Here is a 72089-nt window from a genome sequence, read left to right on the forward strand (position 1 = left end):
AGCATGCCCCCTGCTAGTTTTGACATTTACAACTTTTTACAGTTATACTAAGATGCCAGGGGATTCACAGTAACTTTATGACTTGTGTAACACAATAACAGTTTAAACAATGAATACTATTTGGGTCTTATTTGATGTGGCACAAGGTGCAGACTTTTTCAGATAATGTTTCAATATTTCAGAACAAATCCTCCTTCATAAAACTGTTGAGAACATAGCAATACCTATCATTTAGGATCATTAATCAATTTACCCAAAAATGAAAATTGCTAATTTATTCACTCTTCTATCCAGGCTGCTCTTCTCCAAAATATAACTGAAAGACTATCAAGATGCTGTCAAAATTTCAAATCATCCTTTATTTTATGGTGCCTTTTTGTCATTTTGTAACTGCCCTGATGATTGAGAGACAAAAAGACAGACCGACAAAACCTAAGTTTGTTTTTCAGTCTCCCATCATGTTTCAGAAGGGTTTCGGGTTTTCATTTGGCCATGCCGGTAGATAAGATGATAAACAACTTTAAGCATATTTTTTGTGTTTTATTTCTTTCTTTTCAAGCAAGAGTTGACAGACCAGTCCAGATTCACTTTTATTATATGTACTGTAAATTACCAGTCAAGATATTCTTCAAAAAGATCACCTCCTGTGCATGAAAGAAATAAAATCTTTTGGGTCTGTAATGACAATAATATTGTATTAAACAGATATCACAAAACTTACCTTGGGTGAAAGTGGTGATAGTGGCATTGCCTTTCCCAAAGTCAATGAGGTAGCCATGTTCAGTAGCCACAGTAATTTTAAAAGTCACTGCTCCGTGAGGGCTGTCTCTGTCTTCTGCCTTTAATGTTTTACTAGTGATCAGGAACCCAAGGTGACCAGTAGGTAGAATTCTTAATGTTGTACCACCCTTATTAGTCACAACCTGCGGAACTCCATTGTCCACTGGATAAATTGTGATTTTCATTATCTGGGGCTTGCGAGTTGCATAAACCGTGTCAGGGAACACATAAAAGTCTGTGTGAGTTCCATCAGTAACAATAAACGAGAAGCTGTCGGAGGCAGACTCGGTTCCATCGTGTTTATAACGTATCATGTTTTCATTCAGTTCCTGCTTGGTGAAGGAAGTGACAGGTCGGGTGTTGTTAAACAGCAACTTGCCGTGTACAGGCACCTGGGTGATTGTAAATTTTAAAAGGTGATCGACTGTATCACGGTCCTCCAACGTCAACTCAAAAGGAGTGATTAACTTATATTCACCTTCATTAACAACCAGACCGTGAATGGTGACCAGAGGCTTTTTATTGTCCACATCCGTAAGAGACACACGGAAGGTGCGGAACACAGGATTGTAGCCATCTGTCACTTCAAACTCAAAGCTGTCCATCTTCACCTCATCATCAGCCGTGTGGATGTAGTAAATTTTATTTCCAGCAAGTTGAAGCTGAGTGAATGAACTAATGGGCATCCCTGGCTGATCAGTGCACTCTAAGTGTCCTCGTATAGGGGCACGTGTGATGGTGAACACCAAGTGTTCATCGGGGCTGTTATGATCACTAGTGCTGAGCAGGTCTGTTGTTAGAGTCACCCTTCCTCCTTCTTTCAGAGAAACGCCTTTGCTAATCACATCAGGGAACACCATGTCTATTCCACCAACAGTTACATACAAGTATCTGTCAATCAAAGGGTTAATGCCATCAGTAACATCAAATTTAATAAGGTCATGAACTCCCTCTTGTCCATTGTGAATGTACACAATCATATCTTGGTCAACCTCATTTTGTGTGAAGTTCATTCCAACAGTTATGTTTTCTAGAGCTCGAAACGGTGTTCGCTTTTGTAGAAACCCTTGATTTGGTCCATAACGGATGATGTAGGTCAGAATGCTGTCTTCTGTATCCAGATCAGTGGCTTTTAAAACTTGATTGCTGATTATTTTCACCTCTCCTACTTCTATTTCAAGGCCATCATTAATCGCCATCCTTGGGGTTTCATCGTCAGCCAAAATGACCATAATCATGACAGTTTTCTCCACTGTGAATTTGCCATCAGTAAGTAGAACATCAAAACTATCCTCTGTGGTTTCTGAATCATCATGCTCGTAGACAATACTTGAACCCTCTAGTATCTGATTGAGTGTGAAGTTTGTGATAGGCATAGTGGCTGAGATTAACTGATTGAGGATATATCCATGTTTCGGAGGTTTCGAAATAATAAACGTGAGCTCATCCGCTGGAACATCAGCATCGGCGCCATTTAATATTGGAGTGTCAATCACAATGTTCATGCCTTCCGTTACAACAAACTCTCTCATATGAATCTCTGGCTTTTCGTCATTGGATGGAATGATCATGATTGGGAAAAAGTGTCTCTCTGAAAAGTTTATCCCATCTGAACACCTGAAAGTAAACCTGTCCTCAACTGGCTCAACACCTTTATGAATACTTTGGACATAATAAATGTGTTTTTCCCGAATGTCTTTAATGGTGAAAGCGCTAATAGCAATCCCTGATCTGGATTTTTCAGAGCCTGGACCAGGGGAGATGTTTTCTATGTAGCCTGAGATGGGCTGTACAATAATTGTGCAAAGAAGGTCATCATTAGGGGTGTCAATGTCATTAGCACTAATATGTGAGATTTCAATAACAGTTTTCTCACCCTCCATGACAATGAATTGGGGGCCCACAAAAACCTCAGGGGCCTGACTATCCAACGGCAGAATAGTGACTTGTACACGAACACCCTTGATTTTATTTCCCCCAACTGTCCATTCATCAGACATATCAGTAAGAGTAAGATTAAAGAAGTCATGTTTTGATGTCAGGCCAATTTCTCCACTGTTATGTGCATATACTACCAAGCCACTAATGATGTCTGCTTGAGTGAACCTATTGGAGGGTGCACCATTAACTAATACTTCACCAAACACTGGGGGGTCCTCTACTATAAAGGTCAGCCTGAGGTCATCAGTGTCCTCGTCTCGACCCTGAATGACGTTGGTGGTGATCTCAGTCACTCCATTCTCCAAAACATCTATGTAAGAGCCAATAGTGCCCTCTGGAAGGCTGATGGTTGGTGCTTCATCATCAATAGGCTTCACATTGATCCTGACAGTGATTGTGACAACGTGGACACCGTCACTGACATCCAACTGGAAGAAATCGCTGGTTGACTCATCACCATTATGAATGTAAGATATTCTGCCAAAAGATAAATCATCCAAATTAAATGAATTCCCTTTAGTCATATCAGTAAATGTGTACTTAACCTGGCCGTGCTTTGGAGGCTGGGTGATTGTAAACAGAATCTGTGAGCTGTCCGTGTCGGCATCTGTGGTGTCCAGTTCAGCACGTGTGATGACGTGCACCCCTCGTTCTTGCACGGTAAAGCCTGTGTTGGTGATCTGGGGAGGCTTGTTGTCAACAGGCAGTAAAAATATGGTGAAAACTCCATTGGCACTGTTTCCTGCCATGTCCTCCACTTTGTAATGGAACTGCACCACATGCGGGGTTATTCCAAGCTCTAGATCAGGAGGTTTGTAGGCTATCTTGTGATGATTTATCTGTGCCTGAGTGAACTCTGTGACTTCTGAATTTGGACTCTCAGTTAAAACGATGCTTCCTAGAATGCCAGGGCTGTTCTCATCTGTGTCAGTGGGTGGCTTGGTAATTGTGTATTTTAAATCTCTGTCTTCTGAGTCCAAGTCTGTGTAGTGCAAGAACTTCTTTCGAAAATAGGTGAGCTGGCACTCATGAACAGTCACTTTCAGAGTGGTACCGGGATACAGCTCTGGGGGTATATCATCAATGGTGAGAACTTTGATGATGAAAGAGTTCTCACCTGATTGGTTTGGTGGGTCATTGTCATCTTGTAAATGGAAAACAAACTGGTCCATGATGGTCTTTGTATTATGTGGTCCGATATGCCTGTAAAACAGCTTGCCTTCTGTAATGTCGTAATGGAACCATTCTGTCACTACTTTCTCATACATCTCATCTTGGGCATTGAATCTCCATGTGGATGGATCCTCCGGTGCATCTGATTGACGAAGTATCACTTCTCCTATTGTAGAGTATGGAGGCACCATGATGAATTTAATAGTTGAATCCTCAGAGTCTATATCTGCTGCACTAAGCATTAAAGAAGTAATGGGCATCATTTGGTTTTTAAACACAATTAAACCTGTGTTGGCATTGATTATGGGAGGTTCATCATCAGTTGGCACCACAGTTATGGGAAATAGAAACTCAACTTCAGTTTTTCCATCTGTCATTCTGAAAATTATATTATCGCTGTATGTATCGCTGCCATCATGCTGGTAGATGACGCTCCCGACATCAAGATCTGCTGGGGTGAAGAATTTTCGTTTGGAACCCAGAACTGTTAGCTCTCCATGGCGAAGGCCATTAATAGCTGTGATTTGGATGTGGTCTAAGTTGTCCTCGTCACTAATTTGTAGGTTTTGTGAGCTGGACAGTGCCCTCGACTGACCCTCATAAAGCAATTGGCCAGTGTTACGGGTCACAACCGGAGCTAGAGTGTTCATGGGCTTAACTAATATCATAAATGCAAAAGGGTCTGATAAAGCCCCCTCGGTATCTACAACTTCAAACTCAATTTGGAAAATTCTCTCTACATCTGAATCCACAGAGGGAGGCTTGTAAACTATTTTAAGATCTTTCAGGTCTGCTTGATAAAAAGATGTGATGGGCAAATTCCTGTCATCCGTGCTCACAATGTAGCCCTCCTCAAAGGACAGCGGGGAAGTGATGTTGAAGATTAAATCATCAGGATTAGATTCCACATCCTCAGCAGCAAGCATATCGTGGGTTATAGCAGTCATTACAAACTGGTCCACTTCCATCATCATCATTGCTACAAAACTCGGTTTAGGTGCTGTGTTTTCCTCACCTTCCTTTATAATCACCACGATTTGGAAAAACTCTTGCTTCAGTACATTTGCTTCTTTATCTTGTAACTCTAAATACATGGGAATATAATCTCGGTTTGGAGAACGATGTGTAAAAGTATGCTGATAGCGAATGTCCATCCTGACAAAATCTTCACAGTCGACAGGTTTCCCTAATTTTCCATTATCAATCAGCTTTCCATACCTGGGTAATGAGCTGCCACTGGCCAGAGATGTTACTTTACACAAATGAGCATTTCTATCATAAGTAAACTCCAGGATTTTCTTATCAATAGGATTACTCATTCCAAGCAGTTTCTCTACAGTTACAGGCATGTGTTTGGTAAGAATCTCAAGCTGAGTGAAAATCACCTCAACTTCCATCATAAAGGGAATGATGACTGTATCAGTCTGAGTATCATATCTGACCTGAAGTCTTACTCTGTCTTTTGAAGGGCTCTTGGATCCGAAATGCGAGTATTTTACATCACTGGGACCAAATTCACAAGGAAACTTTTTCGGGGACAGCTGTCCCGGTCTCTGTGACAGCGGGTCATTATCCAGAATTGTTATGGTGCACTGGTCGCCGGGCTGAACTTGGATAACCAGGTCATTGATTGGATCAATATAGACAGATCTGCCGAAAGGAACCCGCACTCCTTTATTGGCAACAAGAATAGCATCCTCTGAAAGTTCAGATCTTAAACCGTATGTTAATCCCACACTCTCAAATCCCAGTGCAGATGATGCATCGAGACACAAAGTCAGTATAAAGAGAAACAAGTGCACATGACACGCTCTACGTTGCCGCTGCTCTGTTATACTTCGAGCCATTTGTGATGTAAGCCAGAATTACTACTACACGCTCGGCACAGTCTGTGGCAAAATGAGAAAGTGAAGCAAGTTAAAGCGTGCAGCAGAAAAATCTCCCATTCGCATCCGCGAAAAGGTGCATCATTCTCCCTGTGCAGCTGGCACTCTGAATAAACTCCATGCCTCGCGGTGCGTTGCAAGAGAAATCACGCCCCGCTCTCACGCTATTGGCGCACGTTTACGATTGAATGCGGTTGGAGTGCTCTGATTGGTCGCAAGCGGTGTCACAGCGAGGCAAGCGGGGACAGATCTGCATGAATTTAGAAGTGGCGTATTTTGGAAAGCCGTTTTACCATTCCTTCCTATAAAAGTACTACTATCTAGTTTTATTTACTATGATGGCTTTTACTTTGGTTTATTTAGAACAGAAACCATACAGTCTATGACAGAAACCTTATTTTTCCTTCTGACTTCTGGCATCACACAGCCTCCTGTTCAAATGTAACTTGGAATTAAATAAAATAACGTTTAAAACGATTAATTATCAATATTTTTGTAAATTGTGCATTAAGCTTTACAATGAAATAAAGAAATCCAACACTTCTGAATTTCTTCTTTATTTAAATTCCAATCTAAACATGTTTATATGTACTTTTTTTCTAGAAAAACTGAAAGAATAAAACCGATTGATACAGTCAAATATCTTACCACATTCTAGCCTTCTTAATATAATCTGGCACAGTCATCAAAGTCTGCACTGGACAGGAGAATGCTTCCTTTCAGCACAGGCTATATATAAAAGCATTCAGTCTATATATTGCAAAGTTTTTAATCTAACACTGCTGTAATATTTTAAAGAAAAGAAAACACACCCTGTTTATTTAATAAATAGTACATATTTTCCACATATTATTTAAATATATTTTGTCCAAACAAAAGCAAATTATTCTGTTTTGCACATATATACAGTATAAATGGGACTGGACACAGGAAAACATTCAGCTTCCTTTTTTTCTATGGTTTTTTAGAATATACCCTCTAAATGAGACTATAAATCAGGCATAGTTATTTAGGCCAGATGTTCTTTGGAACTATAGCTGCATTTCACACATGTGATGTGTTTTATTGATTGATAAGACGTGCACATCTTTCTGTGCATCTGCCAAAGGATGTGAGAGAAGAGAGCAGGTGAGAGCAGGTATTGGAGAGAGAGAGAGAGAGAGAGAGCTAAATGAAGATAATACACTCAACAGCGTTATGAGCAAACCATATCTTTAGATTTTATTTGACCGATGTATTTAAACTGATATGAAATACAATAATGCTTGCATGGTAAACTATAAAGGCAAATGGTTTATTTAATAGAGTAATCCAAAAGTTATTGTCTTTAAAAAAAAAAAATATTAAAAAAAAGAAAAAAAAAAGAAATCTGTATTTCATTCAATGTATACTGTTGTAAATTGATCATATAAAAAATTCTGCATAAATGATAATGTGAGACCAGTTTCAATAAAAAATAATTTTTGAATATTCCAGTGTTACGTTCCTACTGAGAAATTCTAAGTACCATAAATACACAACGAATCCTCTATCAACATGCACAGTCACACAAACTCAGACGTCCAACTATTTTGGCATCCTGCTGTTTGGCTGATGTTTCCAGTAAGGCTTAAAGTTATGCACATCACAGAGGAATCCAGCCCTGTCAACACCCTCAGTGTGAATCAGACATATCATATTAGAGTTGTCTAGTGCTGATTGTCCATACCAGAGATTAGCAATTTTCTATTTGTAATGCACAATCAGAAGAGCATAAAAGGTACTGTATGACACAATTAATAATATGCTTTCTCACTTGTGACTTGCATGAAGAATAAAAAAGGTTTTTCCAACACTGACTTCAGGGAAATGGACAAAGCGAAAGCTCTGAGTGTTTATCCACTCTCACTCTGTATTTAACTTAATGGTTACTTTGGTTTTATTGGATGTGTAGGTCAGATATTCTTAAAAGAAGAAAGGCAGAAGTGAAAAAGGTTAGCAGTTTGAATGTTAGATTGTCTGCATTATCATGTAAAACAGATAATACTTTTACTTTCATGAAATACATTCTTTAAGTTCACAATCTTTTATACTTATTTTGCTGGTACAGGATTTATCATGGAGATAAAGTTATGTAACAATAAAGAGAATGCGATACTTCCTACATCCCCCAGTATGAGCACAGATTATTGTCATTACCTCAGTCTGACATCAATTGCAGCTCAAGCCCTCTACATCTCTATCTACAGTGTATAAACCCAGCATTACCTGGGCTCCATTCAAATCCATTTATTTTCTAAAGTGCTTCCTCCAGGGAACTTTCCACTCAGGATCTTATGCTCTCTTCCTGGCTTGATTTAAGAATACCCCTTCCTTGCTATTATGATAAATGTATTTTGCCACCAGACATAATAGCAATTAATCTTCTTTTAGTGTTTACAGAACATCACTTGTGATTGTGTGCCCAGACTTGACATGTTGGATTATTCAGGACATTTGGTCCCTGAAGGGGTACACACTGGTCACAACACGCATTTAGATTGTGGCCATGTACAATTCCATTCATTTAGGGTCAGAATGTTTTTTTTTTTTTTTTGCTTGTTTGTTTGTTTGTTTTTTGTTTTTAAGAAATTAACACTTTTATTCAGCAAGGTTGCATTCAACTGATAAAAAGGACAGTACATTTATCATTTATATTTCAAATAAATGTTGTTCTTTCAAAGTTTCTATCCATTAAGAAATTCTGAAAAAAAATGTTTCCACAAAAATATTAAGCTGCCCAACTGTCTCAGCATTGACAATAAGAACAGTTTCTTGAGATTGACATAAAGATCGGAATAATGTATACAGAAAATTCAGCTTTGCTATCACAAGAATAAATTATATATATATATATATATATATATATATATATATATATATATATATATATATATATATATATATATATATAAAAGGTAGCGTTGTTTATTATTATTATTACAATTTATAATAACTGCATATATATACCTTTTTATTGTTTTTTTAGTCAAATAATCAGCATTTGTGAGAGACTATTTAACATTAAATTGTTCTTATGTTAAATAATTTAACGTAACACATTTCAAGTTCGCGTTTGATAGTTTTAACTTATTTTAAATATAAAAAATATTGAAGAATGCAAACAGACAAAACAAGGCAACTCAGGTACTGTAACTCTCAAAGCAACACAATTGTGAATTATTACTAAACTAAATCTTACTATAGCTTTACAGACCATTTTCAGCTGTGAAATAATCTTTCAGATGTATCTGTCTGGTTGAGGAAACTCACTGGGCTTGTATGACATAATTTGGCACAATTTTTCCTTTGCATCAATCAAGACTGGGTGGTGGATTCAATATGTTGAAGAATTAAAGCAGAATTTTTCTTACATTTGAAGTCATTAACATTAAGAGTGGATTTAAAGAGTGACTTTTAAAGTGGATTAACAGCACAAACTAATAACTTTGACATCATCATATATAAAGAAAACCTAATGTGCTCTGTGATGCTGCGGATATTTCATGTGGAATTCCACTTTCATAGCTGCCAAGCGCTGCAGTTGTCATTCAGTCTTTCTACTGCAACAATCTCTGAGCTTATCAGGTCTTCTTTTTTTTTCTTTTTTTTGCCTGAAATGCAGTCGGTTATGAGTTATGACAATGCACCCCACATATCTCATTAGTGCTATTTTAGTTCACTATACTGCACTGGCTATGGCCTGTGTTTGACTGGACATACTCTCCTGCCAGGCGAGGGAAGCTTGTTGTTAAAACATGTCAACACATTTTTTATGACAGATGTGTTCAGAGCAAACAGAGCTCAAATTCTATTCTCGCCTATACATCTACAGCTCATCTAAACAACCATTACATCTGTTTACAGGAAAAGATGTGCTACTGCTGCAATCCTTTGAGTCGGTAAGATTTGTTAAATGTTAAATGTCGTTGTAATGTTTTTGAACAGTCTCTGATGCTCAGCAAGGCTGTAATTATTTGATAAATACAGTAAAAAAAAAATATTAAAACAGCAATATTGCATAAATATTCTATTTAAAGATTTTTTAAATGCAATTTATTTCTGTGAAGGCAAAATTATTATTGACTTGACTACTGTGACATTTGATAAATTGAATGCATCCTTGCTGAATTAAAAGATTCATTTATTTTAAAATAAATTCCTTTGAATAGCAGTGTGCAACACACATTTCAAACCATTTATCTACATTAATTCTTGCTTTGAAATGTTCAAATATTGCCTAAAACCATATTTGCATGAGATGAGTGCTATAACTGATGCTGAAATAGTAATGAGCAGAAAGATAAATTCATATTATAGCTGTCCCCGAGGAGGCTGATTACTGAGAAATATATTTGTCATAGATAATTAACATCAGAAGTTACTCAGTTATAAAACAAGCTCACTCAGGAGAAACCCCTCAGACCCTAAACTTTGAAACAGTTGTTAATAAGTCTCAAGGCCTCCAGCTGTTCGGTGGTCAGTAAGGCACAGTAGAGGTCACCTGTTCTAATCCTGCTTTAGGCCCAATCTACATCCACACCCAGCATGATACAATTTCTGCCCGATGGACCCTCAACAATGCTGGCACATGCTGTATATCCACCCTATACTGCAGCATCTGGAAAGAAAATGTTTTAGAAAAAATATGTTTCATGTTATAGAGTTCTAAAAGCCTACAAGGTCTTAAGCACATAAATATTTTATTTCAAATGGTTTATTTCACATTGTATAGTGTACACAGTTTAAGATGCTTTGGTTTCTTGTGGTTCCTATTAAAAAGTTTTTTTTTCCATCTGTTTGAATGAAAAATTTGGAAATTACACTTTGCAAATGCCATAAACCCTCTCATTTTCAAACATGGAGTTTGGAGACTTAACAAGTTTGTTTACAGAGTAAGTGCTTTTTAATGAATAGTAAATGATTTCAGCGTACTACTGCATACCACATTCCTTTAGTTTCTGTTGTATATATATATATATATATATATATATATATATATATATATATATAATTGTATATATATATATATATATATATATATAATAGAAGCAATGCCCTCTGGGTTTTTACAAATGCATTATTCCGGAGTGCTGTCCAACTGCCCTCTAAAGGTTAACATCAATGGTGGCTAATACTGCTTTGTTTTGGGATTGACAAAAATATTGTCACTCTTCCCTGCTGTCATTAATTAAGTGCAACATTAATCTTTCATTGAGCTGCTCAAAAGTTTCAAAAGTTAAGCTTTTTCCACTAGACTTAACAGCAGGTATGACACTATTTAGTCCAAAATGTTTGCCTCAAGGGATTGAGTTTTTATTTTTATTTATTATTTAACATCTGATATGGTACAAAACCAATCAGAATTTTATTTGGCATTACCTGAACACACGCTCACAGTTCAGAATCAACAGCACAAGCAATTGTTTTTTAACCAGTGCTAATCTTTCTTCACTTTTTATGGTAAACGTTTGTAAGAAAAAGAAATGCATACAACCTTAAAGTACATATACGCACAACTACATATTTCCTCTCAATACTACGCTTTTACAGGTCACGGAATGTGCAATTAGATCGTATTTAGTTCAGCACTGCCCCCTTTTGACCACTTTACAGACATGCAACCACTTAAATGTCATTATAGAAAAAAAAGCAAATATATATATATATATATATATATATATATATATATATATATATATATATGCTTTCAAGCTGCATTTTTGAACAATAATGGGAATTAAAACAAAAAACAAAGACAGAATTAATTTCACTGTGACTCTGTATATACAAGCACTCAGGCAGACTACGTTTGACCACAAGCAAACTGCCCAAACAGCAGCTTAATGACCAGCAGAGGAATGAGATTGTCATCAGTCATGGCAAACTCCCATCCTGACCACTTCCATATCCAGAGATTATGACTGATCTACACTACTTAAATACTTATTATATTATCTTATTGTTTTCTGTATTTAGTAACTATGAAAAGAAACCCCAACACTGACTCTCCCACTGCTCTGGGTGTGTGTGTGTGTGTGTGTGTGTGTGTGTGTGTGTGTGTGTGTGTGTGTGTGTGTGAACTACTCTGTGTGTGCACCCGGTATGGATCACCATTGTACTTGGCCACATGTAACTTCACTTTATAAACTGCATTTACAGTTGTGGTCACTTTTACATGCACTTTGCAGCATCTGCAAATAATTAATAATTTTACCAAAATAAGAGGGATCATACAAAATGCATGTTGTTTTTTTATTTAGTATTGATCTATGTCAAATAAAAGACGTTTACATATAGTCCACAAAAGAAAATAATAGTTTAATTTATAAAAATTCAAAAGGTTTCATGAGCTTGATTCTTAATACTGTGTTGTGGATAATCCACTTTTTTTTTTTTTTTTTTGATAGTTGTTCATGCATCCCTCGTTTGTACAGAACAGTTAAACTTATCTCTGTTCTTCGGAAAAATCCTTCAGGTCCCAAAGATTATTTAGTATCTTCTGTGTATTTGAACCCTTTCCAACAATGACTATATGATTGTGAGATCCATCTTTTCACACTGAGGACAACTAAGGGACTCATATGCAAGGTTCAAAAGCTCCGGAAGAAAAAACGATGCAAAAAGAGCCAGGGGTATGAACTTTTGAACAGAATGAAGATGTGTACATATTTCGTATTTTGCCTTAATTTCATATGTTTTTTTTTAGTATTGCTCTTCAGAAGAAACTCACATGTTTTGTGTCACTGAAGGCCGTCTCAGACGCAAGGATCCTTGGAAGGCAGCCTTCGTTTCTCGTCCTTCATTCAGCTGAATTTGAAGAATGCATGGGATGTATCCTCCACGACCTTAGATCACCCACAATCTTATGTACTCATTCCATTTCATAAAAATAAACTGACAAAAAACGAGTCAGTACTGAGCTTGTCTGAATTTATTATGAAATGTTATATAAAAAATATGTTTTCGGACATGTTATTTTTTGTTTTGGTGTAAATGAGTCACTGTCATTTATGTAAGACACTGGGAGACTGTAAGCAGTGATTCATTGTATTGTATTAATAGAAAGCCAAATAACATAATGATTTGTGATGCAAAGTATTTTTCGAAAACTAAGTTTTATTAGTATTTTTAGGCCGTGGCGGTGAAAACGGGAACTTATGTGGTATCCACTTGAATTTCGAATCTGAGTATAATGCCGAGAGGAGGACTCAATCGTAACACCTGCCTGCCATCCTCATCAACTCCATGAAAGCCAGTATCACACACAGGCCTTGTCTGGTGTTGTCTATGACTAACACTGCATTCATTTGGATTGTTACCTGAAGAATATTTACCTCCTTGTTCCTCTCCACATCCCTGTTTCCAGTCTCAGCGGAATTCACAGCAATGCTCACTACATCACATGAAACCAAATGTTTACTTGGTTTAAAAGGTCATTGGCTGTATTCCTGCATAGCAATTCCTCAAACTGAGCCCTATCTTGTCATGTAACATTATCAAGGAGCACCTTCTGTTTTTTAAACATGTGTAATGACATCAATGCATGAATGCTGATCTGATCTGTGAGGGAACAGCAGTATTAAACGCAAGCAAAACAGTCCTCATTTAAACTGATTAGGTTTACTGGCAGCTTAACATTTTTATTGGCTCTTCATAGGCAAAAGTCATGTGGGAGCAGAAGCCATGGTACTCATTACAAGTTGTTATGAGGAACCTAGGAATGCTTTATTTCCAACAAATATGTATGTATCTTATAGACTGATGCAGTGACCGGTGCACATGTTCTGATTTATAAAATGATGGTGGTGGTTTGTCATTTGCAAGCAGCCAGGCAGTGTAAGCAGGAAGATAGATACAATGTCAAAGTAGTAACATGTCAGTGTTTCCTTATAAAACGAGCTCTTTGTTTAACAGTGGCTTTACAAGAATGGAACTATTTCCTATTATGCATACACAAGAGTGATCATGCAAAGATATTGAATTCTTGGAATAAGTGATAAAAAGTGAAAGGACATACAGCCAAGTATGGTAACCCATACTCAGAATTCATGCTTTGAAATTGAACCCATCCAAAGTGCACACGCAGTAGTGAACACAAACACTGTGAACAGCCATTTATGCTGCACCACCCAGGGAGCAGTTGGGGGTTTGGTGCCTTGCTGAAGGCAGAGGGAGCACTCTACAGTCACTCCCCCACCTACAATTCCTGCTGGCATGAGAATCGAACTCTGAACCTTTGGTTTAGAAGTCTGAATCTTTAACCACTAGGCCACGCCTTCCCTAATAAAGTATAGTTAGCTATGCTATCCCATTTATTACAGGGGTACCCAGAGAAATTGTTACGACCTGCTACATCCCATACTACTAACATATTTGTGTAAGTACATATATGTTTATTGCAAAATATGAAATGTAACATATTGTAATTTGAAATGCTTATTGGGATTGTAGTTATTTCCCTTATTCATTTTTTCTTATATGCATTTTTTTTTCTTCATTTGTATTTTTTGATTAAAAATTGTTTTTGTTTTTTAAATACTTTTTGCTTCAAATCAAAGTTTATGATGTTATAAATACCGTATTTTCGGACTATAAGTCCAAAACTACGTCATGATGAGGCAAAAAACATATATAAGTCGCACTGGACTATAAGCATTAGAACCAAGCATCAATAGAAAACATTACCGTCTACAGCCGCGAGAGGGCGCTCTATGTCTTCAGTGTAGACTACAGGAGCACTGAGCAGCATATAGCGCCCTCTCGCGGCTTTAGACGGTAATGTTCTCTATTGGTTCATTTCTCTTGGTTCAATTCTCTCAGTTCATGTCAAATTAATTTTGCTAAATAAATCGCACCTGACTATAAGTCGCAGGGCCAGCCAAACTATGAAAAAAGTGCAAGTTATAGTCCGGAAAATACGGTAATTCACCTTGATGCTGGTTGGTTTCCTTTGCTTTGGGCAATAGGGAACATTATAGGCAACAGCTGGATTGAGTGACTGAAAAATCTGAATGATTTATTCATTTGGCACTGTTTAATCAGGTTTAAAATTAATTTCCTAAAACATGCTTGTCACCATTTTGCAGCATGCTTAAGTTGCTCCATCTATAAATATGATGAAAGTAGGTTATATTACTGAACCTTCCTAATAACAATGCAGCTCTTTTCTTGCTCCTGAGATACTTTCAGCTGCTTGAATGATTGAGACATTAAACAACCTGCAGCAGGAGATTCCTTTCAGATGATGCTACCCAGAGGCTGCTAAAATAAACTAGCAGATGATTAAAAAAGAGTTCCTGCTGTATTTTGGGATTTCTCTATTGGAAGGTGGAAATGCTTTGGACTTGTTCTATTATTTACAGTAAATGGATACATTCTGTCATCTTTCAGAACCTCAAAGCTGTGTGTCATTTTACATCAGATAAAAATGTCTGTTTTTCTCAGTAATGAACCAATCATCGGTGACTATAGCTCAAAGTCTTACAGAAAAACACACAAGCTGTTCCTTTGCTCAACCTGGATTTTAATGGCAATCTTTGGTTTATCCTGTGATTTTTATAGCACTATTGTCATGAGTGTTGGAAGACAGGACCAAAACCACACAAAAACAAAATAAAAGTTTACATGCACACACACACACGCACACACGTGCACATTCCTGATATGAGAACTGATTGCATCAACTAATATGAACCAGGCGGGATATTCAGAGACAGCTGTATATTTCTCAGTCTGTCATGGTAAATAATTATCTGCAGTGGCTGTCACAATCAATTACCATAAAGAGAACTAAACGATTGTTCATTCATTCAAGTCTGAAGGAAAAATCTACTTACTAACACTATAAAAATGCAAATCAGCACGTCTGTATTGTGGAGGTGAACCACCCACTCCGTCTGTGGGAATGAGAAGGAATGAGAGATGTGCTTCAGAAGTAGCTCTTTCCTAAGAGAACTCGCCTTACATAGAGAAACAGTTATCTCTGTCCAGAAAAAGTGCTGCCGACACTGACTGTGGCTAGACAGGTGTTTGAGCTTCTCTCTAAATGTCAGTACTTTAACTTTTAGAAATAGCACTTCAGATATTCTGACAGATTAATTGATTATATATCAAGCATTATACAAAGAGCCCTATACCAGGTCAAAGGGCCGTTTATGATTGTTAGTGCTGGTCTAGATTAACTAGGCTGAACAAAAACATCTGGATGGTTAAGCTAGTTAAAACAGGGACAACAGTATTTAAAGCATATGATGCTTAGCATGGGCCTTCTCGAAAAATAATATTTATAAAATTAATGAATTAAAAATAACTACATTTACTCAAAACCGTGTCAGAAAATGGGTTGCAAACACAAACTTCTATACAGTAATGTCAAAATATGAATAATTAGAGTGACCGATGTTTATACTTCCTACATGGAGATGCACTATAAAAAGGCATAAAAAACAATACTAATGTGCTTTGTTCGAAACAAGAAAACTTCAACACAAAGAAATAAATTCCACAAAGGAACTTATATGAGTGTGATTCTCTAGCTTTGCTCTTTTTCATCTCCAGAACTGTCACAATCAGCATTACAAATTCTGTTCAAACTGTGCTTATACTGTCATTTTGCTGCATTGTTCCAATTCATGTGAGTTTGCGTGCATGGTTGCATTTGCTAGTATGAAAGAAAGAGACAGATCACCCTTTTCTCTTGTCTGGGTTTCATCCAGTTCCATCAGCAATGAAAAAATCTGCTCACTCCCCTTTCTAGAAGAATATGCAAATCAGACACTGAAAAACTGCAATTAATCCACATTTTACACAATGGCATGGCAACAGCTGCAATCAGTGTGTCGAGGCTACATTGTTTTTACAGCGGTGGATTTTGTGTTTCCTTGGACCTAGATCAATGGCTTCATCATGAACGAGCTGAAGTGGTTGTTTTTTCTTTCAATCTTTCCAGCCTCTCATCCACACAAAAAGAAGTGGCACTGGAATATTTAAAGATATCATTCACCCAAAAAATATCATGCCATCCCTCCATAAGAGGGAACATTCTCTGAACTTTGGCTCACATTCTGTCAAAGTTATTTCAAAGTTATCAACAAGTTTTTTTCTTCTTCTAGTAACATTATAATTATTTTTCAAATAATCTGATCTTTAATAATGTTGTCAAAACAATAAAGCAAAAACATTATTTATAAGTCCTTTGTGGATTTTTTTTTCATCTGAAATCTGTTATAGTTGGATATTTATCCAACATTTTTGAAAAGTTTCAGCATGTTAAGAGAATGTTCAAAAAGTGTAAAAAATGTCTGCAAAATGATAAAATGTAATGTTCCCTAACTGTTCACTTAACCTATTTTTTTTAACAATGTTTTCATAATTTAATGAGTGATAAATGTTCTTAGAGCATATTTTCATTAAGCTTGTATGACTTTTCATTCTTTAAAACACAGAAGACTTTCTGAAAAAGTGATTTTGCATCCTTTTTTGAAACCTGAAAGACTCAGAAAAGATCAGGATTACATAAAAAATGTATCATATGTTTCAAAGATATAATAAAAACTTTATGACTGACACAGAAGCTATGTATGTTGTAATGGAAAAAAAGCTGCAGAGCTACATGGTTTGGTCGGACAGCTGTGGTGAACTGATTACAGTTGTAAAGTAAACATTATCCAGACACTGGTTTACAAAAGTTATTTTGCTTACATAGTACACACCAAAGTCTGTCTCCAGACTGTCGTCCCGTATCTATGATCTTCCTCACAACACAAGCAACAGGAAATATGCCACTAAACTGCACTTCAGTGGAATCACATCCTTACTCCTGAATTTTCTAGCCACATTTTTGAACATCCGCCAAAGAGTCATGTGACAAAATCATTTGACCATAAACACATTTTGTAAAAATGTTTTGTAAAATTGCCTATTGTAAAGCCTACACTGATTTGTGAGGTATTTCAAGTGTTAGACAGAAACACTGTTATACACTTTAATGTGTCTTTGTTTGTAGCTTTGAATTCAGATTTTGCAAGAATTCTGTGTTTTGTAGCCTACTAGCATATATGCTAACAGGCTAGGCTAAAAGGGTTTTAGATTTAATCAGCGTTTGAATTCGCTCACTTGTTTTTGTTCACTCTTTGCTGATAAAGTGCACTCAACTGCCACCCCTACGAAAGGAAAATATATTTACCAATATATTTCTTAAAATATATTGTGATATATTGTAATATATTATTTTCCCTTTTTATTTTCTAATATATTATATATTTGAATACATTTAATAATATACTGATGATACATATATTATATAATATATTGCAAAATATACAAATGATTGCCGCTTTCAATATATTGCAATATATTGGAACAAATAAATATTAAATCCCATATTTAAGAATATATGCTTAATATATTACATGATATTTTCCAATATACTGCAATATATTTTTGTTTCATAAGGGCATACACTATATAGGAACTAGTGAATGAGTGAACGAGTGAGCGGTTTCGGACACAGCTCGTGTAGATCGGTTGTACTTGTACATTCGAAATCAGAATGAATTGTGGGTAAAAAGTAATAGACGAATGTAGGGAATGAACCTGTTCACTTAGAATTCAGACAGCACTACGAAATGGGTGACACCTGATATAGTGCACTATATAGTGGATAGGGAGTGGTTTCGGACACAGCTTTAAAGAGTTACTCACAACCAGTGTTGGGGCTAGTTACTCAAAAAAGTAATATATTACATATTACATATTACTCTCAAAAATAGTAATGCCTTACTTTACTTTATTACTCCCTGGAGAAAGTAACTAGTTATATTACTAGTTATATTACTAGTTACATCTTTTTTTCTTAATTACTCTATGATTGCCTGAGATGCATCAGATGGAGGGAGAACATACAAAGGAGGAGTGTTCTTTAGGGTCTTTATCAGTGGCGGCTCCTGCCAATTCTCTCAGGGGGGGGGCAAATGTTTGCTCTATTAATGAGGATAGGTCACCCATTCAATTGATAAATTAACGGGTAGTTAAAGATGTAAAGGGAACCGAACTACAATAGTATTAATTAAAAATAAACTGACATTAGGAATCAATCTCTTGCACTCCTTATTTTTCTATATCCGTGTTAACACTATTCAGCAGCATATGAAGACTAACACCAGGATGTGTTTTTTCCAAAAAATACTTTTTACTTTTCGATTTCAGTTTAATAAGAAATAATTGAAGTCACATAAATCACTGTTTACACAACTCACTTATATTACTGCTCGTCAGTACACCTGTTCTCTAATCAGCGGTAATTCCATCAGGTGCAGGCACGTGCACAGGTAGGGCTCAACCTGTGCAGAGCACATGCCCTTTTTGCCCTTACACTCCGAAGTGCCCTTTTTTTGGTAGTGTTTTTTTTTATTTATTTTTTTATCAATGCTATTGGTCACCCTTTACGTCTGTCTGTCTGTTTTACAAATATTTAGCAAATGAAAGTTCTTAAAACGAGCTTGTGTAAATCTTATTCGATCCTCAAGCTGTCAGTAAGCTGATAACTCCGCCCCCTCTATATTCATTGAATCAACTGAAGTTCCACAGCAGCCTGCCAGCCGCACAGTAGACAACAGCGGAGCTGAACAAAGTTTTGCGAAGGGTAAATAAATATCTTGTTGTTTGAATAAGTACTACTAAACACTACGTCTATAAAGGCTCATATTTAATTTATTTGATGTCTGACTGACTCACTGACTGAGACATGTGGGACGTCGCCTGAGAGAGAGAGAGAGAGAGAGAGAGAGAGAGAGAGGGCTAGCATTTTGCCATCTAGTCATAGCCATAGCCAACACTAAAATAGCCTGTGCAGATAGTAGCATTTCATCTTTTATAAAATGCGATTTAGGCCAAATGCATTTTACCACAGGAAAAACTGAGCGCTCCGTCTATATAGCTAACGTTACAAAAACTAGTTTGTAACCTGTATATGAAAATGTAATGTGATGCCGGTGTTCTGTCGATTTGTCATACGCTGTCAGATTTTCGGTGTAGTAGCAGTCGATTCTGTTCCCCTCGGAATGTATGTTCCCCTCGGAATGTCTGTTCCCCTTAACGCAAACATACTACAATTGTTGCGTAGTTGCCGAGTTACTATACGTACGATCAGAACTAGCGTGCGCAAGAAGCGTGACTGGATGTACGGCAAGTCAAATAGTTCAAAATACCGTCCTAAATCTTAAACTTGAAAATAAATTTAGGACGAGAGGTTTTTCAACTTGAAATGTAAAAATATAAGACAAAAATAACGGAACAACTGCGAGATGAATAATAATAAAAAGGAACATAAACGGGAGTGTGAGAATCATTTTACTATGCTGCAGTGTAGCAAGAAATTTGTCCTTTTTTGCATTCTTTAAATCCAGGTGTGTTTGGTGTATTTGCATGCGGGAATGTTGCCAAATCCGCGGAATTTAGGCTACTTTGGGAAAATGTTTGATTAACTATTTGGTTGGGTTTATTACACGGACCTGGCAACCCGAGGGGAAACAGACATTCCGAGGGGAACAGAATTGACTGCTGCAGCGGCAGGCGCCGTCGCCGTTTTAATGACGGGCAAAAAAAATTCACATTTGCACACATTCACTGGTCAAAAACTATATATTGATAAGTAATACAACACCATATAATTTGTTTTTACTATCGAAAAATCATAACAGGTGCGCCCCCGCGCTGTTTCGTACCTGTCACCTTGATAACATATATTTCTAAGAAATTTTCTTCTTTGATTTATGAATGCTGATACACTTAATTTATTAACATTTAGGCTAATCATGTTATGGTATACTCTCCGCTCGTCCTGACATGTATAAAATGTAGTAAAACATGGTTTACGACAGTAATGTAGTAGTAACTAAAAAAAAAATTACAGAAGATCTCTGTGAAATCTTTATATTTTATCATGCAGAATGTAATTCATGATTCATTCCAAAGCTTCATTTATTTGATCCAAAATACAGCAAAAACAGTAATATTGTGTAATATATTTTACAATTTTAAATAATTGTTTTCTATTTGAATATATTTTCAAATGTAATTTATTTTTCTGATCAAAGCTGAATTTTAAGCATGATTACTCCAGTTTAGTACTCTTCAGTGTCACGTGATCCTTCAGAAATGTTTTTCACTGCAACTGTACTTTTCACACTATTTTTATTTATTTTTTCATTGCTGACTTATTTTAGGGAAAGTGTAGTTAATAAGAGACCTTCAAGAGACCAACATCCCTGGTCCACCAAATTATCAAATTTTTGCCAGGTAGGCTGATACATGTTGGATATGTTATAGTAACGGTATGGCTATAGTTTCTTATAATCTGGAATTGAGTTGTACCGTCAAAAATACTTGACTCATTGCTCACCTTCCCCTCTTCTCAATGTCATTCATAATCATGTTAACCAGATAATACAAATTAGCTTATAAAACCAAACAGAATAGCTAAAAAAGAGAATATATATATAATTGATATAAAAAAATGGAGGGGGTGCCCTTTTTCGGTTTCAGCACATGCCCCTCAAAAGGTCTGTGCACGGCCCTGATCAGGTGCGTGATTTCACATAGAGCAGCTGTTACTACACAGAGCCGTTATTAACTGAGAAGATGCGCAAATCCACGTTCATTTTCAGCGTTTATTGGCACGGTTGTATGAACATATGGTTCACGCACCTGATGGAATAAACTGCTGATTAGAGAACCGGCTTTACTGAGATGCGCATTAACGAGCGGCCGATCGTGATCGGAGCACCCCTACAAAATAATTACTGAATCTCCACCCGTCGAAACTAGCTTTCTGTTGCTGGGAACCTTCCTCTGAAAAAGAGCTTGCCGTTGTTGACGCTTCCATTTTTCCCCATCTGTCTGAGCGTGCCGCTCTGCTGCCGGCTGTCGACCAATCAGTGATGGTAAATGATACCTCGTGCCAAACCCAGACCAATCACTGTTCCATTCACGCCCTCCTTCCCTTCTGTTCTCTGTGTTGTGTGCCGTGTGTGTGATGAAGGTGCTACTGGCAAATGTAACGCAAGTAACTAGCTCGGGAAAACTGTAATAATATTACCATTTTCAGACGAGTAATGCCTTACACTACTAGTTACTGAAAAAAGTAATATTATTACAGTAACGCGTTACTTTGTAACGCGTTACACCCAACACTGCTCACAACTAAATGTCAGTTATATTTAAATGCTACATGCTACATGCTATTTAGTCCCATAATATGAAGACATCCCAAAATCAATGAAGTTCAATTCAACATTTTCTTAAACAACCCTCCCTGCAGAAATGTCAGCTGTCTGTGAAGTTTTATGCAAGTTTATTAGCTTAGTAATAGCTGATGAGTAATTTTCTGGGGTTTACAGAAGAATTATTTTAACTCAATTTATTCCCTCTTCAAAAAATTGCTTAAACTTGCATAATGCACTGTGGTTTACATGAGCACACACAACGCCTTTTCACCCCCAAGTGTTCAGAGATGAAACACTCCACCAGATGTCTGAAGAACTTGCATGTGGAGAGTCCTCTGGTACAATCAGACATGATTATTTGCACTAATTGTGTCTAATTGTGTAATGATTTCAGACCAGAGCTTATGTGAAATGCTTTGAGCTATTTATACATTTATTTAATGTACTTTGAGCCATTTATATATACATAATATAGTCAGATGAAGATACCTTTGGTTGAGAGCAATAGGTTTAACTCATGTTTCAGGTAAAATCTTTAATTACATACACTGAAGACTGGAGTAATGGCTGCTGAAAATCCTGCCATCACAGGAATAAATTATACTTTAAAACAGAAAATAGTCATTTTTAATTGTAGCAATATTCCATCATTGATTTTACATCAAAGAAAGGCAGCTTTGGTGAGCATAAGAAACTTTGTCCAATACTTATAATCTTACTGAAATCAAATGTTTGGACTGTTATCAAAATGGGCTTAAATTGCCTATCAATAATCAGGTGTTCTTTACACTTAGAATAGATGGTCACATCCAATATAAAGAACACTTTTAACGAATGATTCACACAATTTATCCACTGTTTAAGTTTTCGGTCTTCAAATATTGAAAGGCATTAATCTACATAGCACTTGTAAAGCTTTTATGCTGTTTAAATCCCATGCAAATATTCATGTGCACATCTCAAAATAGTCTGATTTATGTTCACCCCATTTTGTTATAAACACATTGTGCTCGAGGGTTCAACTTATTTTGAAGCTAAAAACAACTTTGATTGCTGAATATTCCTGTGCTTGACGCTGCTAAAAATGCTGCATGTTTTACATTTAAATAGCTGAAAAATAAGATCAATTTGCAAATAATAAATCGGGAAGCAAGACATTCACAGATGTGTTTACGGATACCATGCCTTTTTAACAAAACTGCTCGGGATGAAGGAAGTGTGTGGACTGAGACATGCTGACAGAAACTGACACTGATTTCACTAGAAGTGACATTTATGCCTTTTGGCTTCCAGATGGCCCCACTTGTCCAGGGAATCAGCTTTCAAAATGAGAGAACTTTTATGTCATTTTGCATTATTAAAATCATTTTCACATAGGTCTCACACTGAACAATACTTAATTTGCAGCAGAATTAATGATATCAAATGACAATCATTTAATTAACCCACACTGCTATCTGATTATTAACTGAAGGTAATACCCAACAGAATTTGCTTCTCTGAACTGGATCAAGGAAGAGCAATTAAAAGTGTGTCATATCATCTTCTTGCAATCTTGCTCCTCCTGACAGAATTCAGGTCAGACCATGTCTCAAGGGAGTAAGAAATATCATTATACCTTTTTAAATATTACATTCATTTACAGTTCATCTGTTCTTTGCGATGTGTACACATCTACCTCCCCTACAGTCTTTAAAGCTTAGTGAATGTTGAGTGATGTAACTATGTCCCTCTTTTGTAGTTGCGTTGGCGCGTGCAGTATGTGCAAAACATAAGCAGAGTATAATACGATCTTCAAGACAACGTTTTATTATTATTATTATTATTATCAGATTGTAAATCAGATTGCATTAATGTTATTCTGCACGTGCATTATGTAGGCTAATTCATTTTTGTAATTATTTTCTGCATCACCTCAGAATAGGACTCAGCGGAACTGAAATAACAGACGAGACAAAATGCTAATACAATGCACTGTGGTCAATGACAGACGTCTACTGGGGCGTAATGGATAATTGCAATTCCAGCATGATTACAGCGGTGCGTCGTTGCTGGCTGTGGAAGCACAACACAGTCATGCGCAACAATCATTACTGCTCCAAAAGTATTTTTATTAGTATTTTTATTTTTTTTATTTATTTTTTATCGGTGAACTTGGTAGCATCAGCTTTATAAATGAGAGAATCAAAGGTGAAACGACAGCAAGGTGAGTTTTTATTTTTATTTTGTATTTTTGTACACTGAGCTCTGTAAATAAATACAGCATCCTTATCCAAGCCTTGCTTGTTGTTTCTTTAAGCGAAGTTTACAGTGGTGCCATTACCTAAGCATGCGTAATTTGGAGATTAGTTTGTTTTGGGTGCTTGAATTCAAATAGCTAATGCACTGATATTCTATTTTGATATGTTCTGTATTATAAGTTAGATTTTTAGTCTCTAGGTGATAGTTGAGAATGCGATATCATGCGTAAAGTAGCCTACAGTATGCGTAATTTGAAGAGTAAAGTTTATTATTATTATTATTATTTCATTGAAAAGTCCAGCTTGTCCTTAGTTGTTCCAAGTTGTTTATTAGCTTAGCGTACAGCCATTGATGCAAAACCTAACCACTTGTATGACTAGCTGCTAGCTGTTTTATTGCTGGTTCTGTATGTTCTACTACCTTGCACCTGCCACCTTAGACCAGCTACTGCTCGTTTTTCGGTTGACTGTTATTATGAAGCCATCAAATCGAGTGTCTGTCAGTTTCCAAGTGTATACAGATGTGTTTGTCTTTAGGTTGCTTTTACTGCTCTCCAGCTGTTTTGTGATGGATTAAGCCACAATGTCGCAGCTGTACTACCGCAGAACGGACAACTCCTCGTACCGGGACCGCATTCCGCTGCGGATAGTGCGCGCCGAGTCGGAGCTCTCGGCGCAGGAGAAGTCCTATCTCAGCGCCGTGGAGAAGGGCGATTACGCCAGCGTGAAACTAGCGCTGGAAGAGGCGGAGATCTACTTCAAGATCAACATCAATTGCATTGATCCTCTAGGGCGCACGGCGCTGCTCATCGCCATTGAGAATGAGAACTTGGAGATCATTGAGCTGCTCCTCAGCTTCAACGTGTATGTCGGGGATGCACTGCTCCACGCCATCCGTAAAGAGGTGGTGGGAGCCGTGGAGCTCCTGCTGAACCACAAGAAGCCCAGTGGAGAGAAACAGGTTTGTGTTAAAAGAACCAAGCCAACAAACCAGTAGCACACTGTCCGTATTCAACAAAACTATAACAATATTCCATAAAAGAACGGAAAACCAGTTTGCTGGTCTTTTGCTGGTGTTCAATTGGTTTAGCTGATTGTTTGACTGCTCTCCCACCCTGAATAAACCTGGTGAAAGTTTACATTTATTTAGTTTCTATATCTTTGAATTTGGATGGTTTCTTGCTCTGAGCTGCCAATAATTAATTGCACAAAACAACTAATTGTCAAATTAAGCAGATGCCAAGTGACAGATGAATTTGTGGCAATTGCTAAAGGTCTTGAAGGTTATTTATGTTCCTGTTCTAACTATGCATTATTATATGAATATGTGCATCTATTAAATGCATTTTGGATTTTTTTCCCTGTTATGCGTGACTCAGAACCGAGCTTAGCAATTTTAAAAAAATGAAATGGCACAAACAAAACAAAACTTGCAGAACAGATCAGAGTATAGATGTTTGCTTTATTATCCAGATATTACATTGAGTCTCCCTGGACGTAAAACCTTTAAAAGATCTCCTAATAACTTCTCATGTAAACAACTGATATTGCAGATAGGAGTGCCCTTTAGGACTGAAAGGGATTAAGTCCTCAATTGTCAACTCAAGAACACTTAAATAAAAAGTACGCTTGTATGCCTGCTTCTTTTCAGAGGAGAAAACTGCATGCTACAAAAAGCTCTATGTTCAGACACTCAGGCATTTGATTTAATAATTACCATTGTTTTAATGGCGTTTACTTTTTAATGGAGCGATCTTTGCTCCCTCACCCAGTGACTTAACGTGGGTCTTACTCTTCTGTCCACTCCTTATAATTTTAACTCAATTTTCTTTTATTGGATAAGAATAGACTGGATGCTGCAGCACTAATTCCAAAAAGCAGCTGTGCATTTGATCTTTTCTTCCTCAATCCCTGAGCGCTTTTTCTTTTCCTCTGAATCTGTGTCTATTTCTGACTATTTCTATTAATGTCGCATTTATAAAACTTTTTGATATGCAAAAGACTAAATCAGCATGTCTATAGACCACAAGAGGGCGAGTGAGTACACAGGAACAGGTTGTTTGCTTTGATATTTTTAAATTATGGCTCTCATGTCTTACAATTTTTTCTTTTTTTTTAATCACATTAGCACATTCTTTACAGAACTGGTAATAAAAATGAGTTAACTAGCTGTTGTGTAGGCAAAAATGTTGTTCTCTTTTGTTAATTTCTTAAATGAATAGTTCATCCAAAAATAAAAGTTTGCTGAAAATGTAATTACCCTCATGCCATCCAATATGTATATGAGTTTGTTTCTTCATCGGAACAGGTTTAGAAAAATGTAGCAGTATATAATTTGCTCACCAATGGGTCCTCTGCAGTGAATGGGTGCCGTCAGAATGAAAATCCAAACAGCTGATAAAAACATCACTATAATCCACAACATAACTTATCAGTTAACATATTGTTAGTTGAAAAACTGTGCTTGTAATAAACAAATCCATCTTTACGATGTTTTAAAGTTCAGATGAGTCGTCTATTTTCATAATATTGCTTACATATTGAAAAAGTTATCTAGTCTGAATCAGGAGAGAAATAGGGACAGTCCAAAAACAGTTCTTAATTCTGATGGAAGCCATTCACATTGGTGAGCAAATCTGTTCCCATGAAGGAACACACACTAATCTGCATCTTGAATGTGAATTGTTTTTATTTTTATTTATTTTTTTCAGTTTGGGAGTAAATTGCATTGCTCAGATCAGTAAAATAACATTGTTGGAAACGGTCTCTTTCTTTAGCATTAAAAAATATTAATAATCAGATTAAAGAAAAGCTGCCCCTCGGCTTTGTTGGAGATGTGCGTAATGAATCACGAGAAAGACTTCTTTTCACCTATTAAACACAAAGCTGACCTGAACTGTCATCTTACCGACATTTCGAGTCAAGTTTTCTACTTTTTCCAATACTTTACCCTTCACCTCTCTGGTCTGTTTTGGTTAAGGATGAGTTTAAAAGCGTCGTATTGCAGCAGTATATAATCAGAATCAGAATGAGCTTTATTGCCAGGTATGTTTACACATACGAGGAATTTGTTTTCGTGACAGAAGCTCCGCAGTACAACAGAATGACAGCAACAGAACATAAAACACATAATAAAAGAATAAAAAATACAAATATGTAGACAGTGAATGACAATATACAAATGACAATTGTAGGCAGGTATATTACAAAGTGAAGTTATGTATGTACATATATATTGTGTGCAAGATTTAAGTGTATACTAAGTATGTGTGTTAGATAAATAAAGTGTGTGTGTATATAAATATAAAGTGTAGTGTGTTCGCCATTATTGTCAGCTGTTCATAAGATGGATTGCCTGAGGGAAGAAACTGGTCCTGTGTCTGGTCGTTCTAGTGCTCAGTGCTCTGTAGCGTCGACCAGATGGCAACAGTTCAAAGAGGGAGTGTGCTGGATGTGAGGGGTCCAGAGTGATTTTGACAGCCCTTTTTCTCACTCTGGATAAGTACAGTTCTTGAATAGATGGGAGAGTTGAACCGATGATTCGCTCAGCAGTCCGGACTACTCTCTGTAGTCTTCTGAGGTCAGATTTAGAAGCTGAGCTGAACCAGACAGTTACTGAAGTGCAGAGGATGGATTCAATGATGGTGGAGTAGAACTGTTTCAGCAGCTCCTGTGGCAGGTTTAACTTTCTCAGCTGGCGGAGAAAGTACAACCTCTGCTGGGCCTTTTTTACGATGGAGTCAATGTGAATGTCCCACTTCAGGTCCTGAGAGATGGTGGTTCCCAGGAACCTGAATGACTCCACTGCAGTCACAGGGCTGTTCATGATGGTGAGTGGGGGGAGTGCAGGGGGGTTTCTCCTGAAGTCCACGATCATCTCCACTGTTTTGAGGGTGTTAAGCTCCAGGTTGTTGAGACTGCACCAGACAGACAGCTCTTTTACCTCCTGTCTGTAAGCAGACTCGTCACCGTCCTGAATGAGGCCGATGAGTGTGGTGTCATCTGCAAACTTCAGGAGCTTGACAGAGGGGTCCTTAGATGTGCAATCGTTGGTGTACAGGGAGAAGAGCAGTGGGGAGAGAATGCAGCCCTGGGGAGCTCCGGTGCTGATTGTACGGGTGCTGGATGTGTATTTTCCCAGCCTCACTAGCTGCTGCCTGTCTGTCAGGAAGCTGTTGATCCACTGACAGACGGAGGTGGGCACGGAGAGCTGATTTAGTTTGGGCAGGAGGAGGTTTGGGATGATCGTGTTGAAGGCCGAGCTGAAGTCCACAAACAGGATCCTCACATAAGTCCCCGGTCTGTCTAGGTGTTGCAGAACATAATGCAGTCCAATGTTTACTGCATCGTCCACAGACCTGTTTGCTCTGTAGGCAAACTGAAGAGGATCCAGCAAGGGCCCAGTGATGTCCTTCAGGTGGGCCAGCACCAGTTTTTCAAATGACTTCATGACTACAGACGTTAGAGCCACAGGCCTGTAGTCATTTAGTCCTGTAATTTTGGGTTTCTTAGGGATGGGGATGATGGTGGAACGTTTGAGGCATGAAGGGACTTCGCACAGCTCCAGCGATCTGTTGAAGATCTGTGTGAAGATGGGGGCCAGCTGGTCAGCACAGGATTTCAGACAGGCTGGTGTAACACAATCTGGGCCTGGTGCTTTTTTCCTTTTCTGCTTCCGGAAGACCTGGCGCACCGCATCCTCGCTGATCTGAATTGTAGGTGGGGGGGAGAGGGGGGATGCAGGAGGTGAGAATGGTGAGAGTGCTTGATTGGAGAGGTGTTCAGGATGGGTTGCAGGAGCTGTTAATGGTGTGAACGGTAGTTTGGAGAGGCATTCAGGGCTGGTTGCAGGAGTTGTGAAGGGTGTGAATGTTTTTGTGGGGAGGCGTTCAGGGCAGGTGATGGGTGTTCTTTCAAACCTGCAGTAATCAGTATGGGACGGGTGGCAGCCTGAACCTGTCTCCTCAACAGGAGCCTTCATTATCTTCATCAAGTAGTCAAGCTTTTGCCACTGCCACTGTTAGCTTGAGCTCTTGTGAAAAGGATGAAGATATCAGTCAAAATGTGCTAATCAGTAATCACCCCTACCTTCAAATCGCACCTTCTCTTCTCAGTGTGGATTTCATTCATAAACTCTCAACTAATTTTCTCTCAATTCACTAGATCCTCATTCGTTATTTATCACTTTTAATCCTTTTTTGTGCATGCTGCCTGGTTTTCTTTTTCACGTTCTTTCTTTGTCTCTCACAGGTTTTTATTTTTATTTTTTTTATCCATCTCCCACAAATGTGGTGCGATCACAATCTTCATGTAGCAGTGTATTTTTTACAATTTCTAGAAAACTCACCAGTAAAGGATTAGATATCATCCACTTCACTATTTTTAAAACAGCAGTTCTTAGCTGGTTATGCTTCAAGTTCCAGATTTTACATTTACAAGGGATAGTCCACTTCATTTAAGGATTGTCCAGATTAAGAAAGTCATAAGGGTCCAATTATTTTATAGGTAATTTTAATATGTTTAAGTCTTTTTAATGTTCATACTTTCTTTCACATATGATTTTGGCCAGATTTCTTTGCAGATTTGCTCTATTTTCTTAGGGTAATGAATGATACTTGTGTGCCACGATTTGAGTACTGCATGTACTTCATGGTTGGATTAGGATTATGGATTAGTGCTTCATATATATAGCATTTTAGGACATTCATATTCACAATCTAGTTCTTATGTTGCCTGATGTTCATTTATCCCTGCCCTTGTCCTAAAGCATTGTCCTTTTGATGAACTTCCTCCCTCCCAAACTTCAGACTGAAGCAGGTTGCGGTGTTTCCAGCTATATTGTGCCAGCCGTTCTTCCTTCTATTTTAATAAGGTGTGCCATCTTTGCTGATGAAAACGAGTGCTTCAGCATTGTGTTTCCCCGAGTGTAATTTATTGGATGTATTGTTGTTTAGGGGACTTTTAGATTTGCCACACATATTGCTTTGGATAGAAAATCTCGGTCTTACAGTATATGACCACAGAATCTTTTCCCATTGTAACTGGGTCACCGTTATGCTTATCAAGCGAACACCTTGCCAAACTCCAGACAGAATTTCACACAGCTTCTCTGCTACTGAAGCGCTGTAGCTACTTCAAAGCTTATGTGCTCAGAGGTTTCTCAGGAAAGACCTTTTTCCCAGCCAGTGTCTGGGTCATTTGATGTAGCTTCCGTTTGTCACAATCGAACCAGCAGAAGGCACTCCTACTGTTTAAACCCCTCTAATTTATGCATTTGTGTTGCCCTCTTGTTTGGAATGTTCTCATTTTCATTGTCATAGCTGTCCTTCACATTTGAGATCTGAATAATAATGAGGCCTTAATTGTGGGGGTTTTATCCAGCAAGTGTGGTTGTAAAGCAAATGCATCCTTATTAAGGCAATTGTTTTTCATCACTAAATGCTCGTCACAACAGGCCCTGAATACTTATCCAGTATTATGCATATTTCATTTATATATATTCCATAAAACAATGTCACATTAAGAAATAGTGTAAATATATAGGATAAATAAAACAAAATATTATTCAGTGTGTTACTTGCTGTTTTTTTGCACTTGTTGCTATTTCTGAGTTTATTTTTATTAAATCATACATTTATTATTATTATTATATAAAACATACAGTGGACTTAAATACACACAAATTGGGTGTAGTAACAATTTTAACTCAGAAATTGTTAGTAAATTTCACAAGTAAAAAACAGCAAGTAACACTTTTGGAATAATTTTGGATATATTTACAACTTTGAATTTTTTTTACAGTACAGTAATTGGACACTTAAGGCACAACTGAAAATGTATTACATGACAAAATATCAAATGAAATGTGGCATTATTATAAAAAATATTACATATTTTAATTTATAATATATTTGTTTTTTTTTCAATTGTAATACAATATTCGTGTTTAGATTCATATTTATTTTCTAAAAGTGTAAGTTGTTTTGGGGGCCATTGTATAGTGAAAAATAATGAATATGGTGTATATGTGTGACATCAGATGAACAGCAGTCATCTTTTCTATTTTCTAACCAGGTGCCGCCCATCCTGCTCGATAAACAGTTCTCAGACTTCACCCCGGACATCACTCCTATCATCCTGGCTGCCCACACCAACAACTACGAGATCATCAAGATGCTGGTGCAAAAAGGTGTGTCGGTCCCCCAGCCTCACGAGGTGCGGTGTAACTGCATGGAGTGCGTCTCCAGTTCAGACGTGGACAGTCTGCGGCACTCACGCTCACGGCTGAACATCTACAAGGCCCTGGCCAGCCCCTCTCTCATTGCCATGTCCAGCGAGGATCCTTTCCTCACCGCTTTCCAGCTCAGCTGGGAGCTCCAGGAGCTCAGCAAAGTTGAAAATGAGTTCAAGGCCGAATACGAGGAGCTCTCCCATCAATGCAAACGCTTTGCTAAGGATCTCCTGGATCAAACCCGGTCCTCACGCGAACTGGAGTTGATCCTTAATTTCAGCGATGATGTCAACCTGCTGCAGGATGAGACCAACAATGAGCTGGCTCGACTGAAGTTGGCCATCAAATACCGGCAAAAAGAGGTATGGATCTGTTATTGCAATTAGGCATTTTTGTACAATTACTAGAAAAATATTTGGACACTTTAAATGTATACATTTATATGTATACAGGTAACAAATCTTTTAACTTACTGGCTTTGGGATCATTTATAATTTATTTATTTATATTAATTTATTTTGCTTATCTTTCTTTAATAGTCTTCACAACAAATTTTAATTTCTATAAAGTGCTGTAAAAAATACTAGTAACTCGACCTTTTGGCATTTTGGGTCAGAAATACCTGAGGTGAGCCAGATGAAACTCAAGCCTCCATTGTGAATGAATCCAAAAGCACTGAAGTGTTACCAGCCCAAATTAAGAGTGGGGTCATATTTTTCACAGTTGACAAGTTGAAATGTTGACCAACACAGTTGATCTTGTGTTAAGGGGTCCTTTTGACCTGTTATGATTTATTGTAGTTTAGGAGTGAGGAGTCATATCCACTTTCTACATGTAGTGTGGGTTCATAGCTACTAATTACTCTGCCTCTTGAATCTAGTCTGCTCAAATTTGGTTAGAAAATAGTCTACATTCACAAGCCTAACTTCAGTCTTTTTTAAATACAGTTTGAACATGAAACAAAAATAACTAATATACAAATAAATAAATAATAAAGGAAGAGATTATAATTATACAGCAATGGGTTGTGACATTCTGGAGCCATGTTGCTGCAATTATTTTGCCCTCTTTTGGGTCTCCAAAGGCATTAAACCCTTAATTTTTTTTAGATGAATTCAGTATAGATTATTTTGTTTTCTGCTTACTGAATGTGAAATACTTAAATATCCATTGGTTATATTCTTCTCAACCTGTGATAATATTATACATGGTTAAGTTCAGATTAAATGGCATTTGTTCCACACGATTGTTGGAAGTGACAGTGACAGTCACACCAGCACTAATCTTATTACTGTAAAGTTACTTGAATGACTCCAATTAAACTATGCATGTGGATGTTCACTAAAATATCAGAGAACAGATCAGATCAGATTCAGCATGCTTTTCTATTAGCTCAGATGAAAAGATTTCAAACATTGTAAGAGTAGAGAACATGATGCAAACTGTTTGCTGTGAATGGTTAAAAAAAACAAAACAATTGCCATCAGGAATGCTTGTACCATTTATCTATTGTGGAAGTAAAGCATTTCCATTTATGTGCTTAAATAGTTTATAATATGTAGGAACTGTACTGTATATGTGCCTGTATATACAGTACATATAGACGTGCTGCGATATTGAACTTGTATCAAAGTTATTTTTACATTTCAGTAAAAGTTTTTTACCTTATTGTTTTTCCTTTTTAGGTGTTTTAAGGTACTGTTGTCGCTTGTACAGCAGCCCTGTGACAGATAGTACTTTAGTTGAGCAGTAGAACAGATTGCACTGTACAGATCAGCCCTGACAGAGATCACTTAAAATCATCTCAGACTTGACCTCATCACTTCCAGAATTCCTGGCTCTGCTGTAATGAGGATGCATTTGTTTGTAATTTGGTTAGGTGCCCTCCCACTTCCGCTTGACATTTTAAATGCTCAGTTAATGGCTTTGAGCAAATCACTGGAGACAAGATGAAGAGGATGTGTTTGAAGAAAAAAATAAGCATCAAGAACAACAGACAATATAAGTAATGTAGCATTTGCTTGGCAACGCACATAAGTAAAAATGTACATTGCATTATGCATAATTCTGAGAATTATGATTTTAATATTTTTTAATCTACATTTTTTATTAGATTAAATTTCATTGTAACGTTTAGCATTTTCTCGTCTTTTTTGTTCTGTTTGTCCTTTTTTGAGTTGATATATTCACCGTAGTTGTCTTTTTTTAATTTTTTTTTACATGTAATATATATATATATATATATATATATATATATATATATATATATATATATATATATATATATATATTTGTGCTGAATGTTTTAGTGTGTTAAGTTAGTGTCATAAATTATCTCAGGGCCATAAAAGTGTTTGAATCTCGTACAGCATGAAGCAACATGTTAACTAGGCTCAGCAGTCTGATGGCATAAACTCAGACCTCTGTTCATGTTCACTTTATCATTTTGACTTTATAAGACACTAACTAACAAACGTTGCAATATAATTTATGTACACAAATGTAAGATTCTAGTAAGTCTTGCAAATGGTAAAAACGGATTTCTGGGAAATCTGACCATAGACTGTTGGGAAAAAAGCAAAATGACAGTTGGCAGCTTACTTCCCAGACCACCTGTTCATACTTGCATAGTAACGTGATTTCCATGTATTCTCTTTTTTTCCTCTTCTCAGTTTGTAGCACAGCCAAATTGCCAGCAGCTGTTGGCCTCCCGCTGGTATGATGAATTTTCTGGCTGGAGGAGACGTCACTGGGCTGGCAAGTTCATCACCTGTGTCTTAATCGGCCTCATGTTCCCCCTGCTCTCCCTCTGTTACCTGGTGGCACCCAAGAGCCACTATGGCCTCTTCATTCGCAAGCCTTTCATCAAGTTTATTTGCCACACCGCCTCTTATCTGACCTTCCTCCTGCTGCTGGCCTCTCAGCACATAGTCTTCAACAATCCTGATCGCCAAGGTCCAAAGCCCACCACTGTGGAGTGGATGGTCCTACCCTGGGTTCTAGGTAAAGCTACATCCCTACAGAACCAATATGGTTCCATAAAATGATCCTAAATTGTACTATTTGTGTGTAATGTTCACCATGCAGTATTTTCATGGTTAATCTTGGACCAGAGAACCAAGAAGGTCTTTGAACATAAACCTACAAAATGTCTTGGCCGTCCTCGCAGGATTCATATGGATGGAGATCAAGCAGATGTGGGATGGTGGATTTCAGGATTACATCCATGACTGGTGGAATCTCATGGACTTTGTGATGAATTCTTTGTATCTTGCAACCATCTCACTGAAGATCGTTGCATACGTTAAGGTATATTACATCACAACAGTCACTGGTGGGAATCAGGAATGGATCAAGGGTTACTAATTGTTACTTTCGTCTTTCCTAACAGTACAGGGGTTGCAAACCAAGGGAAACCTGGGAAATGTGGCACCCCACACTAGTGGCTGAAGCGGTGTTTGCCATTGCCAACATCATCAGCTCTCTACGCCTCATCTCGCTCTTCACGGCCAATTCTCACCTAGGTCCTTTGCAGATATCATTAGGACGGATGCTTCTGGACATCCTAAAGTTCCTTTTCATCTATTGCCTGGTGTTGCTTGCCTTTGCTAATGGACTCAATCAGCTTTATTTCTACTACGAGACTAGTGATGGTCTGAACTGCAAAGGCATACGCTGTGAACGTCAAAACAACGCTTTCTCAACGTAAGTTTGAGGGTAAAAAGTCTAGTATCGAATGTTTCATATCTCAAAGCTTAATTTATCTACTGTCATTTTAAACTACACCAGCTATAAATCAGCTTAATTTTAAAAAGTAATTTTAACTTCTAGATCACATTGTGAAAAAAGTTATGTATAAGTAGGACCTACCCATTCTAATCTTTCTTGTCCACTGTTTTTAGGCTATTTGAGACCTTGCAGTCTTTGTTTTGGTCCATTTTTGGGTTGATCAATCTGTATGTGACCAATGTCCAAGCTGACCACAAGTTCACCGAATTTGTGGGTGCCACCATGTTTGGTACCTATAACATCATCTCCTTGGTGGTCCTCCTCAACATGCTCATTGCCATGATGAACAATTCCTATCAGCACATCGCCGTAAGTTCATTTTGAGGTCTGACCTGAACACTTGTAGGCATATTTTTGTTGCTTTGTAATACAAGTCACCACATGGCATACGTTCCAGAAAATACTGTACAATGTATTGTACCTTGTAAGTCACTTTGGTAAGAAAGCATTATTTAAAAGCATATATATTGTGTTCTTGATTTTCTGAAGGACCATGCTGATATTGAGTGGAAATTTGCAAGAACTAAATTATGGATGAGTTATTTTGAGGAAGGAGGCACCTTGCCACCTCCCTTCAACATTATCCCCAGTCCCAAATCCATATGTTACCTGATTACATGGATTAAGGTGCATGTGTTCAAGAGGAGGTCAAAGAAGACTGAGACAATTGGGACATTAGGGGTAAGGCTATAAAAAAAAAAAAAGGATTTCTTATTTTTCTACTTCTTCTTCTTCTTTCTTTTTTTGTATCTTAAATAGAATTTGATTTAAATAACTAATCATATGACATGACAGATCAATAACATTTTATTGAAAAGGTTAATGGAGCACACGAAATTTCATAATAAATATGTGTCATAAGATGTTCAGTGTGCTTGGTCATCTTAGAGCAGATACTTTAGTATTGTAGGGGACAGACATAGAATTATTGAATTATTAATGTCCTTCTATTTGTCTTTTCAGAGAAGAGCTGCTGAAAACATGAGACTCAACCACCTATACCAGGTAGCTTATCACCAAAAATGCTATTTCTCCGCATTTATTTTCTATATTGGATTGATTTGTTTCACTTAAGTTTTACTGCTCTTTCCCTAAATGCAGGAGGTCTTGAGCAACTTAGTAAAACGATATGTGGCAGCTATGATTCGAGATGCCAAGACTGCGGAGGGACTCACAGAGGAGAATTTCAAAGTAAGCACTGAAAAGGTTTTTGTTGTCGTAGTTGTTGTCATCAGATTTTATTATATTTTTATATTATAAGGGCTATATTTTCACACTGATTTGAGATCAAACGCAAGCAGTAAGTATTTTCTTGCTCATTTTTTACTGGTCCTTACATACACCTATGGTGTTGTACTTTATACTGACACCTGTGGGTGTGGATGAAGTATTACATCACACCAAAACATTTTTGCTTTTCAATGCCATTGTAAAAATACCCTTGACTGATGTATTTACAAACAAAAGTGTCCAGAAATAGGAAAGTTTCTGTAATAAAATAGTATTTCGATGATCATGATTGGGGCCACTCTTATATAGAGTAAACCACTTTATCTTGCCTTCTGAGTCTTCATCTGAGTTCAGTGGACATTTTAAACAGTCAAAGAAACTATTTAAATGATAAAAACTTCTTAGTGCACCTTGAAATAAGCACTTTGAGTAAAAGTCACAAGTAAATAATGGATTTTAATCACTTTGACAGGAGCTGAAGCAGGACATATCTAGCTTCCGCTATGAAGTCATTGGAATGATGAAGGGCAACCGGAAAAGTACTAAAAGTGCAAATAAGCCAGGCACAGCGGCCTCTGATGTTTCACATCCAGACAGTTCACTTCAATATTGTTCAGCTCTTCAGCAGAACAAAAAACTACATTTGTATGATGTCACTGCAGTGCTACAGCAACAAAAATCCAAGGAGTCTCTAGGTTGTCTGGTCAATGGATCAGCACTAATGTTGACTGACCCGATACTCAAAGACGAAGCCAGGAAGGGCTTTCCTAAGGATTTTACAGACTTTGGGTTATTCCAGAGGAAACAAAACAGTCTCAACCCTAATAAGATCTACTCACTTGCTGAAGAGGCAAAGAAATCGGATTCTGACATATTAGACTGGATGAGAGAGGAAACAGTTGAGAAATCTCTGGCAGAAAAAGCTGAACAAGAAGAAACTGAATCAAAGTGCTTGATGGAGGAAGTGGAAAGTGTGTTGGAGGACCAAGAGAAAGCGCACACTGCATCTCCACTGAACATTAGTTAAACAGACTTTATTTCTTTTGTAACCGAGGATTATCAGAATCTCAAATTTAACCATAGGCTTAAGAGGTTTTGTGAGATAGTATCTCAGGAAAAGATATTTGCTTGATTGTTTTTGGGCTTAAGAAACTTCCCGGCGCTACAGATGCCATAAGCAGCCATAAATGGAGAATGCTCAGGAAAGCACTGCACAGTGTCTAAATGAACTTTTAAATAGTTTTATTTTTATTTTATTTTATGTATTTAACCTCACATTTTCACTGTGAAGCATCCTCTCACCACTTTTTTTTTTTTTTTTTTTTTAGAAAAAAAGGTATTCTACAGTATTCACAATGTTAAGCAGCAAGAAAGCAATTTTTCATGCAATAGCTTCTGAAAATTCTGATTACAGGAATATATAACTAATGAAATTATTTAAAATATTGTAAAATAGAAAACTGTTATTTTAAATTTTAATATTTCACACTATTACTGTTTTACTCTACTTTTGTTTAAATAAATGCAGCCTTGGTGAGCATAAGAGGCTTCTTTCAAAAACATTTCAAAATCTTACAAATCCCAAATATTTGAACAGCAGAGTATAAATAAAATACAATTTAATCTTCAAATCATCTAGATTTTGTTGAATATGACAACAGTTGCACAGCCTGATTTAATATATATATATATATATATATATATATATGTGTGTGTGTGTGTGTGTGCGTGTGTGACTATGCAATCTAAGTAAAGCACTCATAATAGAGATTTCTATATATCTGTTACAGATTTCTAAGCACTACTCTCAATATTGTGATGTTGGATATGTACAGTGTCTAACTCTTAAAATGTCATAAATAGTAGTTTCAAATGACTTTCATGAACCACATGGCGTTCTGTAATATTTCTGTGGTTATTTGAAAAAATAAAATAAACTAAAAACTCACTCTCCTGGTAATATATTGCTAGTTCAGTTTCTTTGTTTAACATGCTTTTTTATTCTCTCTCTCCCAATTTCATGCCCACCTAATGATAGTCTACATAATCATTTGTTACATTCAGAACCTATAAAAAAAAAAAACTTAAAAAAAAAAAACTGCAGATAATTGATATACTGGGAGTTTTTCACTATACACACACTATGTGTTATCTATTACTCACACAAGTGATTGTTATTTGTCTTTTGTTGCCATGGCAATATGTGATGGCTGCTCTTGTTCTTTAATCAGTTAACTTCACAGCAGTTCCTTTATCCGGGGGCACACCATGCTGCTTTTAGTCAACAGTGAATAACTTTTCAGCAGATAGTTTCTCAGACTTTGTTACTGTTGAAATGAGTCACTCCCTGTGTCTTTGAGGTAAATGTGGTAGCGATTAAAAATTTGCTGTGAATCTTTTTCCTAATGTTCTAGGAACATACTTTTTATGTTTTTATAATTATACACTAACGTTCCGAGAGCAGAACGTTCTATTAAACTAATATCTTCTTCCACTTAAATACATGCATACATAGACACAGACACACACACACGTTTGTTTTTGTGAAAAGTAGGCGTAATGATTTTTATACTGTACAATCTGTATATTCTATGGCCCTACACCAACCCTACACCTAACCCTAACCCTCACAGAAAAACTCATTCTGTATGTTTTATAAGCGTTTTGAAAAATGGGGACATGGGTTGTGTCCTCATAAGTCACCCTCTCCTTGTAATACCTGTGTCATACCCATGTAATTATATAGAGTTGTGTCCTGATATGTCACAAAAACAAGAGCACACACACACACACACACACACACTCTCTCACATACATATAGCCTACATGTTCTTTTTGTCCTTTCTTTGTACTTTTTTTCACATCTCGAGATCTCCTCTCTGTTTACAGTTTTATCCTCTGCAAGTTGAGGGGATTTTGTTCATGTTCTGATATTTACTACCAATGTTTCTACCAAAGTTTCTCTTGCTTTACATGCGACATTGAAGCATGACTTATCCAAAAGCCATAAAAGCACTGACAGAGAAGAGAGGGGAAAGAGAAAGAGTGGGAAGAAAGTGATGGAGCGATTTCCAGATGTGTCTTCTTATCCGTCTCAGGTATGCAATTTCACTTCAGAAACATGTTTCTGTAAGATTCTAAATGACAGGTTTAAACTGCACTTTTTTTTTTTTTTTAAACATAACCCAAATCTTGTTTTGACACATAGTCAGTGTTTATTAGCTGTGAGGTCAACCAAGACTCTTTCATTGCAATTTGATTGTTAGTAGATCAGAAAAAAAGGCTCTTAAATGCCATTATTTTTGGCGACCAGTGGCAGATGGGGTGAGTGTTTGGAAAAACTTGTTTGAAAAGTCATTATTTATGTTCACTGCACCTTTATGTCTTACAATTCTAAGTAATATTTACATTCTCTGTATTCTTCAAAAAGACCAGGATCAAGAAAGTACACTTTGGGGTGGGCATTGGATGCCATACAAAAAAAAAAAAGCTAATATGCCAATTAATGTTTATATTATTATTTGTTGTTGTTGTTGTTAAAGGTTTCCACAAGATGGAGCCACCAATCCAAATGGTTCAAAAGGTTGTCATAGATACCATCCTTTCATAATTATGTTTACATCTGGCCACAAGAGTGAGCCAAGCACAGAGACATGAATCTAGAGATTTTGCTTTATATGTAGATTAAACATTTTGATACTGAGCATTTTACAACTTTGTACAGACACTTTTACAGACAGGTTCTTGCTTAAAAAAAAAAAAAAAAACTTATTTTTGGATCATTGTCAAATGTTGGCTATACATAACATTGTCAAGTTTTACACAGACATTTGAGTTCTACTGATATTTGCCAAAGACATTCTGAAATTTCTTTGTAACTTTTCACTCAAATTTATTCTGCTAATGTGTTTTGTAATAAAACAACTGTGAACTCAAATGAGGAAAACGCAAAACAGAAGGATTTTAGATGTTTTCTGTCTTTCGTCAATTATGAAATCATTGTGTAACAGTGTACGTATGTTGCATAGATTCAGGTTTTCTTAAATATGAAATATCACAAGTAAAGAATAACTAAGCTCTACACCAATCCTAATATGGACTGTAGCTCCCCGTGTATATTGCGATTCATTCATTAGGAATTCTGCAAAATTTCAACCTCACACCTCAGCTCGTTGTTGAATTAATCATCCACTCTTTGTGTATTGCTTATTCAGTGTTAAGGGGTGAGATCATAGAGACGCACTGGTGAACAGGAAAGATTGGTGCACTGATGGTTTGCCAGTTGCTCCTGCTGCTGAGAGCTGAGCTATAAAAGCCCTCTCCCCCTCAGCTGCAGCCCATTTCTTGCTCTGAAGTCTCACGGTGGGGAAAGCAGGGATGAAGCTACTCTTTGCAGCTGCTTTTGCACTCTTTGTGCTGTCTGCCTTTGACCATGCAGACTCCTCAGCTTATGACAAGATAGTTGCCCACAGTCGTATTAGAGCAAAGAAAGAAGGGTAAGATTTTATTTATTAATATTAAAATAAGAAAAGTTATAATGATATATAATTATGGATTGGATTGGTGGCTCCACCAATCCAAACAATATATATATATATATATATATATATATATATATATATATATATATATATATATATATATATATATATATATATATATATATTTAAAGCTATTATTATTATTCATATTACTTTTTATTTTCACTTTCTTTGTCCTCTTGCAACATAAGTAAACTGTAAAACTGTGAAAATGTATCTGATCTAATTTTTTTTTGGTGTAGCCAAAATGTTGTCAGGCTGATTGTCATATTGAATAATACTTCTGAAAATCCAATAAGAATGCAACAGTTTATTTAAAGTTATATATCCAGGCTGCCTTTATTTTATTATTATTATTTTTTAAGATTATTTAAAATTAATTTTTTAATTTTTATAATCTCAGTTTTAATTATTTTCATTTAGTTTTAACTTTATTAATTTTTTTTAATCTTTTATTTGAAATAGTATTTTTATTATTAGAATTTTCTAATATTTTTGTAAATGTACTCAGTGTATGCGTGTTTTATTATTTATTTATTATTATTATTATTTATTTTTATATAAAGACCTTAATAGGTATAATAACATTAATAATATATTAATTGTAGGTATATTTATGTAATGATATGTTTATTAAGGAAATAAGTAAATTGAAGTTAATTCTCTTAATTTTTCCTTTATTAGATCAAAGCTAAAGGTTATTGTCCCAGTTTTAAAGAAAAGCACAATGCTGCTATCACAAAAAAATAAATAAACTATTGTGTATCTGTTGCACTCTTCTGTCTTTGCTTTACTCATTTCATCCTGTCTTACCTTTACCTTTCTGCAGACCAAATATGTGTGCTCTCCAGCAAGTCATGGGGACAAAGAAGAAATACTTTAGCACTTGTCGTAATTGGTACCAAGGGGCCATCTGTGGAAAGAAAGCGTAAGTGGGATGTTTTATGATTTCCGGAGGCTCTCTCTGACAGTTCCTGGAAAGTTCCAGCTGCTCCAGTGGTCAAAGGTGAAAGGTCACTGTCCCAACTGTTAAGAGTTTGTAAAGATTTCCAACAGTTACATGCACATATGATTTCCTACTTAAGCTGAGCTCCAAATGCAGCTTAATAGTTGTGCTTCCTTTGCAAAAGACTTTGTAAAGTACAGAATTTGACAGCAACAGTAGATTTACAGTTTAATATTGCTGCCAAAACAAAGAAAAGATAGAAAAAGACCCACTCCACTGCTACTAACTAAATTCCATGTGGTACTACAGCAATCAGTCTTACAAACCACCAGAGAACTGCAGAACCTTAATTGGTGTAACATGGTGAGACCCACTGAAATTGTCAGGACATGCCATCAATGATTAAAGAAAGCAGTAGAGCTTGCCTGGAGTGCTTGGCTTGTGTTGAAACACCTTTCTTTAAATTTCTGTCCTAAGGCGCAAATACACAGCTGTCTACAAGGTGGAAATGTCAGCAGGCTCTTTTGTGTTTCAGGAAGCTCTTTGGAAAAACTTTGTGAGCTTTGTGAACAACAAAAATGATTGCAACATCTAGAGCAACAATATTTGGTAAGATGAGCATAAAGTCCTACTGTGAAGGCTCCAGTAATGATGTGGTGGTTTCTGAAGGCCAGCATGGTCAACCACAACCGTTGATTCATGTAGAGTTTGTTATAACTCCAGTTTCAACTACTTTTTCCATAATTGGAAAAGAGAGGAAACGGCAATTTAAAAGAGTTACCCAGGCCTTTCACTTGGGGCCAAATAGAACCAATGAGGTAACTTCCAGTGGTTTCAAATTTCCTTAGTTGCAAAGCCAGACTTGCCTGAGATATTCTGTAGAATTTCTGCTGCCTTTGCAGTTTTGGTTACTGGAAAGCCGGGAACTGTTTTGCTCTGAGTATTTTCTCTGCGCTCAGCAGACCATTACATAGTGGCAGTGTTGCCAAGTCTATGGTCTTCCCGTGGAATTGGGATACTTTAACACTGTTCACATGGGTTGTTTTTCATGTCCATGAATTGAAGTGACCCCAATAATGTGATATTTACCCCCTGAAATCCAATGCCAGGGAAAACACCAAAAAAAACATGTAATTTACCCCCCAGAATGCAATTGGTATAGTTTTGAGCTAGGTTTGAGTAGCAATTGGGCGGGTTTTATTGTGAAAATCTGGCAACCCTGCATAGCGGTCTGGCAATCTTTGTAAATATCTGGTTTGGTGTGCTTAGTTTACATAATTGAGATGGGTACGACTTATGTCTTAGATCTCTCCCAAAGATTGGGATGAAAAGCTATATCAATGATGGCTTTTCAAAGTGCAGATGAGGGAAGATTGAAGATTAATACCTTTTCAAGTGTCCATTTTCATTCAAGGCATGGGTTTTATGTTCTTCAAAGCTTATCTTTATAAATTTAGCTAGATATCTCTACCATCTGCTGGTTTTAACTCCATCCTAATGGTTTGAACATGTGCATAATCTTGTGGATCCTTTGAACTGGTGACTCACCAGGGAGAACTTCAGTGAAACTGGAAAATCTGACTTTCTCCCCAATGATTAATGCGGCTGTATTCCCCCAGAGTGTCTGGTCTACGGGAGTTTTGTTTTCCTCCTGTTCTTGGGAGTAATTCTTTAGAAGCTTATGTTTTGGTGAGATCTGACCTCATTGACAACCCTCAACTACCCTTTTACTGTTCTTCAATTCCATAGAAAACACAGAGCCCAGCCATGATCCAAAACTAATGCATCTGGATCCTCCATCCAGCGATCACATAGAGGACAACTTTGAAATACCCCATTAGTTTCTTACAGTCTCATGATTGCTCAATCTCAGAGACTTGTCAGTGTTCACTGCTCCACAGAATTCACCGCTGGATGAAATTTCTCATTCTGTGATTTGCAAGAAGTTTTAACTGCTTGGAATTCAGCAACTTGCATCACATGGAACTGTTTCGCTGGTGTGTAGATTTCCAAGTGCGGTAACCTACTAACCCTGACTAGTGTACATCTGTGAATCTCTACTGTAACTAGAGTGTGTTCAATATCAGCAGCTTTGAGAACTTCTCAGGGGATCGTAACTCTCAAGTGGTGTTTTCTCAGAGGACCTTATAAAAAACCTGTTTCTCATTAACAGCTATTTATTAACTCTACAACATGGCTGCTGTATATTTAGTATAACTAGCTTAGGTGAATTTTATTGAACCAATTATTCATATTAAGAGCCTGTTATGAAGCATATGAACTCACATCTGGCTGATTACTCACTAAAGGAAATGGAAAATAAATAAATGGTGCAATAATGATACATAAAAATGTCTGTTTATGGTGGTATTTAAAAAACCCTTCATTTACATTATGCTCCATAAAAAAAAATATTTTAATTTAAATGCTCATATATGTAGATTTATATTAAGACAGTTATGCATTTTGATTTATTTTTGAAATAAATGTTTTATTAAATATACTTTTGAACGTTATATATAAATGGCACTGCATCCATGTGATCCAATTTGTGCGGTCATGGAAATATATTTACAAGCTTGGTTTGGAGGTTTAAAGAGCTGCTTTCAATGAAAACAGAAAAACCATAGAACGCGACCTTCATTACTGGAAAACTGCTGATTCAACATTTCCTTCCATTGAACATTGTAACTTCCAAACCAATGTTTCACTGGGTTATAAATTTACTTTAAAGGCACCCTGGATCCAAAAACTACCCATCAGCCTTACCAAACCACCAAGTTGGTCTCAGCGCTTAGCTTCAGGGCACTTAACGTATTAATGCAATGCTGTGACAACATAATGGTAGTGGAATAATGCACAAACCTTGGGACCACATAGCATGTTTATGTACAAAGACAGTTAATGGTTACCATATGGACAGACTGTCTATCCAGGACCTAAACTGTGTTATCATTAAAACCAGGATAGCTTGAAATGACTAGTGAATGGCATCCAGGGGGAAAAATTAATTTGAGCCTGTACACTACTGGTATTGTATTTTTTCAAAGTGGTGCCATATGTCTTAGATTCAATACTTGCTTAACACATGTTCTTCCCTCTTTGTCCAGGACCGTGCTGTATGAGTGTTGCCCAGGTTACATGAAGCTGGAAGGCATGCATGGCTGTCCTGCAGGTTGGTCAGACATTGGAAAATCAATACATCTGGTTATGTTTCAATAAAATACAAATTCACAATGATTAGTATGCTAAATATGATTGCAACCTAGTGTTGGACAGAGAGTTCTAATGCTGTACTCTTGGAGCTAATCGTGCAGTTAATCTGTGTTTCATTTTTCTTGCAGTTGCTCCCATTGATAACGTTTATGGCACCCTCGGCCTGGTCAAAGCCACAACAACCCAGGACTACTCTGCTCTATCCAAGCTACAGGAGGAGATTGAAGGCCCTGGGTCATACACTTTCTTCGCCCCCAGTAATGATGCTTGGGAACTTCTCGTTCCGGTAACATCTCATTCCTTCTTTTCCACTCCAGCACATGCATGAAAATTGAGTAACTCCTTGACTTCATTGGTTTACTCTTTTTCCTATAGGAGATAAGAAATGCCCTGGTGAGCAATGTTAATATTGAGCTTTACAATGCTCTGCATTACCACATGGTCAACAAACGTCTCCTTACCAAAGACCTCAAGAACGGAATGACCGCCACCTCCATGTACAATGACTTGAACCTGCTCATCAATCATTACTCCAATGGGGTAAGTTGATTCTTTGAGAAATGGAGGTTACTTGTGTCTCCAGGAGGAACATATTTTACACATGGTTATTGTTCAGGTTGTCACAGTGAACTGTGCCAGGATCATTCACGGCAACCAGGTGGCCACCAACGGAGTGGTCCACGTCATTGACCGTGTCATCACGGCAGCTGGCAACACCATTCAGGATGTGATTGAAGTGGATGATGACCTGAGTACTTTGAGCGTAAGTTTTAAGGAAACTTTGAACCATGTAGTTCATGAACCGAACCTATTGACCATAAGTTGTTTATACTCCATTTATTTTCCAGACTGTGGCTATAGCATCTGGTTTGATTGAGAAGCTTGGTCAACCAGGACAGTTCACCCTGTTCGCCCCAACCAATGATGCTTTTGACAAGCTCGATAGAGAGGTTCTGGACAGGCTTATGGAAGACAAGGATTCCCTCCAAGGTAAACCACTAAGACGAAAAGCCCCATGCACTATTCTCAAACAGAGTGCTTTAAGTTACCGAAGGGAAACATTAAGACCCAAACTGATGGTAGACTTGGCACAAAGAAAGGCTTTATTCTTATTTAATGATACAAAGGTGCAGGAAATCAAGGGACTCGTGGTTCCCTCATGGCACATTTGTTGATCTGAGTCAACTGAGTGAGGCCGAGTGTTATTTCACCCCCTTTCAAACCAGATGGGCCCGCAGCACCCTGCGCTGTAGACCTGGAATTCTCAGACAGCTGGCAAACAGTGCCAAGGCCACACTTATGGGATTACTTTGAGATTTAGACAGGGTTACAGCTCCAAGGGTTAGATGACATCAAATCCGAAGGTTTTTGGCAGCAGAACTAAAGTTTATTGATACGTCTTACTGTATTTTCAAAATACTGTGGCTGATGTTTGCTTTGGAGTTCGGAAACATGAGCTTTCCCAATGTTCATGTAAAAAAATTACGTAATGCCCACTTTCATGAATATAAGGCTTGTCTAAAATACGCTAAGGGTTATATTTAATTCTTGAGTGAAAACTAAAATAAAACGTATATTATGGCCATCTGTTGTGCCAAGCGGAAAGATATTTGATCTGCTGCTAAATTTCATTGAGAGATGCCAGGGAAATGAAAAAGGAAAACTCTAAGCTTAACCTAGATACTGATGCCTGATACAATTAACTATTGACAGCATATAATAGCATCAAATTCAGCACACACACAAAGAAACCAATATGGTGAGACAACAGCCAGCTTAAACACATTTGACTCCAGTAGTTTGTGTTTTCCAGAGTGATGCAGAATACATATAACTGTTAAAGAAATATGTTCACTGTGAGGCCAAAGGAGATTTCTGAAAAGAGCATCAGCCTCGTCTTGTCAAAAACATATAGACAGGAATCAGCTGTTAGCTTTACAATCCAGTGAAAACTGGAGGCAATGTGATCTCTGCCCTCTTATTATTCCCTAGCCAGATTTTTGAGGTGAGATCAGAATGGTCCATTTGCAGTCAAATGGTTTGAAGCTGCTGAGAGACTCACTCAGAGAGGACCCAAAGGCTCCCAAGGATCCCTTATGGTTCCCTTTGGAAACGAACAGGAGATGCTGTGATTTACATGCTGCCTACAATCTATGTATTAAACCATATAATTTTAAAGACAGATTTTAAAGGTCGTAAAATTAAAATAGTAGTTTTGTGGCTTTAGGTGCATGTCGATTAGCTTTGAAGCTACTGTATCGATATGCTAGGGTACATCTAAATTAGCAGATATAGGCATTTCAAAATTTCATTTTCTTCCATGAAAACAAATTAGGAAGTTCATGACACAAGTAACACTTCACAGATTTGTATCCAATCAAAAGTGCAAAAGCAAGGATTTTTTATTTTTTTTATTTTTTTTAACATGCGCTACCTAAACTCTCTGGAACTGTGCTTGCCAAGTAATTTAATGCAAATTAATGTGAAGCAAATACCCTGTTAAATCAGTGCAAATTTGTCATTTAGCATGTTTTCATGATGCATTTTCAAACAGACTCATTCCCATTTGTCTTTTCTTGACCTGATATGATGTGACATCATAAAATAAAAATAAAAAATTAAGAAAATGAATGGAATTTTTTCCATGATTTCTTCATATCTCAAGTGGGAATCAGAGATGTGCTTGGATGACAGAGACTAATGTTTCTTTTCTTCCAGCTCTCTTCAACTACCATCTGTTGAACTCTGTTCAGTGCTCTGAGGCCATCATGGCCGGCATGTCTTATGAGACCCTGGAGGGCAGCAATATTGAGATTGGCTGCGATGGAGATAGTCTCACAGTCAACGGCATCAAGATGGTACTCAAGAAGGACATCGTCACCACCAATGGAGTCATCCACCTCATCGATCAAGTCCTCATGCCCGACTCTGGTTAGCTTAATCTCTCAGTTTCATTTACTAGTGATTACAGTTTTAACCCCCCCCCCCCCCCACACACAAACACAAAAAAGTGAGTACATAAATGTTTTCTGTTTAAATATTTTTTTGAAAATGCAGTTTATTCCTGTGTTACCAAAGCTATATTTTCAGCATCATATATCCAGGCTTCAGTGTCACGTAATACTTCAGAAAGCATTCTAATATGCTTTTTAAAGATTTCATTTTTTTCTTCTAAGCTAAACGGGTTATGGAGTTGGTTGGACAATCTCAGGGCACCTTCGGCGACATGTTGACAGAGCTGGGCTTGTCTGCAGCTATGAGACCCCAGGCTGAGTACACACTCCTGGCCCCACTTAACGTAGCCTTCAACGGTGAGCAAACATTTCTGAAAACATGTCAATCTCTCTCTCATTAATCTCCTTCTCCTTAAACTAACTTTTATAGTCTCCTTACCTTAACACAGCTGCTGGTGTCTTCTCTTTCATTGTCTGTTTTAATTCTACCTTAGCAAGACCGGTGTTCTTTCAATCGCTGATATGTCTTGCCTCGGTTAACCTCTGCGGTTTCATAACTATAACTTTGATTTCTCACGGGATAGCAGGTGTAAAAACAGATGATTCATTCAGTGCATGTGCATGGAAAATGGCCTCATCGGGCTTCCTGCACTGCAAAGATGGTGAAAGAAAGAGAAGACGAAAGCTTCTCTCATCCCACCTACCAGAGAGAAGGTTTTAGACCTCACAGAGGGCTAAGCTAGATCTTTCACCTCATCATCACATGTTTGTAGCTCATTTGTGGCTAATGACAGGTGAACACATTCATCACATTATATTTACAGGGTAAATTGTTCCTTTTATTAGGATGCACAAGGGGAAAGTGACAGTGCCTGGGGTTACAATAACTGAAAGTCTTGTCTTGTAATGCACATTCCACAAACTGCTCTCCCCGAAAGGCCGGCCAAGTTTTTACATGTTGCAGTTTGAAACATAATGTTTCTACGGCCACTTTGGTTACGTGAATGTTTTAATATGTAATAGGTTCCTTGGTCTTTCTAATCGTACTAAATCAGAGTCACATTGTGTCATGTTATTGGTTATACAAATGCAATTTTTAATATTATTTAAAAAAATGTGCCATGTTGGTAAACCTCAGTTGCAAATAATTGATCTTCTACAATTTAGACGAGGTGATGTCCATGGACCAGAGCATCCTGAGGGTCATTTTGGAAAACCACATCGTGAAGGATAAGATTGTGCTGAGTCAGCTGTACAATGGTCAGCGTCTGGAAACACTCGCAGGGAAATTTCTCAGAGTCTTCATTTACCGCACAGTAAGTGTTGTTTTATATGTCCTTTATCTTGATTTGCTTATTATTTGTAAAATCATAATTATATAATAATGATAATATATATATATATATATATATATATATATATAATATTATATTTATTATATTAAATGTTTATTAATGTTATTTATATAAATGTATTTTAAATATTTGTTTATTATTTAAAATATACTGTATAAAATACATAAAACAAATAGAAAATAGTAGTTTTTCCAATATACTACAATAAAACTACATTTAAAAGTTTCAACAAAAGTATATAAAACTTAATAAAAGTTCTGAAACAAATATTTTTATGTCCGTTTCTGTTCTTGCCCACTATTTTTGTCATGTTTATCTGGAATCTTACCCTTTTACCCTTTTTAAACATGATATTTTAACACATATTTATGACATGTTTCAAATGTTTTTTATGGGAACATTCGATACAGATTCATATAACTGAAATGACAGGTGTACAAATTCTTATTCTTTGGCCTTTAATTAAACTTGACATTTATTGACATCGTAAGTGCTAAGTAATATCTGGAATCGTTTCCATTAGTAATCTCAGAGGAAGTGAACTGTCTCATAATATTTTTTACTACAAAGGCTGTCTGCATTGAGAACGCCTGCTTGATCCGTGGAAGCAAAGAGGGAAGTAACGGTGCCCTCCATCTTATGAAGACCCTGATCATGCCGGCAGAGTCAAGCATGTACCAACTTCTGGTGAAAAACGGAGCCTTCAAGTAAGAAAAATTACATGTTTACACGGTCAAAGTGAAGATCTCTTTCTTGTTCCTGTCTTGACTGTATAATTTCATTGCTCCAGAATCTTTTTGTCCCTGATGGAGGCAGCTGATCTGACCGATCTGCTCAAACAGGAAGGAGATTTCACACTCTTTGCTCCCAGAGATGAGGCTTTTGCAGGGCTCAGTGACAGAGACTTGTCTCTTTTGAAGAGTGAGTCCTTTCATACATGTCATTTTCAAGGCACACCACATCTAGAATGACTGTTTAGCTGTGATCTATTCAGGATTAATGAGATTAAAGATGAAAGACTGAAGCTACAGGATGTGACAGCGTCTCTTCTCTGTGATCAGGTGACGTTAACGCCCTCAGAGCCATCCTGCTCTATCACTTCAGTAATGGCATCTTCATCGGTGGAGGCTTGGAGACTGGAGTCACTAACCTCCTAAAAACTCTCCAGGGCAGCAATCTGAAGGTGTTGTATGTAAGTATCCAGCACTCTGGCTGCCCAGCCTTGAAATTAATTTCCAGTCATAACATCTGTTATAGGGACACATGCAAGAACCTTCATCCAATTATATGATTCTGTTTTGTAATAAAAAATTTTAGGGTGGGAGTAAAATCTAAATATTTTTTGTAGAAAACCACTAATCTTGATTCAATATTTGATTCAATTTAAAGATAATTGATTTAGTTTTTAGTGCTACAGGGGTAACGAATCATTTTAAAAATAACCACACAATAGTGTTTTAACCTTAATATACAGTAACTTTACATGGTAAAGGTGACACAAAACATTTTTCTTTTTACTGTTTCTTTGATGAAAAAAAATGTCATTTTTATTAATACTGAAAACTGTGTAAAATAACCTAAATAATCAAAATTAGTTGTCAGTATATTATTTAATATGACTGAATATATTAGCTCACACCAATTAATATTCAGATCACATAGGTACAACTACTAAATATAACAAGATCCCATATTATCTCATTTTTACATTTGTAGGTTTTATTTCTAATCACGATTATTAAATGTTTTTGTTTGTTGTTGTATAGTCGTGTTAAATTAAGTTAAATACAATTATTAAATAAAATTATTAATAATTCTAATTATTAAAAATATGAAAAATAAACCACAGTGGTGGTTATAATTTTATTTAATTTTTTTTAAGACAAAGGAGGGCATGCAGGTCAACACTGTGAAAGTTCCTGATTCTGATCTAATGGCCACAAATGGAGTTATTCACGCTGTCAGAACTCTTCTGTACCCTGAGGGTGAGGATAATGAAATTATGCCTCTACTTTTGCAGTGGCTTTTTTTTTTTTTTTTTTTTTTTTTTTAAATCAAAACCATGTTTAAGAATTGTGTTCTGTTTTAAAGATACACCAGTTGGGAGCCAGGACCTCCATTCACTCCTGAGAAGGATCATCCGACACATCCACATTAAGGTATTGAATTGCAACATGCTCCTTCAAAACCAAGTCATAAGCATGAAGTAGTTCACATAAAGGCCCACTTTGGGGACGCAGTTGCCCTGAAGGTCTGCTCTGTGAAAGCGTTCAGACTCGATTTCACAGAGCAGATTTCTATGTAATCAAAATGTCTTTTTTTTAATGTAATTTTATTGACATGCTTTAAAATTGTAACAGACTGGATATATACATGTTTTTTTCTTTCCTTTGTAGTTTGTCTCTGGATACAGATATCACGAGATCCCTCTTACATTTAGGAGTATGTATATAATATTTGTTTTCATGTAAATGCAATCAGTTTCTGTTTTCTCAAAAATTCTCTTTTATTTCAATCTGACCTGATTATGATAACTTTTTTCCTTTTAGAACGAGTCATCACAGGTAACTGACACCAATGACACTCATTACTAACTACACGGCTAGATTATTATTAGCATGAAGACTTTTTGTTTAATGAGTAATGTGTTTCTTATATCTGCAGTTCAGGGAGAGCCCACCATCACCAAGGTGACACGGGTTGTTGAGGGCGATCCAAGAATTAAAAAGGTTACCAGAGTCATTGAAGGTATACATCATTTAACACACCCATGATATAAAGCTTTGTGTCTATATCTTTTGTGTGTGTGTGTGTGTGTGTGTGTGTGTGTGTAAGATGTTATCATGTAAATAATGTGTTAAATAATCTAATTTTATTGTGAGGGAAACATGCTGTGATCACTCTTTTCTTATTTTTTAGGAGGACACCACAGGAGAACCTAGATCAAGACCAGCCGCAGTGAGCACGTAGAAACAAGTGCTGAAGAGTATAGCAGATACGTCCTTCATTTACGTGCGCAGTGGTCCAGAACCTACCAGGTTGGAGTTGAGTTTAAAGACAAAAAAAACAAACAAACTCGTTACTGATCATTCCTGTTGCCCCAGAGATAATTGAGGATTTTGTTCAAGTACATTTGGTCCAAACAGGGATATGAAAATCTCCATATGTGGATGGAAATATTTTAAGCTTTCTCTCTTTTAAAGTGTGGTTTGAAAAATCACAGTTCCATGAATAAGTGATCATACTGTATGTGACGTGACACACAAAATCAGATTATTTTGTGTTACAATGATTCAGAAACATTCGAACAACTGTACATTACATGTGGAGTACCGGTACACTTGAGGTGTACTGTACAAACAAAAAAAGGAAGCGTTCATATGAAATGCCTGGTGTAGGGAACTGTTGCCTTAAACTAGTAACATGAATTTATTTTTCTGGGGTACAGTTTACCATTGCATGGACAATGATTTTATGGTGCTCATAATTAGATGGTGTAAAATCTAAAATAAAGATAGAAATTATGTTGCATAGTTTTGTTTTAGAATCTCAAATCGTTTTCATGTTTAGTTTTTTTTTTTTTCTGTTGGGATAGAGGATTGTTTTTCTCTAGTCTTTTGTGTGTGTCTGCAATTGTGTGTCCATTTTGCATTAACTGCGCACAAATGTGCTGAACAATGCATTCTTTGAAAACTCAAAGCTTTTTCTCAAAACTGAATTGTCATGTTTCCAGTCCAAATATATTTCAACATAAACGGGTTTTGGATCCTTTGCTTTTACTTTTCAATTTCCATAATAAACTCAACTTTTAGACATGGAGTTGTGTGTCAGTCATCATTTTATTTTTTATTTGTAAATAAAACATTTTTGAATGTTAACATTTTACAACATTTTTATGATTATACCTTTATAAGTATTGAAACGCTATCTTTGTAAGCTAATAGTTACTAAGGTAAAAAAAAAAAATCTCACAAATGTAAGATGCAGGTTAAAGAGCCAGTGCAGGAGACAGTGTGTTTTTAATTGTAAAGGCAAGTTTGTTTTATTTTCATTGCCAAAGAATGAAGATCAGAAGAACCAATGGCTAAAATTAATTTTTACCACAATACCAGAGCAGTACAACAAATCCCTTTTGTTGTGTCACAACATTTCACTGATGACTGCTTTTCTAATCTCGGCGAGTACAAGGCGGGAATTTCAAAGCGTTTGGCCATAAAAGAGGGTTCATTACCAACTTTATTTGGACCAACAAGCATTATATAGTTATGTGTTTGTTTTCTCCCGAGCGTCTTATCAGTATGTGTGCTGTCTGCAGCCTTTGTCTGCGCTGATCGTCATGTACAAACACGTCATTAAAATGAAGTGTAACTCCGTGAATACTCAACGAAGAGACATGAGAGAGATATCTGTAGAAAGCTTGACATGTCTACTTTAAACAAGTGCTGCCGAAAAGTAATCCATATGAAAACAACGCGATGTCCGTTTTTCACGTCTCCCTTCATTATATCTACTGTGAAGCGCGCAGCTTGAATACACCCACACAGAAGAAAAAGCAGCGAGACTGTTCAAGTTTTTTTTCTGCTGTTTGCTTTGCGATGAGAGGAATAAGACATAATTCACCCCAAAAAGATGCTAACGCATTGTTTACCGTGAAGGTGTGTGCGGAACAACCAATCAAAACTGACTATGTCAGTTGACCAATCAGAACACAGTATGCTACTGAAAGGTGGGGTTTAAGGAAACTGAATCTTTTGAACAGCTTCGCGCGAACCGTTTGGGGATCTCTGAGAATTGAGGTAATTTTAAAATGATATTTTGACAAAATGACTGTTTTTTAAACCTGTTGTACAGGACTTATAAACAGTGATAGGAAGCTTAGAATTTTCATCTTACTGGCTCTTTAATATACTGTTAAAGCCCTGGTTATCATAATAATATTTGGATTGTGTAATCACGAGATCTTAACTTTTTCAAATATACCTTTTCCAGTATAATGATTCATATTTTAGCACAATGGGTACAACAGAAGTCCATATTTTTGTTTATGTTTTAGCCAGTTTAATTTTGCATAGGTTTTCAAGTAGGCTACTTCAAGTCCATACATCCAAATTTTATAAATCTGAAATGACTTGATTCATGCATAATTTCTCAGAGTGTGCGATGTATTTTTATCTACTTCAAGACTCTCTTGTTTAGTTTTTTCACCCCCTGAAGATACAAATTCACACTCTTCACGTGAGTTTGGGCAGTCACTGTAATGTGGGATAAGTCAAGGTATACTGTACCTATATTACAGACTTTTTACATAATTTCTATGTTTTAGCATGTCATAGACTGACATTTTGTGTCAATATGCAATTTAGTAAACGTTTTCTAAAGAAAATGGAGCATGAACTTGCAGCTCGTCTCGAAAGAACCCCGTGCAGTTTTATTTGTTACTGTAAGAAATGCTGATCATATGAGAACATAAATGCTATTTCCACATTAGGGTCACTTTTTACTTTTAAAAAATGTGTAAACATTTTGTATAAACACACACACACACATACACACACATAAATATTCTTCAAAAGTAGAAGTTTGGACCAAACTATGTGCACATATAAACTAAATGTGTGTCAATGTAAACAGTCAACCCAACTAAGAATGCAAAAGGCAGAGAACATTTTTTCAGAATGCAAGACTGAACTCGCCGCTGTTTATTTCCACATAGAGGTAGATGTCAAAGCGGGACATTTCAGATGGGGGTTAGTGGCAACACGCATCCCACTGTAGTCTATACAGTGCAGCTGGTTCATTTGAGCTGCTTCCAAGAGCTACAGTCAGATTCCAGCATGATCTTTCTGATAACCTGTCATGTCATCTCATTTTATTCTAATTAGCAGAATCTGTGATCATGTCCTGACCTTTTGTAATCATCCAAATGCTCCGCCAGTATCTTTCATCTGCAGTCATGTTGGAGCCTGACCCTCAATGGCTTGTTCAGGCAATGCAAAGAACAGCAAACTTGTAAAGGATTAGTTGTATGACACAATGCTAGTGGGTTGCAACTTATACACCCCACACCTTCTCAAACAATCCATCGCGATATTTGATATGACTTGTTAGAGGGGGGAAAAAAGCACTCTTTGAAGTTATGAACGTTTTGGATTTAACAGATTCATTGTTTACTAAGGCTCTTTTTGTTAACTTGTACATGCATGTGAGGTATTTTCTTAAAAGCTGCAACACTGACAGACATAAACAGGTTCAGCCATGCCTAAAGGGTCAAAGGTCACCAATCAGCACCAGATCCTTCCATCTCCAAACCACAGACACTTAACCAATGGGCTGGATGGGAATGTTAACTACATCACACATATTGCAACTTTTGCTTAAAAAACATGAGGGGAGAGAGTCAGTCCATTCGTGCCAAATGTACTTCTAAACAGTGATATTATGTGATATGTCTGAAATGGAGAGTTAGACAGGAAGAACCATTTCTGGATTTATTAATACCCACATTTTTTTCAAAAGATATGTTTAAAATATTCTGTTGAAATTCCCGGCACTGGTTGGTTGTGCATGCACTCCCATCTGAGATTTTAGGATTGGTTCAAATGGAATGCTAATGATACAATATTACACTGTTCCTTTCTTTAATAGTGAGGATGCATGGTTTTTCATTAAAGTGGAAAGAACTGTTTATAACTAATTCATATAGAACAGTTTTAGAATAATTTAAATGAGTGTTTTTGTACTATTTGTACTTTTATATGTTTTATACCACACAGAGGAGATATAATCATCATCATCATCCTCATAAAAACCAAGACTATTCAGACATATAGTAATAGTTACTTATAGTGTTAATAAATGGTTTATTCACATGTATTTCTACTGTAATTCAGGGTTAATTCAGGTAGTTATAAAACATGAAGTTGTTAGTTAACTATTTTTGTGAGCTCATCTAAAGTGAGGACTATTTATGCCTTGTAAAGCTTTTACAAATGAGATTTAAAGGCTGTTAATATTTCTATGTTCTGTATCACTGTGTTGTGTTTGTTTCTGTTTTTTGTTTAGAAGATAACTGAGCCTTTAAATATCCTTTATAAATGCTTTACAAGGCATAACTAGTCCTCACTTTAAATGAGCTGACATAAATAGTTAACTGACCACTACTAAATGCTTTATAACTACCTGAATTTACTACATTTCTTGTGATCTTATGAATCACTGGCAACTACTAAATAACTGGTTTGTAAATAATGCTATACTTCATTGAGAAATGATAAATTGATCATGAATAAAGTATGAAATTACACATAATAGATATGCTTTTAAATCAAGAATAAAGCATTTATATCTGTATTTATAAACTGATTATTACTGTCTATTAATGCTTTATAAATTATGAATTATCTGTTTACTAATTCTTAATTAATGATTAATAGTGTGCAGTTATTATAAAGTGTTACCATTAATTCTACAGAAGATGTTGTTTAAGGAACTTGAGTAGAAGGATTTTTGTGCCTGGACTGTTATTGTAACATGTTTATCTTGTTTATTCCATGACCTTAAGTATGTTATGCTTTGTGAAACCACATCCTGGAATTTTTCTTTCTTTCTTGCCTTAGTTCCTGTCTTTAATTTTATTTTCAACTTAAACTGTAGCAGCTCCATATGATGATAAGACATAAACAAGACAACTCTATCACATCATCCATTAGATAAAACCAGTTTGGATGTTACATCACAAAGCACATTTTTAGATTAGAATTAGTTTTTTACTGCATACTTGAAACTTTTTATTCCAACGAATACAGCTTCTTTCTTTGCAAGCAGATGTGTGCTTTTCTTGAACATTTGAAGTAATTCAAATACTGAAGTTACGCAGTTAATCACATTTTAAATTAGCCGCAGCATTTGTCTTGTGAGATTGGAGTGGAATCAGCAATTGCATAAGTTTTGACCTACTGCCAAGGAATACTTACAGTAAATTATGAAAATTGAGCCAAATAAATAAAAAACCAACTCATATTTTATAATTTCAAAGTTGGCATAGAAACTAAAAATAAAAACAAAATATATCATCACACACAAAGCCACCTGTCCCATGGAAGCTTTAGATGAAAGATTGAGAGCAGCTATCAGGACATATTTTGGCATTATTAATCACATGCTGGAGATTTCTAATACTAGAAATGAAGAAAATACTTTTGGCAGACACTACACTTGTGAAATGTCCAAAGGTTTATACATCACCACTTTCAGTCTTTTAAATTCATGCAAAGTTGTTTTTCATAATGTTTACATCTTCCATCTCTGGCATAAACAGGAATCATGATCTTCACTTTAGCCGCCTCTTTAGCTGACACAGGATGAGCATCAAGCATGAAGAATTATCTAGCTCTAGATCCTGGTCCTAAGGGGTTCAAAGCTATCTGAATTGCTCAACACATAATAAATTAATGATTGCGTATTGGATCCATGGACACAAGGATTTTTTCTAAGAAAAGACATCTCAATTCATTTAAATTCTTTGGTGGATCAAGAAAGTTGAGTTTTTGGATTTGCAAATGTCATCATCTTATGTTTGTCCTCACTTCACACATGCTGATACCTACTAAAGCCAAATAACATGTTGCATTTTTCTCAGAGCCTTCAATGTCTCAGATGTTTGCGATAAAAGCAAAATCTTCCTAAGAATCCTCTTCGAGTTGTTTGACTTCACAATGAAAGAAGACCATATGACTTTTGCATACATACTTGAGCTTCGAGTTGAGTGGCCATAAAATGTCAAATAATTGGGTTTCCAGATGTTGTAAGTTTCCAGTCAGTGCTAATAGATTCTGCAAAAACATAATGGTCAAAACATGGCATAGAAAAATGCATAATAGCCAAAAGTTTATTGGGGACTGGGAGTTGGTTGGCACATCATTCATAATTGAATGTTGTCCAAAAAGGCACAGCTGTCACACAAACTGAAAGTTTGTCAACGTTTAGAGACTTAAATCTGTCCAAGTATTTTATATCAAAATGTTAAAACCCCTTGGAAAACAATGCTGTAATAATATAATATAATATAATATAATATAATATAACATAACATTGAAGATATTCAATGTCTGTTGATAGTAAAAATGTATTTTTTGTAACATAAATGCTGGAAAACTTTTTTTTTTTTTTTTTTTTAACCATGGTGAATATTTTGCAACATTTGTACAGTCTTGGATCATCTCAAGAGAAGTATGTGAAAAAAAACTCATTTCCAGGGTATCCTGAGGAGGTGCATGATGTTTTTGGCTGGATATGGCCAAATATAATAGTCAAGAGGCTTTATGGGAACTCTAAGTTTAATTGACATTGCACAGAAATGAAGCACATTTCCCCTCATGAACTGTGGTTAACAGGCCATTCTTTCACAATAAACTTGCATGGAAACGTTTAAAGACAAACTATGGACAGTTACAAGCAGCAATGAGATATAGAAGGACATTTTAAAAGACTTGTCTGTTTTATACCTTTGCTTAAATACTCAGTGGTTACCAACCACATTCCTGAAGCCCCCAACACTGCAGTTTTTCCATGTCTCCTTTATCAAACACACCTGATTCAAATCATCAGCGCATTAGAAGAGACTCCAAGACCTGAAATGGGTGTGTCAGACAAAGGAGATGTGGGAAAATGTGCAGTATTGGGAGGCCTCCAGGAACGTGGTTGGGAACCACTGCTCTACAGCATAACCATTTTTCTCTTAAAAAAGAAAGAAAGATGTAAGTGTCCTAATATAGGCTAAGTTTCTGCAGAAGTCTCTGCTACTTGTAAGTATCAGCCTGCTGTGAAATTCTTCTTTAGTACATTGTAGAGTTCATGGTGTCATGATGTTATGATGTAGTAGCTGTGACACCAGAGAATGGTCTTTTCCAATGAAACCCAACCACCCACATGGTTTGTATGAAAAACACATTTCCTGTGCTCACTTTTAAATATGACCTTGTGTTGCCAAAGGAAAATATATATATATATATATATATATATATACATATATTCAGTGTGGTCTTGCATTGACAGAGGCATCCATGGCAATATTATATAACAATTATATCATTTTTCCTATTGTTCTTTGATACTGTGATTTTGCAGCGCATATTTTGCACAGTTTCTGATATTATAATATATATTATATATTATAATATATATATATTATACTTTGAACGTGGAATGGTTGTTGGTGCCAGACGGGCTGGTCTGAGTATTTCAAAACTGCTGATCTACTGGGATTTTTCACACACAATCACCTCTATGGTTTACAGAGAATGGTCAGAAAAGGAGAAAACATCCAGTGAGCAGCTGTTGTGTGGACGAAAATGTTGATGTCAGAGGTCAGAGGAGAATGGGCAGACTGATCAGAGATGATAGAAAGGCAACAGTAACTCAATAAACCATTCATTACATCCAAGGTATGCAGAACACCATCTCTGAACGCACAGCATGTTGAACCCTGAAGCAGATGTGCTACAGCAGCAGAAGACCACACCGGGTGCCGCTTCCTGTCAGCTAAGAACAGGAAACAGAGTCTACAATTCCCACAGGATCACCAAAATTGGACAATAGAAGATTAGAAAAACGTCACCTGGTTATAAATAACAGTTAACGACTAAATTCCACCCCTGATCGCTAAAGGAAGTTATTAAAAACACTCGATCGGGGGTTTAAAGTGAGTTTTGAGTAAAAGTGTACTAATAATTTCATAAATTGTCTGATGTAGCTTGATGCTAACGTTAGCTCTTATGCTACTAATAGCAGGTGCATTTCTTCTTCATAATGCATTTCTGTCAGAATAATTCACGTAAGGTTGTAAGAAAATGTTTTGTATTTTTATAGTAAGAGTTTTGATAAATAAGGGCTAAATGCATACAGAGACTGAAGTGAGATAGCAGTTTAGTGGATTGTAAAGCTTAAAAATGCCAAAAAGAGGCTGATGAAGGTGTAATAAAAGCAAAAGAATAATGATAAAAGAATAATGCGTATAATGTGTCATACCTGGCGGAGGTGTGAAATACTAGATTAGAGAGAACAATAGAATCATGAATGGTTTCAAAGACAAACACACATACAGAGAGCACAGGAGTGTTTACAAGTGAGATCTTACAGAGATGACAATTGCCATAAATCAATCAGATTAGCCTTCTCTAAAAACACACATGACATGGGGTAAAAAAAAAAAAGAACTAAAGGCAGACGTCCAAATTTTTCACCAAATTGAAGCCAAATATAGATATATCTTCTTGCCCCATAGATGGTTTTATAGTACGTAGCACTCAACGATTTTGATTATTTTAACTATAAGCTACAAGGGTCTTAACAATTCAAGGCCTAAAGCAGGACATTTCCACACAAATAATACTTCACTATTAACTATTACAATCTATCTTATTGTCCAGCATCCTGCACTGTTAAAATGATTAGTAACTTTTTAGATGTAGATGATCGATATATTCTATTATTTAATTTATGTCGGAAAAATATAGTATTATATTGTATTACTATATTACAAATTTATTGAATAATGCATAAGAAAATGCAATTTTTTATATACTGAAAAATGTGAGAATATATTTACTAATATATTATAATTGAGGTCATTTTTACAGCTTTATTGAGTTCTGAAATACTAATTTTTCGACATTTGCCAATGTCAGTCAAGCATTCACATGTGCCCTCCCATCCAGCTGTGTGGGATTTTGTCACAAAATGCATTACTTAGGCTGAATTGAATCCTGTACGAGAGACAGAGCAGATGTCACAGACACTTGGCCCTTATTGCCAAACTCTTGTCCTCTTCATTTCTTTTAGGATGTGAGCATATGTTAGGAAAAGAAAGTGGAAATATCCCCTGAAGGTCAGCTACTGGGAAAGGGCTTCCTTTGCTAAATTCTAATATATTTTCCACATGTCACTGTGATGAATCAATCCTTAGCACTCCACTCTTAAGTAAGACATTAGCCAGATGCTGCCGAATATCACCACACAAGAAGATTATGCTGAATTCACATGATATCTCATTATTCAGATTACTGTAAATGATTGCAGTGGTTTTGACATCCATAGAGACTGTGGTCACATTTGTTAACTGGGTGATTTATGACATGACAACACTAAACCAAGGGCTATCGAAAGCACTGTATCTGAGACAGAGTTCACAAACATTGTCTGAGACCCAGCTGCAATTCTTATACTGAAGAAATAATATCTGTATTTGCACATAAATTGTTTGCTGCGCAATCCCCAACATGATTTATTGTGTGAAAGCAATACAAACTGAACAAAAGAGTAGTAAAGAGGTAAAATAGACCTATGATTTGATTTTAATGATTCATTAAATTGTATTCAATTAACCTTAACGTATTGTAAGTCAAGCCTATAGCAGTGCAGGAGTAAGATACACCTATTTTTTTTATTATTCTATGTCAAGGCGAGTCTAAAAGGCTTATTACAGCCAAGTATCTTCTCTTTCAGATAAAACAGTAATTCAGCATAATGCAAGGAATCTGTGGAAAGTCACACAAATGATTTAAACATTCATCAAGAGGCGACTACAAAAGTGTGGCTGATTTTAATTCTAACTTATTTTGACATAAAAATATGGGCAGGCCAAGATTAAATTCCTGTCCAAAAGCCACACACAGACAAATAATATCAAGCTGATTTTACAATCCCGTTTTGGTTGTAATCGTAGCTGCTTGCAAGATGTTTGAATGATTTGTCAGGTTCATATTGGTAGTTAAAGTGTACATATTAGAACTTAATAGGTACAAAAGTGTACCTTTTGAAAAGGTATTGCCCCAGTGACAACTGTTGTACCTTTATTCCTGAAAATGTGTTTCTCTTTTGTTTCTTGAGGTCAGGTTTCCACTACAACACATGTGTCTTGGAACTGAGGGCCAGCTGCTAATAAAAACACACTGCTTTTCCAAGTCTTTGTCCCTCTGCTGATCCAAGTCAACAGTAACTGCTTGGAGAACAATACATGTATTCCTTGGAAAATCTGTTCAACGAAAGGTTCTTTGGGGAACCAAAATGTTTCTTCTATAGAATTTCTTCTTACTGTTTGTTGCAATCCGTAATACTTAAATTTGATTGGTTGAGCAACGTACCAAGAGACGTCCAAGTGTCCATCCAACAACACTTCAACTGTTCGAGCTTAGCTTGTTCTTGTGTATTCAAGACAGACTAATGCATTAGTTGTCGGGGATATTTTGAAACCCTCGCACTTTCTGAAAGTTATTTCATCTTTATGAGCGAGTCACTGAGTCTTTCAGAGTTTTTTCAACAAACTAGAATGAGTGAATCTTTATCTGACTCGATTTGTTGAAGACAACTGATTAATTCAGGAAAGACACATGAGCTAGTCATCAAATCATCATCAGCAACAATAATACTGTGCAGATTAAATCAATGACATTAAATGAAATTAAAGTAAACACAACAACTCACATGTGACATGCTCCATGCTCATTAAATCCACTGAGAATTAATGCCTGGCTGTGTAAAATATTTTTTTTTTAATGTATTTGTTTATTATTACAATCACTGCATATTATTTATAAAATAACAAAGCAAAGTGATCTCATTGTGGTTATTGCTTCAAACTAATTTCTGGATTCCACAGATTGTGAACTTAAAGGAAATGCTTCAGAAAAGACATCTGTTTTGTCTATTTTCTGTGCCCTTTTCCGGATGGAAAAATGAATGAGGGATATCATCCACTCTGTTTTCCTATGTTTTGTAGTTATGTAAGTTTTTTCATCAGAGTTTGTTTATTAGACCAAATTAATTTATTCAAGATCTATGTAGATATATTACATTAAGTAACTATTTTTTATTCTTACAGTGAAGAACATTTTTTAAATGTGAAAATTCCACTATAAAGAACCTTCTGTAGAATGGAAAGCTTCCATGGATGTTAAATGGAGCCATCAATGTCAATAAAGTACCTTTATTTTTAAGAATGAATTCTACTCTCTGCTTTGCAGCTTAAGGCATTCTTGTATTTGTGCTATCGTGATTCAATTTATAAAACTAATGGAATTCTATGTGTACGCTGAGAAGCACACTGCTATTTCAAAACTTAGGCTATATGCCAGGTCACTGTTATGGGTTATTAAAGAAAATACTGGCACACATTTTAAAAACAAACTTACATCAGCCTAGTTTAAACAGCCTCAGTGGCAAACAGGTCAATTCCCTGTTTAATATTTTCCTCCATGGAACAAATCCCAGTAACACATCCCAAGAATAAGAGTTTTGAAACGTAAAAACGTATTAGAGTAAATGTACCACTTTAGGTTTACAAAATGCAAATCTCATCAACTTATTTTTTTTAAATAGAATGGTTGAGAAGCTCAAAATTTGATTTGGTCCGATGTAAAACAAATGCATTTCCTGAAAGCATTAATTAATTCCTTATTAATTTGGAATTATATTATAATAAATGACAATTATAATGACGTAAATATATTTCTAAACATTTATTAAGCCCTACATATAACTCTTATATACACAATCTTAACCCAACTCATGAACTACAGACCCCTTTCCAATAGCGGCTTCCAAATACTTATCTTGCTTCATCTGTCCGCTGCTTTTGCTTTTTACGATGAACCACCAGATTCTCCTGTCAACCCTATTGGAAAATGGCATCCCAGGAATCACACACCAGTGGTTTGAGTGTCACATCTCAGATAAGTCCTTCAAGGTATCTTGGAGAGGTGAGGTGTCCAACTCACAACATTAAAAATCCCATGGCACTTCTCGTAAAGAGTAAGGGTGTTATCGCCCTGGTTGTCTGGCCAAATTGCACCCCTGGCCTTTGTCAGTCATGGCCTTCTAATAATCCCCATCCACTCGATTGGCTCTATCGCTCTGTAGCTGGTGTGTTGTGAGCCACTGGCGCTGTTGTTCTGTGGATACTCCACATCATCCAAGTGGATGCTGCACACTGGTGGTGGTTGAGGAGAGACCTTTTTGCGTGTACTGTGTTAGGCTAACCAAGACATGTCATTTGCTCTTACATATTGTTGCTCTTTCGTTAGTTTTGACTGCTTCTATTGTCCTCATTTGTAAGTTGCTTTGGATTAAAGCTTCTGCTAAATGACTAAATGCAAATGTAATATATATACATATATACATGCAGAATTATAAACTCATGCAATGTGTGCTACCCTCATGGATGTTCAAATGTATTTCATTATGAGATCTTTTCCTTGCAGGTCTAAGCAAATGTCAGTTAATTATCCCTCACCATTTTTTAAATTTGTTAATATTGATGTAAAATTACAATGGCGTAATGGTTCTGAATGTACTCATCTGTGAGCATTTAAAGGCGTAGTCCATCAACAAATTAGCATTCTGTCACCATTAACTGTCTTTTATGTCATCCCAAACTTGTATGAATAGATTTCTTTTTTGGAACACGAAAAGGTATTCTTAGTGGGGTACTGGGGCGTGTCAAAATCCAAAATTATGAAAAAAATTATAATAATTAAATTAGACTTCTGAAGCCAGTAGCTTTGTGTGACAAACAGTCTAAAAATGTATTCTTCAGAATTGATCCTTTTATGTTTCACAGAAAAAATTCAGTCATAAAGGTTTGGAATGACATGAGAGGGAGAAAATGATAACAGAATTTTCATTATTTTCCTTTAAGCTCTTCTGACGTTCTGTAGTAAGTTTGAAGTCAGTTGATCATGTGATCGGACAGATGATGGACATTTCATCAGCAGTCACTCAACCTTTTGTTTTAAGTTCCAGATAAAGAAAATTTAAAGAAACCACCTTTATATTGCCACAAGGGCTAGAATTGAACATTTAACCTCATCTGTGAATAGTTGAATAATGTCAAGTGCTCCAGTAAGTCACTGGGGCTACATTAAAACTTCCATATTTGTACGGTATACATACAACCCGATCAAATTATTCAGAACAGGATATGACTGTTTCTTAAAACAACAAACCGATGGAAGAAAAAAAACTCTTTCCAAAATGTGTTTAGTTATGGTTATGAGTCAGCTTCCATTTAAATAACCAAAAAGTAGCGCGGTGTTTGTATGTATGAGACTGTGAGGGATGTCTGGCTAGAATTAGTCAGGGCTTTGGCTTCAGTCCAACTCAGCCTAAATACTACAGTATCTCTTTTCTTCGTGTCTACCACTGAAGTCATGATCCAGCAGAATCCATGTAATGGCCCCAACGCAGACAAATTTCATGGGCTTTCTCTGAAATCTGAATGCATACGGAACAGACAACCGCTGCCTCTAGAGAGGTATTATGTAAATTAAAATGATAGGTTTGTGGAGGAAAGATCCCATGTGCTACAGTTTAAGACTGCAATCGAAAGCTTGTCCCACAACAGATCGTTTATATTTTAACAGACCTAGAAGGAATAAAAGACGGTATAGAGTTTGTTGAATATGATTTGGCCCTTTTCAAGGACTCTCAGGGTAGAGACATTTGATTAGAATTATTTGGTTATCCTTTCACACTTGTATTATTATTATTATTATCAGTTAAATACCTCAATGTACACACCCTTCAGATTTCTAGCCAAAACATGCCGGGAGCAACTTAATGTCTCTTTAGTAAGAGGACACTGAGAGAAACGCCAGAAAACAGGGTCATCTCCAGCGACCCTGCATGCTGCTTTGTATATCTCTAGGGTGCATCTGGGCTGAGCAACATAGTGTGCACATGCAATCTATTTCTAACTTCCAGTTGTTTAACATAAAATTTAGGCAAAACTCCATACCTAAAAGCACATTTCACATAATTTGCAAATTAAAGTTATCATCATTATGGTAGAATGACAGACAGGTTTAGAGGGCTATGTTTCAGGTTGCACCATCAAATTAAATATCATTATCTCAACATATTACTGCTACTCAAGTTGTAGAGCAGAAAACCTTGCCACTGCATGCTCCAAGTATGTGATGCATTTATAGAAGGTGTTAGACACTGTTATTTTGCTATATTGTCTCTAAAAGTGTGACAAATACTCACTCACTTTTATTAAACATTTTACATCCAGAAGTACATTTCTGAAACAGTCGTCTAAAGTTTAGAGCATCCAGTTCTTCTCTCGTCTTGAGAAACATAACACTATGAACAGATACGAACAGGCCATTCATTATCACTGCAGCATGTTTCATGATCTTGAGCCACATCACATCAGTTTGTACAAGACAGGAAAACTGTATGATTCATAAATAAATACATCTGTGCTATTCACAATTAATATAGCATTAAATACTACAAAAATTTGGAATACATACAGAAAACATGTTTGTGTATGATAAATAGAGTGGCTGCTTTCTAATAATAAATGAAAATTAACAGCTGTTCCAAAATTTGTGATTATGCTCGGATAATTCATCAACGACCGAAGTTAGTTCGTTTTAGCATCCACTGAAAGAAACTCAAATCCTTGAACAAATTGTAAATGTTCTTCAAACTGTTTTTATTCATCCTAAAGTAAAACAGATCTGAGGAATTGAGACCTAAGATTAGACATATTCCAGTAGTTCATACCCTTTAACAAGTTTAACCAATCTCTAACTGTCATGGTTTTATAAAGAAGCATAACTCTTAAGATGTAGTGGGCTTGTTTTATATCTTTGCTATATGTCAGGTTCTTGTCAGTTTCTTGGATGAGGAAAATAGATGGCATTTCCAACATGGCAATGAATCACTCCCATAGAGATTTCTTTACAAGAACATTCCTAATGGGGCTCTGGGTCCTCCAACACCCCTTTTATATATTTTTAAGTTGCCTCGAGGTGAGAAACATCAACTATAACTTTGTGCTATATGATCACTCCCTATCTGGGGCAAGATTTTTTCCTGATCATATTTAATAATGTATTTCATTTATTTATGCATTTTTTTATGTATACTGTAAAATAAGAATTTATATATTCTATTTAAAATGATCAGTTTGGCTCATTTAAATATAATAATAATGATAATAATAATAATAATTATTATTATTATTATTATAATTAGATTAAATAATCACAAATACATTTCCTAAATGTTGAGGATCAGAATAATTCGGTTATGTTCCAGGGGTTGTCTTGCTTTATCTTCCCCTAATGCATTTCTAAACTTCTATAACTTGAAATAGTCTTAACTTAATATTTTATTTTATTTACACCAGCCTCCGTATGCTGAAAAAATTATTTAACTATAAGTTGGAGTTAGTGTAGTACTGGTGAGACCAGTGGCAGAATTTATAGTCAGTATATGGTCCATATGTTCTGCGTTAGGTCCAGATCACATGCACACCACTGTGTGTAAATCTGTGTAAATATCCAATAAAACTTCTAAGCAGTGCTTTATAAATAAGACTTCAGGGGTCAAACATGATGCATGCAGACCACCAGAGTCCACGGAGAGCTTGGTGAGAAACATAAACTGGTTCTGTTTAAACTGGGTTCACAGATGTTGATCATTACAAACTTCATATTAATGCACTTTATTAATATAATATGACTTTAATGCCCTTTTTTGAAAGCATGCTTGTTTGTAGTCCTTAATCTTGGATCCTTCATGCTGCTGAACTTTAAGGCTACTGTTGAGACAGTATACAAAGATTTATAGTCCAATAACTTTCTCTTTCCTCAGGGGGGTTCATGTGAATTCCAGTTTTATGTATCGTATGCACTGAGATATAGTGCAGCCATATGGTTTGGTTTGACAGTTTGATGGTGCTGTGACATCATGCTTACAGCGATATCATACGTTTTGAGTCCTATGTTTTAATGCATCTCATCCACATGTAATGTTGATGTGTAGGCTACTGTAATAAATTAGCTTTTGAGTGTGTTAAGTGTTACGTGTGCAAATATAAGATTTTCCAGCTTGTTCTCATATTAGTTGTTTTGTCTGTGGGAAGTAGGCCTACTCTATATCATTCAGCTGCTTGGCGGTTGGTATTAATAATGTTAAAAGTAATGCATGAAGCAGATGCAATATTATGCACCTTGAGAGTTTCATGAGGTTCACCAAATATCTGCCTGACTGTTTCAAAATCTCAAATATTCTCTTTATCTTTCTCACACTGAACTTATACCTCCTGTTCCAGGTGTTTTCCAGTGAACTGCACCAACACAAAACTAAAGATGGGCTGAATGGCCTCATACATAGTTAGGTGTACAGTATATCTATAGCTACAGCGCCCTCTGTTGATCAATGACTTAAAATATATTGTAATATTGGGAGTTTATTTCAGCTTATGTTGGATATTTAATAGTGTAAGCTCATATTAACTTATTTTTACATGATTATCTTTACCATTATCTAATGCTTACTTAAAAGTTAATCATTAAACTAATTAAACCACTAATTTAATGTCATTGTTAAACTTAATCTTTAGTAAAAAAAAAAAAAAAAATGTTGTAATATAATGTTATTGATGCTTAAATTCACAGGTTGATTTTTAAGTTCTTATTTAAAAAGTATTTTCTATCAATGTAGTGCATGTGAATAATTATATTTGTATCTAAAACTGTCTGGTATTAATTGGTTCAATTAATTATAATTTTTTCTATAAGTGACTGTTCTTAATTAGATGGGATGGGAATCATACAAATACAAAGAAAACTATAAAAGAGAGAAAACATGCTCTGAAATGTATAGCCATTTCAAAGGCTTCATGAAATTCCTCGCTGTACAAATTAAAACCTTCTTTCAATAACTACATGTGCCAACTACAAAATATATGATCTATAAATATGAGAATTAAAAGGATTTGGATGTTGATTTATTAAGGAACGCCTTGCTTACATAGAGATTGGTTAGCTTCACTGGTTAGTTTCAACCTGTTAACGTTTATTCAGAACATGTTGCCTTATGCACGTTAGATGTTTTAACCTGTGTTAAAAAATTAACCTGTCTGTGGAAAAAACGGAAACTACGCTACATCTGTTTAGAAAACATCTCTAGCCAATCAAAATCCTCAAAAAGCAACACGTGACTGAACGCGGAAGCGCACAAGTAGTGGACGCACTGCAATCTCCGCTTAAAAACGTCATTGCTGTCAGGACTCAGGAACTCAACCTGTTCAGTCAGAAAGCCCTAAACAGAAGCGGAACACTCATGAAACTCCATATTTCACCTTAATTTATCACATCTTCTGGTGAGTTTCTAAATGAAATTGTTTTGTTAACTGCTTTGAATGCCAGTGAGAGGAGGAGGTTAATATGTGGGGTTTATGAAAGAGTAACTTAGCTAGCCAGTAACACTTTCGCTGTTTGATTCTGTAGCTTAAATACTTAATAAGATACTTGCGTTTCAAAAGGTCACTCGATAAACTATCGGCTAGGCCTCTTTTTCAAGTGTAAATGACATTAGTAATGTGAAGCAGATGTTTTGTTTGTAAATCCTTATGTATAACACTCTTATGGTCAGTTAATAAGCTAGTAGGTCATTATAAGCTTGTGCATTACTAAAGATGTCAGAAAAAAAGTAAATTTGCTTTAAATTTATCTGAATACGCATAATAATTTAATTCAACATCTGATGAAGTTCTTCCTGTAGAAAAGTACTATATTGGTAAGTTACCATGGTACAGCTATGACGCAAGATAATAATATTGATCTGATGTATGCCACGGTTCTGAAATACGTTTCATTGTATTTACTCTTGACAATTTATGGTAAACTAAAATGTGCTTTAATGCCATTAATGTTTAAACTTGTATGTCATGTATTCAGATATATTTTTAATTACACATTTGAACAGTTTTAGTTCTAGTTTAGTACATTTAAAACATATGTACTTAAATGCAATATCAACAATAAGTATGTGCTTTAGCCAACACATTAAAATATGTGTATTTCTTTAAAGGGATGGTTCAACCCTAAAATTTTAATTATACCATAATTTACTTGCCCTCAAGCCATCCTAGGTGTATATGACTTTCTTCTTTCAGATGAATCCAATCAGAGCTCTAAACAATATCCTGGCTTTTCCAAGCTTTATACTGGTAGTGGTAGTTCTCAATATTCCAAAAGAAGTCAATAAAGCGCATCTATCTATAATAAAAAAAAAAAAAGTGTCCCATATGCAGTGGCGTAGACAGAATTACATTTTTGGGTGGGCCTCCACAAAAGCGAGCGGGCACTAGGCTATCTAATGGATGGAGTCCAGTGACATAGCGCATATCCCAGCCTCCAAACGCAAACTCAAGGGTCGGTGAAGAATTAAAAGGATCTTCACAAAATCATTTTTGGTTCCACAAAGAATCATTTAGTCAAAGGCTCTTTAAAGAACCATCTTTTTCTCAACTTTTTATAATCTGAAGAATCTTCTTTCTCCATAAATAACCTTTTTGTAAAATGTAAAGGTTCTTTATGAAAGCATGTAGTCAAAAGGTTCTTCTATGGTACTGTGAAGCACCTTTATTTTTAAGAGTGTATGACTACATTTACAGGATGCATTGAGGAGGACCCCAAACTAAACTCATTGGCCAAGTTTTGTTTATGGTCCATGATATTGGTAGATTCTGTGTAATAAACCATGTGTGACAGTATATTTCAAGTTGGAAAAGACATCAAGTTCCCACTTTAAGTGAACCTTAGTTCCCAGGTCATCTACAAGATGGATTCGAAATCTGATAAATCAATAAAAGATGAGACATTAACACATGACCGTATGATTGAAATGTTAAAATGTAAAATATTAATAATATTATCTGGGGCCTAAGTTTTTTTCTTATAGGAGCCAATGGCTCCTTACTCTATTTTTATTTTTATTCTATTTTTTGAGTCCTGGGGACTCTTTTTAGTAAGGTTGGATGCACTTTATTGGACTTCTATTGGACTACCAAAAAAAAAAAAAAAAAACAACAACACCCACTCACTGCCATTATAAAGCTTAGAAAAGCCAGGACATTTTTAAATATGACTAATATAAATATAAATCATGGGGTCATCATTTTTTTAACTATATCTTTAAAGCACAACAAAAAAATATTAAAATGTACTTTAAAGTTAGATTTTTAATTTGACATTATTATATTATCTACAATTATAGTTTAAGATTCGAAATACACTACAAGTGACCATTCAGTATAATTAAGTCTTCTTTTTTACAACAGTACACATCCATGTGCACGTTATTCCGACAAAAACAACAAACATTTATTTTTTGGTAAATTTTTTACGAAATGTGAAAACCTTTTATTTCACAAACCATCTTTCCAATTCCCCAAAAAAGTTAATTGTGGAAGTAGAATTTGCATGTTTGCAGATCTTGTAATATGAGCAATGTGAGGAAGTCATGTGGGATAGAGGCAATTATGTAGGCTGTAGTGTTAAAACACATGGAGTTGACAACATTCCTGACTTGTCCTTTCAGTCATGGAACAAGCGAAGCAGGAAGCCTTTGATCACACCAGGCTGCAGGTGATCAAAGATGGGTACGAGAAGGCATTTGCATGCATCAATAAAGGTCTTACCGAGGATGAGGTGGGCCACAGTGGAGAGGCGCTAAAACTGTACCAACAAGGGCAGCAACACCTCC

General features: G+C 36.2%; 4 protein-coding genes across 20 annotated transcripts in view; 3 read left to right on the forward strand and 1 right to left on the reverse strand.

The window, feature by feature from the left end:
- Nucleotides 1–5888, reverse strand: part of frem2b (FRAS1 related extracellular matrix 2b) — a 133757-nt gene extending 127869 nt beyond the window's left edge. For 16 of the 17 annotated variants that reach the window (XR_008187266.1, XR_008187265.1, XR_008187264.1 and 13 more), the window contains exon 1: nt 722–5878. Coding sequence is in view for 11 of the 17 variants with exons in the window: in XM_052616300.1 (XP_052472260.1) it covers nt 722–5741 (5020 nt within the window). In the remaining 6 variants the exon portion in view is untranslated. Of the gene's footprint in view, nt 1–721 lie in introns of all 17 variants that reach the window. The other variant, XM_052616299.1, reaches the window with a different exon arrangement.
- Nucleotides 5889–18794: 12906 nt separating this feature from the next.
- On the forward strand, nt 18795–38032 carry trpc4b (transient receptor potential cation channel, subfamily C, member 4b). The gene is made up of 11 exons (XM_052615866.1): nt 18795–19443; nt 24802–25225; nt 31339–31857; nt 34168–34498; nt 34665–34804; nt 34887–35200; nt 35398–35593; nt 35774–35965; nt 36248–36289; nt 36386–36475; nt 36987–38032. The coding sequence occupies exons 2-11, from the start codon at nt 24848–24850 to the stop codon at nt 37539–37541; spliced, it is 2757 nt and encodes a 918-aa protein (XP_052471826.1). The 5' UTR covers nt 18795–19443; nt 24802–24847; the 3' UTR covers nt 37542–38032.
- Nucleotides 38033–40842: 2810 nt separating this feature from the next.
- Nucleotides 40843–53345, forward strand: postnb (periostin, osteoblast specific factor b). Its single transcript, XM_052617289.1, has 19 exons — nt 40843–41010; nt 41885–41983; nt 45112–45176; nt 45346–45503; nt 45593–45757; nt 45834–45980; nt 46066–46207; nt 47936–48148; nt 48394–48528; nt 49339–49487; nt 50097–50233; nt 50317–50447; nt 50588–50718; nt 51409–51511; nt 51618–51685; nt 51923–51968; nt 52076–52090; nt 52191–52274; nt 52446–53345. Exons 1-19 carry the CDS (start codon nt 40892–40894, stop codon nt 52466–52468), a joined length of 2130 nt encoding a protein of 709 aa, XP_052473249.1. The 5' UTR covers nt 40843–40891; the 3' UTR covers nt 52469–53345.
- A 16206-nt stretch (nt 53346–69551) lies between these two features.
- spartb (spartin b) overlaps nt 69552–72089 on the forward strand; it is an 11048-nt gene continuing 8510 nt past the window's right edge. Inside the window, exons 1-2 of the mRNA XM_052617327.1 lie at nt 69552–69702; nt 71925–72089. The exon at nt 71925–72089 is cut by the window's right edge and continues 623 nt beyond it. Coding sequence (XP_052473287.1) covers nt 71927–72089 — 163 coding nt within the window. The 5' untranslated portion in view covers nt 69552–69702; nt 71925–71926. The remainder of the gene's footprint in view (nt 69703–71924) is intronic.

Source organism: Carassius gibelio, chromosome A15 (genome assembly GCF_023724105.1).
Source record: "Carassius gibelio isolate Cgi1373 ecotype wild population from Czech Republic chromosome A15, carGib1.2-hapl.c, whole genome shotgun sequence".
In the NCBI taxonomy this organism is placed as follows: Eukaryota; Metazoa; Chordata; class Actinopteri; order Cypriniformes; family Cyprinidae; genus Carassius; species Carassius gibelio.

Bases quoted from the DNA above. Each gene is read 5' to 3' on its own strand.
- trpc4b (XM_052615866.1), top strand. From the start codon at position 24,848: ATGTCGCAGCTGTACTACCGCAGAACGGACAACTCCTCGTACCGGGAC. The intron at 35,594-35,773 runs GTAAGTTCATTT...GATTTTCTGAAG, and splicing joins ATTCCTATCAGCACATCGCC to GACCATGCTGATATTGAGTG. The intron at 36,290-36,385 runs GTAGCTTATCAC...CCCTAAATGCAG, and splicing joins GACTCAACCACCTATACCAG to GAGGTCTTGAGCAACTTAGT.
- postnb (XM_052617289.1), top strand. From the start codon at position 40,892: ATGAAGCTACTCTTTGCAGCTGCTTTTGCACTCTTTGTGCTGTCTGCC. The intron at 50,234-50,316 runs GTAAGAAAAATT...TCATTGCTCCAG, and splicing joins GTGAAAAACGGAGCCTTCAA to AATCTTTTTGTCCCTGATGG. The intron at 50,448-50,587 runs GTGAGTCCTTTC...CTCTGTGATCAG, and splicing joins AGACTTGTCTCTTTTGAAGA to GTGACGTTAACGCCCTCAGA.